The sequence below is a fragment of the Scyliorhinus canicula genome, unplaced genomic scaffold, assembly GCF_902713615.1.
Source record: "Scyliorhinus canicula unplaced genomic scaffold, sScyCan1.1, whole genome shotgun sequence".
In the NCBI taxonomy this organism is placed as follows: Eukaryota; Metazoa; Chordata; class Chondrichthyes; order Carcharhiniformes; family Scyliorhinidae; genus Scyliorhinus; species Scyliorhinus canicula.
The window spans coordinates 733,404-805,492 of NW_024055490.1; the positions used below are offsets into that span (position 1 = coordinate 733,404).

The 72,089-nt window shown below is 47.2% G+C and overlaps 1 long non-coding RNA gene, 1 other non-coding gene and 1 gene segment (V, D, J or C); 2 read left to right on the forward strand and 1 right to left on the reverse strand.

Moving 5' to 3' along the window:
* Positions 1-19,609: 19,609 nt before the first annotated feature.
* Positions 19,610-37,334, forward strand: LOC119960166. The segment is given in 7 exon segments: positions 19,610-19,655; positions 19,784-20,114; positions 21,317-21,360; positions 33,370-33,669; positions 33,867-34,178; positions 34,818-35,126; positions 36,884-37,334. Coding segments are annotated over 7 exon segments (1,734 nt in total).
* A 6,494-nt stretch (positions 37,335-43,828) lies between these two features.
* LOC119960156 lies at positions 43,829-49,359 on the forward strand. The gene is made up of 3 exons (XR_005459323.1): positions 43,829-43,884; positions 44,645-44,743; positions 48,805-49,359. It is a non-coding gene; the product is annotated as an uncharacterized LOC119960156 (long non-coding RNA).
* Positions 49,360-56,150: 6,791 nt separating this feature from the next.
* Positions 56,151-56,241, reverse strand: trnar-ucu. The gene is given in 2 exon segments: positions 56,151-56,186; positions 56,205-56,241. It is a non-coding gene; the product is annotated as a tRNA-Arg (tRNA).
* Positions 56,242-72,089: the final 15,848 nt, after the last annotated feature.

Here is a 72,089-nt window from a genome sequence, read left to right on the forward strand (position 1 = left end):
TTCTCTTTGTCTCCAACCCGTTGTGCACCTGTCCTGCGAGTGTTTGAAGGGACAGTAGGCCCTGCCTCTATTGCACCAGGCCGTCAGCCCGTCTCTGTTTATGTTCTACTACCTAGTACCTGTGTCCCTTTTATATTAAATAAGGACCTGTTTCTGTTTATATTACACTCGTCCCAATCCCTGTTCATATTAATGAAGGCCACCAGATGGAAGATATACCTTGATCAATAAGGGGATCAGGGGTTATTGGGAGAAGGCAGGAAATGAGGATGAGGAACATATCACCATAATTGAACGGCGAGCAGTCTCGATGGGCCGAATGGTCTAATTCTGCTCCTATACCTTATGGCCTTATGGATCCTGGTTGTCTCTGTTTACATTAACCTAGAACCTGACTCTTTTTGTACTAATTTAGACATGTCTCTGTTTGTATTAGAACATAGAACATAGAATGATACAGCGCAGTACAGGCCCTTCGGCCCTCGATGTTGCACCCGACATGGAAAAAAACTAAAGGCCATCTAACCTACACTATGCCCTTATCATCCATATGCTTATCCAATAAATTTTTAAATGCCCTCAATGTTGGCGAGTTCACTACTGTTGCAGGTAGGGCATTCCACGGCCTCACCACTCTTTGCGTAAAAAACCCACCTCTGACCTCTGTCCTATATCTATTACCCCTCAATTTAAGGCTATGTCCCCTCGTGCTAGTCACCTCCATCCCCGGGAGAAGGCTCTCGCTGTCCACCCTATCTAACCCTCTGATCATTTTGTATGCCTCTATTAAGTCACCTCTTAACCTTCTTCTCTCTAACGAAAACAACCTCAAGTCCATCAGCCTTTCCTCATAAGATTTTCCCTCCATACCAGGCAACATCCTGGTAAATCTCCTCTGCACCCGTTCCAAGGCTTCCACGTCCTTCCTATAATGAGGCGACCAGAACTGTACGCAATACTCCAAATGCGGCCGTACTAGAGTTTTGTACAACTGCAACATGACCTCATGGCTCCGGAACTCAATCCCTCTACCAATAAAGGCCAACACACCATAGGCCTTCTTCACAACCCTATCAACCTGGGTGGCAACTTTCAGGGATCTATGTACATGGACACCGAGATCCCTCTGCTCATCCACACTACCAAGAATTTTACCATTAGCCAAATATTCCGCATTCCTGTTATTCTTTCCAAAGTGAATCACCTCACACTTCTCCACATTAAACTCCATTTGCCACCTCTCAGCCCAGCTCTGCAGCTTATCTATGTCCCTCTGTAACCTGCAACATCCTTCCGCACTGTCTACAACTCCACCGACTTTAGTGTCGTCTGCAAATTTACTCACCCATCCTTCTGCGCCCTCCTCTAGGTCATTTATAAAAATGACAAACAGCAACGGCCCCAGAACAGATCCTTGTGGTACGCCACTTGTAACTGAACTCCATTCTGAACATTTCCCATCAACTACCACTCTCTGTCTTCTTTCAACTAGCCAATTTCTGATCCACATCTCTAAATCACCCTCAATCCCCAGCCTCCGTATTTTCTGCAATAGCCGACCGTGGGGAACCTTATCAAACGCTTTACTGAAATCCATATACACCACATCAACTGCTCTACCCTCGTCTACCTGTTCAGTCACCTTCTCAAAGAACTCGATAAGGTTTGTGAGGCATGACCTACCCTTCACAAAACCATGCTGACTATCCCTAATCATATTATTCCTATCTAGATGATTATAAATCGTATCTTTTATAATCCTCTCCAAGACCTTACCCACCACATACGTTAGGCTCACCGGCCTATAGTTACCGGGGTTATCTCTACTCCCCTTCTTGAACAAAGGGACCACATTTGCTATCCTCCAGTCCTCTGGCACTATTCCTGTAGCCAATGATGACCTAAAACTCAAAGCCAAAGGCTCAGCAATCTCTTCCCTGGCTTCCCAGAGAATCCTAGGATAAATCCCATCCGGCCCCGGGGACTTATCTATTTTCACCTTGTCCAGAATTGCCAACACTTCTTCCCTACGCACCTCAATGCCATCTATTCTAATAGCCTGGGTCTCAGCATTCTCCTCCACAATATTATATTTTTCTTGAGTGAATACTGACGAAAAGTATTCATTTAGTATCTCGCTTATCTCCTCAGCCTCCATACACAACCTCCCACCACTGTCCTTGACTGGCCCTACTCTTACCCTAGTCATTCTTTTATTCCTGACATACCTATAGAAAGCTTTTGGGTTTTCCTTGATCCTACCTGCCAAAGACTTCTCATGTCCCCTCCTTGCTCGTCTCAGCTCTCTCTTTAGATCCTTCCTCGCTTCCTTGTAACTATCAAACGCCCCAACTGAAACTTCATGCCTCATCTTCACATAGGCCTCCTTCTTCCTCTTAACAAGAGATTCCACTTCTTTGGTAAACCACCGGTCCCTCGCTCGACCCCTTCCTCCCTGCCTGACTGGTACATACTTATCAAGAACATCCAATAGCTGTTCCTTGAACAAGCTCCACATATCCAGTGTGCCCAACCCTTGCAGCCTACTTCTCCAACCAACACATCCTAAGTCATGTCTAATGGCATCATAATTGCCCTTCCCCCAGCTATAACTCTTGCCCTGCGGGGTATACTTATCCCTTTCCATCACTAACGTAAAGGTCACCGAATTGTGGTCACTGTTTCCAAAGTGCTCACCTACCTCCAGATCTAACACCTGGCCTGGTTCATTACCCAAAACCAAATCCAATGTGGCCTCACCTCTTGTTGGCCTGTCAACATATTGTGTCAGGAAACCCTCCTGCACACATTGTACAAAGAATGACCCATCTAATGTACTCGAACTATATCTTTTCCAGTCAATATTTGGAAAGTTAAAGTCTCCCATAACAACTACCCTGTTACTTTCGCTCTTTTCCAGAATCATCTTCGCCATCCTTTCCTCTACATCCCTAGAACTATTAGGTGGCCTATAGAAAACTCCCAACAGGGTGACCTCTCCTTTCCTGTTTCTAACCTCAGCCCATACTACCTCAGAAGAAGAGTCCCCATCTAGCATCCTTTCCGCCACCGTAATACTGTCCTTGACTAGCAGCGCCACACCTCCCCCTCTTTTGCCCCCTTCTCTGAGCTTACTAAAACACCTAAACCCCGGCACCTGCAACAACCATTCCTGTCCCTGCTCTATCCATGTCTCTGAAATGGCCACAACATCGAAGTCCCAGGTACCAACCCATGCTGCCAGTTCCCCTACCTTATTTCGTATACTCCTGGCATTGAAGTAGACACACTTCAAACCACCTACCTGAACACTGGCACCCTCTTGCGTAGTCAAATCTGTGCTCCTGACCTCTATTCTCTCAATCTCCCGTACCCCAAAACTACAATCCAGGTTCCCATGCCCCTGCTGAATTAGTTTAAACACCCCCAAAGAGCACTAACAAATCTCCCCCCCAGGATATTGGTGACCCTCAGGTTCAGATGTAGACCATCCTGTCTATAGAGGTCCCACCTTCCCCAGAAAGAGCCCCAGTTATCCAGAAATCTGAATCCCAATATTACATGAGATACAACCTCAGTTCTGCACTGGGCCATATTTCTGTTCATATTACATTGGACCCGGCCTCAGTAATTGCTGCGGTAGACCATGCGCAATAATATGGAAAGTGGCTGGGGTGGAAATTATGAAGATAAAAAAACCTGAAGGAACAGTGAAAATGTAAAATTCTTCAGCGAGCAATGCTGATCTGTGCCCAGATAAACGTCACAATCTGTCTTGTCAGCACCCTAGCTGTGTGTACATACAACCGCAGATCTCTCTGATCTTCTTGCAGCCACTTCAAATTGTACAACTTAACTTCTATTGCCTGGGCCTAGTGCAATAGACCAAGGGAATGGAATAGTTGGAATTGTGTAATATAAACAGAGGAGCATTAAATAAATAACTGAGACAGAACCTAATGGGACAGCAACATTCATGCCGTGCACAACTGGCACATAGTAGCTGCATTGTGTCACATCGACGGGATGCACTGCAGCAAGTCGCCAAGAATTCTTCAAGAGCATCTTCCAGACGGGAGATTTACGAGGGCACAATCTCAGACTAAAGGGACAGTCCTTTAAAACAGAGATGAGGAGGAATTTCTTCAGCCAGAGGATGGTGAATCTGTGGAACTCTTTGCTGCAGAAGGCTGTGGAGGCCAAATTACTGAGTGTCTTTAAGACAGAAATAGATAGGTTCTTAATTAATAAGGGGATCAAGGGTTATGGTGAGAAGGCAGGAGAATGGGGATCAGAAACCTATCAGCCACGTTTGAATGGCGGGGCAGACTCGATGGGCCGAATGGCCTAATTCGGCTCCTATGCCTTATGAGCTCAACACTCTGCATCCTACTACTCCTACAGTTCTATTGGGTAGACGTTGGTCTTTAGCAATGGCAAAGAAGGAGTGATAACTGAAATCTAATTCTGCTGACTGCACTGAAAATGGATATGAAGTGCTGCACAGCATACACTGTACACACCATACATCCTGTTTCAGGTTGTTGCCAGGTGTCATTTTCAGTCCAAAATATGTAATTATTATATTATCGTTCCATCTCAAAGACATTTGGAATAATGCGCACACAATTCAAACAGAGGCATCGTCTAGTGTATTAATAAAAGTGAGCAGGTCTTAGAAAATATGGGCAGATTCAGGACCAAAAATAGAATCCCGATAGGGCAGAAGGCCAGTCAGACCATCTGCACCGACCTCTGAAAGATCACCCTCCCCAATTCCCCGCCTTTGCACCATGACCTGTACATCTCTTGACAATAAGGGACAATTTAAAATGCCCAATCCACCTCACCTGAACATCTTTGAACTATGGGAGTAAACCGGAGCACCCGGAAGAATGCCACGCAGACACAGGGAGAAAGTAGAAACTCCAGACAGACCGTCAAGTATTGAACCCTGGAGCGGGGAGACAGCGGTGCTAACCACTGTGCCACCGATAGCATAAGCAGAGGCTGGGTCTAGTGCAATATAATCTGAGTTCTGGTTGAGGGGAGTGCCGACTGACACTAACTGAGACATGGACAATGCAGCAGTGACAGGGACATCGTACAACACAAGAATAACAGAGGCAGGGCTGAGTGTTATATAAACAGGGACACGGACAGGTGCAGCGTTAACTAAGGCAGGATTGACTTTATTATAATCTAATAGAGTAATAACTGAGACAGAACCACATGTGATGCAAACAGAATGTTGTTCCAGTTACGATTCACAGATAAACGTTCTGACGCAGTAACCATTGTGACGTGTTTCTTGCCAGACTAACCGAGACATGGTTCAGTGCGTCATAATTGAGGATTTCTAATAGAAACAGGGTGTGGGCCCCGTATATTAACAACTGATATTTAGCCGAGTGCAGGAAAACTGAGACAGGACCTGCTGTAATGTGATCGACATACGGCCGAGTGTAATATGGGCAGAGGCGGGGAATAGGTGAATATAAACAGAGATATGATATGTTTAAAATTATTTAGTGGGATCTTGGCGTCCCCAGGAACGTCAGCATTTGATGTCAATTCCTAATTACCCTTGAGAATGTGGTGTTGAGCCCTATTATTCAATCATTGCATCCCATCCTGAGCAAGTGCATCCACAGAGCTGATAGGAAGGGAGTTCCAGGATTTTTACCCCTGTCAGTGAAGGACCAGAAATGTAGTTCCCATCAGGATGGTGTGTGGCTTGGTGGGGAACTTGCAGGTCCTGCTGTTACAATGCACCTGCTGCCGTTCTCCTTTTAGTCGCAGTGTTCGTGGATGTGGAAGGTGCTGCAGTAGATCCTGTATATCGTTCACGCTGCTGGAATTGTACACCCCTGATGGAGGGAGTGAATGTTTCAGCTGGTGGATGGGGTGTTCCTCGAGCCGACTGCTTTGTGCTGGATGGCGTCGAGATTCTCAAGTGTTGCTTGAGGGGCACACGTGAGACAAATGTGGGATATTCAGTCACACTACTGACTACTGCCTTCTAGATGATGGACAGGGGTTGGGAAGTCAGGAGGTGAGTTACTCACCGCAGAATTTAGAGCCACTGACCTGCTCATGTCGTCACATTATTTAAATGGTTCTGCCAGTTCAGTCTATCATCAGTGATAATGATAATCCCTAGGATGTTGATAGTGGGGGATTCAATCACGGTAGTGTCATTTAAAATCAAGGGGAGATGGTTAGAATCTTACTTTTTGAGATGGCCATTGCCTGACACTTGTCAGCCCAAACCTGAATGATGTCGAAGTCTTGCTGCATATGAAGACAGACTGCTTCAGTATTAGAGGAGTCGAATATGGTGCAGGACGTTGGGTCTACATCAGCAAAATCCTCAGTTCTGACCTTACGTGAATGGTGAAGCTTAGGCCTGAGACACTGTACGTGACAGGGTGACACTTTTCATCAATTTACTGATGATCACGTGCAGACTGAAGAGTCAATAATTAGCCGGATTGGATTGATAATGCCTTTTTGTGAACGAGGCATGTTTGGCAACGCTACACATTATTGAGTACCTGCCAGTGCTGTACCTGCACTGGAGCAACTTGCCTGAGGCGCAGCCAGTTTTAGAGCACAAATCTTTAGTATGTTGCTAGAATGTTGCCAGGATAATAACATTTTCATCGCCTGCAGCCGTTTCTTGATGTCGTGTGGACTGAATCAAATTGCCTGAAGACTGACATCTCTGATGAAGAAGACCACCAGAGGACGCCGAGGTGGACCATTCTCTCGGCACGTCTGGCAGAAGATGGTACCAAAGTTTCAGTCTTTTTTTTTACACTGACGTGTTGGGTTCCCCCATCATTGAGGAGGGGGATTTTATTGAGATTCCTGATCCGGTTACTTCTCCGAGTACAACTGCACTATTCAGGACTGGATGTGGCAGAACTGTAAAGCTAGATCCTACCAATTGAAAATGGGATCACAGTGACGTTGTGATATAAACATTGACATGTACTGGTGCAGTTTTAATTAAAGCAGAGTATCGCGGAATATAGACAAAGACAGAGTCTAGTCTAACAAACATACAGATGGAGCCCCGAAACACGTGCTGTTAGGTGAATTGGACATTCTAAATTCTCCCTCTGTGTACCCGAACAGGCGCCCGAGTATGGCGAATAGGGGATTTTCACAGTAACTTCATTGCAGTGTTCATGTAAGGCTACTTGTAACAATAATAAAGGTTACTGACAATAATGAAGGTTATTATTTTAAAATTAACAGAGACAGGGAGCAGTGCAGTAATTATTTAGTTAATGTCTGCTTCATATAATGTAAGGCATCTCGATTTAAATTCCATCTGCTGGCCAAACTTTGCAATTGCAGTTACTGTGAAAATGTTTCTGTCAGGTATGATCCATGATGTTGATGTATCAATGATCCATTTCCATAAATGTAATATCACATCTCCTTCTGCGGGAGGTGCCGGAATTTAAGGTGTAACTAATTTCAGGTGTCGCTGGTTGATTCTCTCACATTGAGATCAGCACCAGAGCAAAGCGGCTCAATTCCTGCTCACGCGTTTTTGTTCACTTTTGTTAAATGGAGGAATGTTTACCTGGGCGCTGTATGGAGTCCATAGGAAATTTTATATTCACCTTAACAAACATGGAGATGGGGAGGGTTTACTGGTACATTATACCACCTGAAAGATGGTTTGGTTCGTTGTCTCCGAAGCCTCCAAGGAAGTTAAAATGGGATCTTAAGTTGCAAGATGGCGTGGAGCGAGGCGACTCTCTGCAAGCTCTCCCCAACAGATCCACCTCTAACTTAACTTATTCTCGTTCTAACCTTTTAAAAAATAATTCTCAAGCTCTCATGTATTTTCTTGAATTGTGTTTAATTCCCTTTTCTTCCATGTACTGAATGATCTGTTGAGCTGCTTGCAGAAAAATACTTTTCACTGTACCTCGGTACACGTGACAATAAACAAATCCAATCCAAAGGGAAAATGTGGGTGTGCGTGTCAGACAGAGAGAATGCGTGTGTGAAAGATTGGGTGTGTGCGTCTATCTAAATGTGTGTGTTTCGCTGTGTGTGTATGTGTGAAAGCGAATTTGTGCGTGTGTTTGTGTGAAACACATCATGTTGTGTGCAACAGAATTTCACAAAGGTTACAGGCATCCGTCTATTTCCAATAGATACACAGCAAATACATCCACTGGGTTTGAAAGAAGTGTTGCACATGAAACTCCCAATTGTCGTTCCGGGTTGTCATTTTCTCGGGTTGTGTCTATTTCAAAGCAGCTCAATCCACTGGTCCTGGTGGTTTACACCAGCCCACCGGAATGTCGCCATTTTTTGAGTTTTCAGATGGTGACCCCCAATTGCGATGATCAATGTTTCGGTGTAGGACCTTCATGTCACACTTAGAAGATTCCTTGAAGCGGAATATCGGGCTTCCCACTGGGATGTGGAAATTCCTTGGGCATGTGACCATCTTCCATTTAGGGACCAGACTAGAACTGTGGAAACTACCTATTTTTGATTGTTTTGAAGAGACCGAAGCTCTGTCATTGGTCAGGGGCTGGTTTAGCTCACTCGGCTAAATCGCTGGCTTTTAAAGCAGACCAAGCAGGCCAGCAGCACGGTTCGATTCCCGTACCAGCCTCCCCGGACAGGCGCCGGAATGTGGCGACTAGGGGCTTTTCACAGTAACTTCATTGAAGCCTACTCGTGACAATAAGCGATTTTCATTTTCATTTCATTGAGAAAACTGCCGCATGTCTGATTTTGTCCTGTTAGTAAATATCCATAATGCGACTTCCGGTAGCGGCAATGAGGAGCTAAGCCGCACATTCGGCAGCTCCCGCTGAAAACGGACTTTGGGGTTCTTTTCAGGGCCCCCAACGGAGCTGTGTTGGCAAATCCCGACGTGGGAAGAAGACAGGAGTCGACCCCAACGGTTCTATGGTCCAGACCAGGAGTGGGGTAAGGAGAAAACCGGAGAAAGCACCCCTGAAAAAGCGGGGGAAGGAAGACAAAATGGCGGCCGGCGGAGGCCTTGAGGAGCTGAGGCAGTGGGCCCAGGAGCAGCAGGCGACTCTGCTGCGCTCCTTCCAGGAGCTTAAGTTGGAGCTGCTGGAGTCGCTGAAGGTAACAAACAGGGAGCTGATGGAGACTCAGACAGCCCAGGTGGCTGCGATCCGGGAGCTGCAGAAGCAGGTCTCCGAAAGGGAGGATGAGGTCGTGTCCGTGACGGGGAAGGTGGAGATGCACGAGGCTCTCCACAAAAGATGGCAGGAGCGGTTCGAGGAGCTGGACAACCGGTCGAGGAGGAAGAATTTGCGGACCCTGGGCCTCACGGAGGGGCTGGAGGGGACGGACCTAGCGGCCTATGTGGCGGCTATGTTAAACTCACTGATGGGGGCTGGGTCCTTCCAGGGGCCCCTGGAGTTGGAGGGGGCCCACAGAATTATGGCTAGGAGGCCCAAGCCGAACGAGCCGCCGCGGGCGGTGTCGGTGCGGTTTCATCGGTTCGTGGATCGTGAGTGTGTGCTCCGGTGGGCCAAGATGGAGCGGAGCAGCAAGTGGGAGAACACGGAGGTGCGGATCTTCCAGGACTGGGGTGCGGAGGTGGCGAGGCGGAGGGCCGGGTTTAACCGGACGAAGGCGGTTCTCCACAGACGGAGTGTGAAGTTCGGCATGTTGCAGCTGGCGCGTCTGTGGGTCACCTATCAGGATCGGCACCATTATATTGAGTCCCCGGAGGAGGCGTGGGACTTTGTGCAGGCCGAGAAATTGGACTCAAACTGAGGGTCTAAGATGGGGGATGTTGTATGATACTGTATTTGTATTTGCTTGGTTTAATGTAAGATGTGGGTTGGCCTTCGGGTGGGTGGGGTGATGTCGATTTGTCTTTTCTATATGGGGTTTTCTGCAGGGGTCTGGTGGATGGGTTCGGGCAGAGGGGTAAACGGGGAGTTCGGGAGGCTGGTGGGGGGAACTGACAATGGGAGTTGTCCTGGAGGAGGCGGGGCCGGGCAGGGCGAAAGCGCGGGCTTTCTGCGGGTTTCACGCGCTGGGAGATGGTGGGGGCGGGGTCGGGGCTGAGAAGCGCGGGTCGTTGCTATCTGTTTTCTTTTCCCGCGCAAGAGCGGGGGGGGGGGACCCGTTGACGGGTACGATGGAGAAGGGGTAGTCCCACATGGGGAGGAGTCGGAGGTAGGGCGGGAATTGCCGGGGTCAGCAGAAGTTAGCTGGCTCACAGGAGTGCTATGGAGGGAGGGGCGCGGCTAGGAGGGGTCCTAGCCTGGGGGGGGGGGCGGTGGGTGGGGGGGGGGGGTACCGGGTTGCTGCTGAAACGGTCAGGAAGGAGCTGGAGGATGCAGGGGGTGCTGGAGGGGGGGGGGGGGAGTTGCCGCAGTGGGAAACTGGCAGAGCGGAGGACGCTGGCCGGGGTGGGCAAGGGATGGGGTATGGCTAATCGGCAGGGGAGGGAGGCAGGGAGCCCTCTGATCCGGCTGATAACCTGGAATGTGAGGGGGCTGAATGGGCCAGTCAAACGGGCCCTGGTATTTGCGCACCTGAAGGGGCTGAAGGCGGATGTGGCCATGCTCCAGGAGACACAACTGAGAGTGGTGGACCAGGTTCGGCTGAGGAAGGGATGGGTGGGCCAAGTATTTCACTCAGGGCTGGATGAGAAGATTAGGGGGGGTGGCAATTCTGGTGGGGACGAAGGTGTCGTTGAATGCGGTGGCAGACAGTGGCGGGAGATATGTGATGATGAGTGGCAAGCTGAAGGGGGAGCGGGTGGTGTTGGTGAATGTTTACGCCCCAAATTGGGATGATGTGGGGTTTATGCGGCGTATGTTGGGCCGCATTCCAGACCTGGAGGTGGGGGGCCTGATCTTGGGGGGGGGACTTCAACACGGTACAGGATCCCCCATTTGGATCAATCCAAGTCCCGGACGGATAGGAGGCCAGCGGCGGCTAAGGTGTTGAGGGGATTTATGGACCAGATTTGGGGGGGGGGGGGGGGTGGATCCCTGGAGGTTTGCGAGGCCAAGGGCCAGGGAATACTCGTTTTACTCCCACGTACATAAGGCCTACTCGAGGATTGATTTTTTTTGTCCTGAGCAGGGGGTTGGTTTCGAGGGGGGAGGATGTGGAATACTCCGCCATTGCCATTTCAGATCATGCCCCGCACTGGATGGACCTCGGGCTGGGGGAAGAGAGGGACCAACGTCCGCTCTGGTGCTTGGAGGTGGGGCTGCTGGCAGATGAGGAGGTGGCCGAGAGGGTTCGGGGGGGTATCGAGAGGTACCTTGAAGCCAATGACAATGGGGAGGTCCGAGTGGGGACGGTCTGGGAGGCATTGAAGGCGGTGATGAGGGGGGAATTGATCTCCATCTGAACCCATAGGGAGAGGGGGGAGCAGAGGGAGAGGGAGAGACTGATAGGGGAGATGGTGCGGGTGGATAGGAGGTATGCGGAGGCTCCAGAGGAGGGATTGCTGGGGGAGAGCTGTAGCCTTCAGGCCAGATTTGACCTATTGACTACCAGAAAGGCGGAAACTCAGTGGAGGAAAGCACAGGGGGCGGTGTATGAATATGTGGAGAAAGCAAGCAGGATGCTGGCACACCAGCTCCAAAAGCGGGACGCGGCCAGGGAGATTGGGGGAGCGACAGATAAGGCTGGGAAGGTGGTGCGGAGGGGGGTAGATGTTAATGGGGTCTTCAGAGACTTCTATGGGGAACTGTACCGGTCGGAGCCCCCGGTGGAGGGGGGTGGAATGGGGCGCTTCTTCGACAAGCTGCGATTCCCGAGGGTGGAGGTGGAGCAGGTGGAGGGACTGGCTGCGCCGATCGAGCTGGAGGAGGTGGTCAAAGGGATAGGGAGCATGCAGTCGGGGAAGGCGCCGGGGCCGGACGGGTTTCCGGCGGAATTTTATATAAGGTATTTAGACCTGTTGGGCCCCCTGTTGGTCCGGAACTTTAACGAAGCAAGGGAGGGGTGGGCTTTGCCCCCAACTATGTCACGGGTGCTGATTTCCTTAATCCTGAAGCGGGACCAGGACCCTCTGCAGTGCAGGTCATATAGGCCGATTTCGCTGCTAAACGCCGACGCTAAGCTGCTGGCAAAGATCCTGGCCAGTAGAATAGAGGATTGCGTGCCTGGGGTCATTCATGAGGACCAGACGGGGTCTGTGAAGGGAAGGCAGTTGAATACGAGCGTGTGAAGGCTCCTCAATGTCATTATGATGCCGGCCATGGAAGGGGAGGCGGAGATAGTGGTGGTATTGGATGCGGAGAAGGCCTTTGATAGGGTTGAGTGGGAGTATTTGTGGGAGGTGTTGGAGAGGTTTGGGTTTGGGGAGGGGTTTATCCGGTGGGTGAGGCTGCTCTACGACGCCCCGATGGCGAGTGTAGCCACAAATAGGAGGAGGTCGGTGTACTTTCGGCTGTACCGGGGGACGAGACAGGGGTGCCCCCTGTCCCCCTTGCTCTTCGCGTTGGCGATTGAGCCCCTGGCCATGGCATTGAGGGAGTCAGGGAACTGGAGGGACCTGGTGCGGGGTGGGGAGGAGCATTGAGTGTTGCTGTATGCGGACGACCTGTTGCTGTATGTGGCGGACCCGGTGGGGGGGATGCCGGAGGCGATGAGGATTCTTAGTGAATTCGGGGGTTTCTCTGGGTATAAGTTGAACCTGGGCAAGAGTGAGTTGTTTGTGGTGCATCCGGGGGATCAGGAGGATGGGATTGGTAGGCTCCCACTGAAGCAGGCAGGGAAGAGCTTCAGGTACCTAGGGGTCCAAGTGGCTGGGAGTTGGGGGGCGCTGCACAAGCTCAACCTCACAAGGTTGGTGGAGCAGATGGAGGAGGAGTTTAAGAGGTGGGATATGTTACCGCTGTCACTGGCGGGGAGGGTGCAGTCCGTTAAGATGACAGTGCTCCCGAGATTTTTGTTCCTGTTCCAGTGCCTCCCCATCCTTATCCCGAAGGCCTTTTTTAGGAGGGTCAACAGCAGTATCACGGGATTTGTGTGGGCGCATGCGACTCCGAGGGTGAGAAGAGTGTTCCTGGAACGGGGCAGGGATAGGGGGGTGCTGGCATTGCCCAACCTATGTGGGTACTATTGGGCTGCCAACACAGCAATGGTGCATTAATGGGTAATGGACGAGAAAGGGGCAGCATGGAAGAGGATGGAGGTGGCTTCATGTGTGGGCACGAGCCTGGAGGCGCTGGTAACGGCGCCATTGCCGCTCCCTCCAACAAGGTATACCACGAGCTCGGTGGTGGCGGCTACCCTCAAAATTTAGGGGCAATGGAGACGGCACAGGGGAGAAGTGGGGGGCTCGATGGAGGCCCCGATACGGGGGAACCATCGGTTTGTCCCAGGGAGCATTGATGGCGGATTTCTGGGCTGGCACAGGGCAGGGGTTAGGAGGTTGAGGGACCTGTTTGTGGAGGGGAGGTTCGCGAGCTTGGGGGAGTTTGAGGGGACGTTTGGGCTCCCCCGGGGAACATGTTTAGGTACATGCAGGTGAGGGCGTTTGCCAGGCAGCAGGTGGAGGGGTTCCACTTGCTGCCCCCACGAGGGGTGCGGGATCGGTTGCTCTCAGGTATGTGGGTTGGAGGAGGGAGGATTTCGGACATATACCGGGTGATGCAGGAGGTAAACGAGGCCTCGGTGGAGGAACTGAAGGGTAAATGGGAAGAGGAGCTGGGTGAGGAGATTGAGGAGGGGACGTGGGCGGATGCCCTGGAGAGAGTGAATTCCTCCTCTTCCTGTGCGAGGCTTATCCTCATACAGTTCAAGGTGCTGCATAGGGCCCACATGACTGGGACGAGGATGAGTAGGTTTTTCGGGGGCGAGGACAGGTGTGCTAGGTGCTCGGGGAGCCCAGCGAACCACGCCCATGTGTTTTGGGCGTGCCCAGCGCTGGGGGAGTTTTGGAAGGGGGTAGCAACGACGGTGCCGAGGGTGGTGGGATCCAGGGTCAAGCCAGGCTGGGGACTCGCAATTTTTGGGGTTGCAGTGGAGCCGGGAGTGCAGGAGGCGATAGAGGCCGGTGTTCTGGCCTTTGCGTCCCTAGTAGCCCGGCGGAGGATCTTGCTCCAATGCAAGGATGCGCGGCCCCCAAGCGTGGAGGCCTGGATCAATGATATGGCGGGGTTCGTTAAATTGGAGAAGGTGAAATTTGCCCTGAGGGGATCAGTACAAGGGTTCTTTAGGCGGTGGCAGCTTTTCCTGGACTTCCTGGCGGAATGGTAGGGAAATAGGCCGACAGCAGCAGCAACCCCGGGGGGGGTGGGGGGGGGGAGGGAGGGGGGGTTTTGGATCGGTGGGAGGGAGAATTGTGTACATGGGTTTGTAGGATGTGGCGGGTGTTATCTCTTTCCCGTTTGTTGTTGGGTGTTCTTTTGTTTTTTTCTTTTGTTTGTAGTTGCTTTTGAAGTTGGGTGGGTATTGTTCTTGGGTTGTTACCGCGGTTGTTTTGTTAATAGAGTTGAGATGTTTATATTTTGTAAAAAGTTCAATAAAATTTTTTTTTTTTTTTTAAATCCATAATGCATTGCGGAAAAAAGAGATGACATTGGCTGAGCTATTTTTCTTCACAGCTGTAAGTGTTACTTGTTTCTCAGACATACAACAAGGTTCTGAGAATTCAGGCCTTATAAAGCATCTGCCTGTTCCAAAGCGTCAGCTCTATGTTATTCCATGGACATATAATGAGTCAAACAAAGGCCGTGTCTGTTTTCCCCACGTCAGCATCACATTCTACATCAAGGCAGTCTCTCACCGTGGAAACTCGGGAGCTGAATTTGCTGACCGGCTCTTATTTAGTGTGACCATGGCGAAAGTGCAACACCTTGTCCCATGGCCACGGATTTACTCATGCTTATGGTAAAGAAGAACAAGTTACAGGCACAGGGAACACAGTCCATGAGTCTCTGTGGATGATGTTTTGTTTGGATGATCGAGTTTTCAGCGTAGAGGAATTCTCTGATGAGGATGTATTGTGATTATGTCTCCGTTTTGATGACTGAGAGGTTATAGAGTTTGCAGCCTGACCGAGTGTGCAAGTGGATTCATCCATAAAGAGTTGGGATAAATGGGTGTTCCTCTGGTTGGCAATCAGTAGCTAGTGGTGTCCCTCAGGGATCCGTGTTGGGCCCACAATTGTTCACAATTTACATTGATGATTTGGAGTTGGGGACCAAGGGCAATGTGTCCAAGTTTGCAGATGACACTAAGATGAGTGGTAAAGCGAAAAGTGCAGAGGATACTGGAAGTCTGCAGAGGGATTTGGATAGGTTAAGTGAATGGGCTCGGGTCTGGCAGATGGAATACAATGTTGACAAATGTGAGGTTATCCATTTTGGTAGAAATAACAGCAAACGGGATTATTATTTAAACGATAAAATATTAAAGCATGCCGCTGTTCAGAGAGACTTAGGTGTGCTAGTGCATGAGTCACAGAAGGTTGGTTTACAAGTGCAACAGGTGATTAAGAAGGCAAATGGAATTTTGTCCTTCATTGCTAGAGGGATGGAGTTTAAGACTAGGGAGGTTATGTTGCAATTGTATAAGGTGTTAGTGCGGCCACACCTGGAGTATTGTGTTCAGTTTTGGTCTCCTTACTTGAGAAAGGACGTACTGGCACTGGAGGGTGTGCAGAGGAGATTCACTAGGTTAATCCCAGGGCTGAAGGGGTTGGATTATGAGGAGAGGTTGAGTAGACTGGGACTGTACTCGTTGGAATTCAGAAGGATGAGGGGGGATCTTATAGAAACATTTAAAATTATGAAGGGAATAGATAGGATAGATGCGGGCAGGTTGTTTCCACTGGCGGGTGACAGCAGAACTAGGGGGCATAGCCTCAAAATAAGGGGAAGTAGATTTAGGACTGAGTTTAGGAGGAACTTCTTCACCCAAAGGGTTGTGAATCTATGGAATTCCTTGCCCAGTGAAGCAGTTGAGGCTCCTTCATTACATGTTTTTAAGGTAAAGATAGATAGTTTTTTGAAGAATAAAGGGATTAAGGGTTATGGTGTTCGGGCCGGAAAGTGGAGCTGAGTCCACAAAAGATCAGCCATGATCTAATTGAATGGAGGAGCAGGCTCGAGGGGCCAGATGGCCTACTCCTGCTCCTAGTTCTTATGTTCTTATGTTCTTATGTTCTTATATCCTCAGAGAAGGCGAAGAACTGCAGCATGAAGAAGAAGCTGCCGAAGAGAGTTGGGGCCAGGACACGGTCCTCTTCTACTCAATTATCCACTTAGAATCTGTCGGAAATGAAATCATCAATCTGTACAGTGCAGTGCCTTTGCCATGGAAGAAGTGAATGAGACAGGGAAGCTTAAGCAGACAAACAATTTTCCCCAAGTCTTATAGTCCCTGCTCTGCTGACGGTGTAAAATGTTTATTGAGATTGATGTAAGTAAGGTGAAGAGGTAGACATGTGGCAGAGGGAGCAGATCATGTCCAGAGTAAATCGTGCGTCACAAACACCGCACATTGCTTCCAGCTACATTCAGCCTGCAAGCAGGTGGAGTGTTTAAAATATGAAGCCAGCAAAGGCCTTCCCAGTGCTGCTATGAGTGAGGTATGTCAATAGTTGCTGCAGTCTCATCTGTCCACTTTGTTTTCCGATATTGGTTATGATTTTGCACCATGAATCTCCCGTGGGATGGCTTATATCTTCCAGCAGGGATGGCGAAGGCCATAAATGTTCAGAACATAGCAATTATATTCACCAATTTTCATTCATTTATGAATATAAATAATTATACTCACCAATTGCCGTCGTTCCACAAAGATTAGTACAGTTTTAAATTGAGTTATACGGTGTGGGTGTCGCTGGCTGGGCCATGATGTATTGTCCATCGCTAATTGCCCTTCACAAAGAGGCGGTAAACTGTTTGTTTGAACCTCTGCAGTCACTCTGGTGTAGATATACCGACGGTGCTGTTGGGGAGGGAGTTCTCGGCTTTCCAAACAGCGACAACGAAGATTCGGCGTTTTATTTCCAAGTCAGGATAGTGAGTGATTTGGAGGGGAATTTCCAGTTGGTGATCTTCCCATGTTTAATCTGCCTTTTCTTTTTAGAAGGTTATGGTGCTGGGTATAGAAGGTGTTTCAAAGGAGACTTGATGCGTTCCTGCAGTGCATCTTGTGGATGGTACATTATTGTCATTGTTTGTCGGTGGCGGATGGGCTGAATGTTTGCACACGGGGTGACAATCAGGCGGGCTGCTTTGGCCTGCATGGTGTCGAGCTTCTGAATATTGTTGGAGCTGCATCCATTTGGACAACTGGAGAGTATTCAATTAAACACCTGACTTGTGCCTTGCAGATGTTGAACAGGCTTTGGGCGTCAGGAAGTGAGTTACTCACCGCAGGTTTCCCAGACCCTACCCGATCTTGTAGACTCAGTATTTATACGGCCAGTCCAGTACAGTTCCTGGTGAATGGTAACCCCAGGATATTCATAATGGGGGATTCAACGATGGCAACATCAGTGAATGTCAAGGAGAAATAGTTAGGTTCGATTTTGGTGGAGATGGACATTGTTTAGCAATGAAGGAAATCTGACATCCCTCCCTGGTCTCACCTACATGTGCCTCCAGTCGGACATAACATGTCTGCCTCTTCAGTTCCTTCTGAGCTGGCCCAGCAAACCACTCAGTTCAAGAGCAATTGGGAACAGGGATCACATGGTGGTCTTGTCAGTGAGTCCCACATTCCATGGAAGAATATGGGAAAAACTACAAGAATATACATGTTGAATTGTTACTAATGGGTCCCTGGCTGATTGTCTGATTGTATTTCTATCCGTCATCACAATGTTATAAGTTGTGGGAAAGATCGCCCAGTGGTATATTGCTGCTGAGAGAGGCTAGAAAAGCAGGATAACTCTCCTTTCTTGACAGATGGGAATAGTTCACATAGGTCCACAATTTAAAACATAAAATTATCTCCAGTACTGTTGCTGGGTAGATTTGTTTATAAATAGTCCCCATTGACAAGTTGGCTTGCAGCCAAGCGTTCAGTACTGAGAAAACAGATCTATGAAAAAAATCCAGATGTTTCCTGTAAACAACATTGAACATTCGAGCCTCCCTGACTGCAGGCGGCTGGATTGCTGCCAAATACTGTGTGGGGCAGATTAACCTGAATATGAATGGACAAAATGGGATTTATCCATTCAAACAATAAATGTTTCAGTCTCAAATGAAGTAAAGGTTTTAAACGCTGTTCCATGCAAATAAATATATTCACTGAATGTTTTGTTCACTATGGGATTAAACACAATCAGAAAATAGTAACCTGACCAGATGCTATTTAATTTATATTAGTTCTGAGTAAAGGTCACTATTTATTAAAGTCCTTTTGTGAAGAACCTAATGAAGTGAGAGTGAGTGGTGTTGATGGACACAATCCACAAGGTCAATAAGATGAGCAGAATTGCAAAAATATAAATTAAAATGAATTAAAAGTAATAGAACTGCCTTGAACTCGCGGGGATTCCATCAATATTCTCCGAGTTGTTGACCTCATTTAAACTTCTACCTGATTTTCAGCGTGTTGTGGACAGTTTAATTGGTGCTGATTTACATTATTTAACAGTCTCTCTCATTGCTGTCAATGAGTGGAGAAATGACCAGTTCATGACCTGCTTTAGTGGAGAATAAATATGTATTCCTGTGATATTGTGTAATATGCCGCACAGTCCTGATATCCTGTGTTCCCAACACCAGTGAATGTTAGACAGCCGGTGGTCAGTAAAATTAACGGCAATGATTTGGACGCTGAAGGATAACTTTGCTGATCGCCCTGTCCGTTCTGATTCATTAACTTCTCTGTCAAAAGCTGGTGTGAATTTTATGTTTCTCTGTCAACTCACTGCGGAATTATCAGGCAAGCGGCTTCTTCTCCCGCCGCTAATGTTCACAGGATTGTCTGAGACTCTGGGGTAGTTTGCGAAATATAAGGAGAGACATTGTGCAATGTGAGGAGTCTCTCTTGTTTAGAGACCCATATTGTACAGTGATAGCCACCCACAATGGAGATGGAATCACTTTGTTCATTCCCGCATTTAGTTACATAAATCGTTAACAATTCATCTGATAAATGATACTTTTTTGCGGTAATGGGATACAATCCCAGAGTGTTGCAAATCTGACAGCCGATTTATTACCTAACAATATAATTTAATCTGTTTATGTTCATTCCCTTCTGTTGTAATGTAGAAATAAAGGGACTAATTTTACAATGGAATAAGTTTTTATGGCCAGATGCGTAATTGTAATGTCGTCATTAGAACCAATGAAAACATTGCAATAAACCCATTCAGCTAAACAAATATCCCGATACAGATAAATGTATATTTTAATAATAGTCTATAGTAAATCTGTGAGTCCATTCTGTTGGGGGTGTGGAAGGTGGGACGTGGATCCAGGCGCCGCCTCCACCATGGAATCAACAGGCGGCGCCTGGAAAGCCGCCCCCTTCTGCCGGGTATTTAAATGCCGCTCACTGGGACCCGAATCCAACAGTCCGGGAGCTGGTTTGGTCACTGAGTTCCTGACACAACCATTTCCCCCAAATGACCAGAAGGATGAGATGGGCCATTTCTCTCAGTTTGTTGCTGACTTTCTTATCCCGTGAGTAGTTTTTATTGTCCAAGTCTCTCACTGTTACTGTCTCAGTGTTAGTCTCTCTCTGGAATGTTCCAGAGTCACCAATCATTTCACCAGCATTAATCCTCGGGCTTTTTGATATATTTTTACAGGTGTCCAGTCGGAGGTTGTGTTGACTCAGCCGGAGGCAGAGACCGGGCGTCCCGGAGGCACCCTGACACTGACCTGTGAATCCAGCGGCTTCGATCTCAACAGCTACTACATGGCCTGGATCCGCCAGGTTCCCGGACAGGGGCTGGAGTGGCTGTTGAGCTACTACATTCCATCCAGCACCAACTACTACGCGCCAGGGATTCAGGGCCGATTTACTCCGTCCAAAGATACTTCAAACAACATCTTCTCTTTGGCCATGACGAACCTGAAGACCGAAGACACCGCCATCTATTACTGTGCAAGACACCACAGCGAGAGGAACCAGGGCTGGACCCGCACAAGAACAGCTCGAGAGGGAATTCAGCAACTTGCAGCTTAACCTGAAGGTCAGCACTTGATTCAAATGTAATATTAATGTCAGTGATCAGAACCCGACCACGAGCCGCGTCTGACGCAACTGAGACAGACAAATGTTAGCAGTAAAACCTAACAAACCTACCGATATCAATGTGACTGTGTTTATTTGTAATGTCTCAGTTTCAGCAATTACTGACCTGAATATGATACTTGTTTTGTTATGTCTATAATTTGTAGCAGAGCTTTGTACATTGTGTTTTGTAAACGATTAATTAAATTGTAAATTAGATCAGAAGTAAACGTCTATTTGATGTGAATATTGAACGGCAGGACTGAACAGAGAGTGAGTGCAGTTTTTGTGCTGGTGTCTGTCACTGTGACTACAGCAGTGGGTCACAGTGCTGTGCACAGCGACATCCTCATACAAAAACCTCAGTGAAAGAGTTTGTTCAAATTGGTGATCCGCGCCACAGCAGGATTGTCAATGTCAATGAGTTTATAATAAAACAAAGTTTGGAAGTAATATTAGTTTGCAAAAAGGTATAAAAATCTTCCACTTTATCACTGTCGACCGACACGCTAAATCTGCACAAAGGGTTTAAAAGTGTTCCGATCCTCTTTATAAATGTAATGACCAGGACAATCTGAAATAACTCATCCATTCGCTCTTGGAAGAGACAGAGTTAGTTTTTTGGGAGAGCAGTGAAATTAAACCTCTGTGTTTTACAGTTAACAGTCTGCCGCAGTATTTGACACGCTGTGTCTCACTGTGATAACTGGGGCACAGCAGTTACTGTCAATACAAAAAGCCCCTCAGCACTAATTAACTGAGGCTGGCTCAGTGCTCGCTTTTACAATCCAACTTTATTCACAGTGAAGCGTTATTTATTTCCAGCACTGACAAAATAATAATAATTAATGTGGAAAATTGGTGGTCGTTATTTAGTCACAGTTGGTGTTTTCAATAACATTTCCATGTCTGTGAAATGTAAAACATTCGGTCATTTATGAAGAGAGAACGGTATCCACAGATATTAATATAATTTCCTGAAAATTAATCGTGAATTTTCATTGCCATTGGTTTGTGAATATTTAAAATAATGGTGGATTTCTGTCTATTTTGTGCAGGTGCGGTTATTGTATGGAGCTGCTCAGGGAATGTGACACTGTGACTACTTCGACTACTGGGGACAAGGCACCATGGTGACGGTGACTGCAGGTAAAAACCATTCCGTCATTTACCAACTGTTTTACTTGAGTATTTGTTTTATATTTTTCTGCATTTTCAAAATCCATTCGTTCACTGAAATGTGTTTTGGTGGATCATGTATTGAGATGTTGTTGCAATGTTTCATTTGATTCTGCTGAAAGGGGGATGTAGAATCCCGCGGTTTCTTGACAGAAATATGCTGCTGAGGGATTCAGTCCCTCTTTGCTGTGATTTGATGTTTATTTGCTGAGGATACTGTGTGGCTGGGTTACTTTAAATACAAGACGACTGTTTTTATGATGTTTAATCTCAGTTCTATCTAATGTCTGCAGTTTGTACCGTCTTCTGCACAAGTGTATGAGATCGATCCCAACATTGACAACATGTGCTAAAGTTTCTGTATTATCTTATTGAACATGTTCTGCTTACTGAAAGTGCTGATGGTATTATTCAAGTTTTCTGTTTAGTTTACCTGTTCATCTATTTGATGACATGAGGGTTTGGTGCATTCTAAATTGAGATGTTCTTGCAATGTTACATGTGATTTTTTTGGAAGTGTTTGTAGAATTGAGCTGCTTCTCCATGATGTTTCACTCCTTCAGTGATGTGATTTGGTGTTTTCCTGCTGAGGAATGTTTTTGGGTGACTTTGTGTAGAAAAGTTTGTGAAACGGTTTGGCGTGTCAGTATCGTTTCAACTCGGTGACACTGAGCGGTTACACGTTTTGTGATTGAATGCAAAGAGTCTACGTGTTTGAAACTGCTTGTCGCACGATTGTAGGAAGAGAACAGGGAGTCTGTTGGTGCATCGTGAAAAAAGTGAAAATTGCAGATTAAACTAAACCACGTTTTACGACAAATCCTTTCCGAGCAGAAGTGTTGCTGCAATCAGTTTGCCGTTTGTGCAAAGTTTAATCTCGGTGGCATCTGATGGTTGCTGCTTGTACCATCAACTGCAATCATTAAAAGCATTTAAATATGTTTGAAAAATGACTCAATATGAAAAAATGTGGTAAAGTTTCAATATTTATTTGTTGTTAATATTCCAGTTCCTCGCAATGCTATTGCTGTTATTCCAGATTGCTGTTTAGTTAAATAATTCATAGATTTGGCGATGAGCTGGTTTGCTGGATATTGATATTTTCTTGCAATGTTAAGTTTGATCCTGTTCAATGTAGAGTTGAGTTGCTTCTCCATAAACGGGTTTCATTGATGTGATTTAGTGTTTTGTTCTGCTGAGGAGATTGTGTATCTGGGTGACTTTAAATGATTCCGATCTGTCAAACGGTTTAGCGTTTCTGCATTGTTTCTGCATTGTTTAAACTCGGTGATACTGAGCGGTTAAACGTTTTCTGGTTGAATGCAAACAGTCTCCACGTTTGAAAATGCTTGAAGGGCGATTGTCGGGAGAAAACAGCCAGGATTAAGAAAATAATCGAATAAAGATATATTGATGCATTTTGTAATTTTAACTGATGCTTCCAGATTAAACGAAATAATGACTGAAACGCCCATGCAGAACATAGTAACATTTATATAATTCAAACAATTGCAATGCGGTGATACAACTCTATATTAACCAAGGGTTATTTTAGATTAATATAATTCATCATTAATCACCTTTCACAATCATGCTGTGTTCTGCACGAGGTTCACATGGCTGGACAGGTTTCTAGGCTGGAAATACTTTGTAGTTCCAGTTATTCTATTATTTCAGTGCCGCTGCAACCATATTATACCTTCACTGTAATGCGTAGTTGGATAGCGAGGGAATTATCACTAATCTAACCTGAAACAGTTTTCTGAGATGTGGAAGTCGCTGCCAATCAAGGAATTGCTCCCATGGTTTTATTTGTCTTATAGGAAAGTTCAGATTGCATATGGCAAGAGATTGAAAAGTAAAAGCTTGAATGTCAAACCGATTTATTTATTTACAAAAGGTTAATAGTACCTTTGCATTTTATAATGACATCCTGTCTCCCATAGCTGTGCACTACACACGATAGAATTATTGGAAGAACAGATGATAGGAAAGAAAGAATGATTATATCTTAGCTTTCGGCTTAAATTTTATTAAATGCTAAATTCAACAACAAATTCTCCACTCCACTTGCTCATGATGGGTCAGTTTTGCAAATGATTAGAATAAATATTACTGAGCTGTTCTCGTTATATTCATTACTTTCTGAAAATAGATGGAGTTTGTGATTTCTCAATGTGTTCAGAAAGGCGCATATTTTTCACATTTGTAGGTCGAATAGAGCAATTGGAGTAAAAAAAAATGTGAATATAGTCAATTAAATGTTAAGATGATTCCATCGAGTAAGTTGGAGTTTACTGTTCAACGTTGTTTGATTGTCAGGTTGTTTTAATTAAACCCCAATTAATTCATAAAGCTCTGGTTAAAACAAATTGGGGATTATTGAATGCTATTTTTATTATATTTATTATTATAGTACAGATAATCGAATAAAGAATTAGCTGACAATTAACAATAACTTACAATACAATATCAGTGAGAATTAATTCAACATAAATGATCTCCTACAATTGAGTTGTATCCTGGCAATATCTCAAATGTTTTAGAGCATTTTAATAATATCTGAAATTAATTGAGGAAACCATACATTTCATTATCCTGCTGTGTGCAGCGAAATTATTTTTCTGATTACATTCTTTTGCCCTGATTCTTTTTCTGATTACATTTAATTGTGTTTTTAGATCATATCAGTGGGTGATGTGAATATTTCCTGGTTTGTTTAATTATTGCCCTGTCACTGAGTCTCTGTTCCGTCATTAATCTGCCCTGAATCTGTAATATTTAATCTGTTCATTTTCAGCAAAACTACTTTTTGCCCAATTATCGAGTTTTGAGACAGACAGACAGAAATAGTTAAGAACCGAATGCAGTTTTGAAATTAATGTCAGTTTAATTTCAAATAAGTCACTAAATTATTGTTGTCGGAAGTTGGCCATTAGAATCAAACAGTTTCATGAAATTGACAGATTGAACAGATCTATCTGCTGGAACTCGATTGTTGCCATTTATGTCTGTTCAGTTTCTGTGCGCGCGGTCACTGTGCTGGGACCAGGAATCTTCCTGACTGGTTGTAAATCTTCTACTTCATTTTCCAGTATTTCAGGGAGTACAATTTGATCAAGTCCTTCAATAAAACTTGTATCTGTGTGGAATGTGGAAATTGTACTTGATGTTTGACTAGGCGACTCAGAAAGGGGATTCCAAACCCAGATTGTGACAGTCAGAAAGAATTCAGCAACGTCAGACAGGCTGTAGAAGGAAATTTGGTTGATTTTGAAGCAGTGATATATTGGTCTTGGGAATTTTCGATGCAGATGCAGATGCAGAGAGCGATTTATTGGGTTACATTCCGTGCTATGGCAGTCCTTGATCTATTTAACAGGTCAGTGCAGCGGAGAAATCCCTTTGCATTTTATTTTTAATCCTATCCTAGGATTCTGGAGGCGCTGGCAAGGCTAGATTTAATTATATATGCCTAAGGGTTCTTGGGAAAGTTTGGATACGAAGCATCCTTGAATAGCTGCAGTCCATGTGGCGGAGGTATATCTGCAATATTGCTAGGGAGGGATGTCCAGAATTTTGACTCGGCGACAGTGAAGGATTGGCAGTATATTTCCAAATCAGGATGGTGAGTGTCTTGGAAGGGAACTTGCAGGTTTTGGTGCACCCATGCATCGATACAAACACATACATACTCTCGCTCTCTCACGCGCACTTTCTCTTACATCCTCACACAAACTAATTCTCTCACGCACATAATCACAATACTTCTTTCAAACATACACACTGTGCCTCACACGCAATAACACACTCACAATCTCACTCTCAGACACACTGTGATGATCTGTCACTCACGTGCTCTCACTCACACACGCTCTATCTCACACGCACTCTCTTTCACCAAATCTCTGATACACCTCGCCTCACTCTCACACCCAATCTCAGACACACAGACCGTCTCTCTCCCTCACATACATGCATAATCACTCTTCAAACGTAGTATTTTTTTCTTTCAGGCTCTCTCTCACACACATTCCCTCTGATATATACATACACAATATCTCAGACGCACAGAAACACGCCAACACATTATTACTCTCTCACTGTCTCGCTCTCACGCACTCTCACACGTGCACCCCGGCACATGCCCTCTCTCTCATGGACACTGTCTCATTCTCTCTGACAAAAAATCTATTTCTCTCTTTCAGGCATGCGGTATCTCACACTCAAACACATTCTCTCTCTCTCTCTCTCTGACACACACACACTCTCTCATCCGCACATTCTTTCTCTCACACACTCCCTCTCTATGGCAGACACACTATCTCAGACACACAGATCTCTCTCTCCCACACACAGCCTCACATCCATAATCGCTCTTCAAACATAATCATTCTTTCTTTCACACACATAATCTCAAACATACTACTGTATCTCTCTCCCTTTCTCTCACACACACTTCCACAGACACACACACGCAACCTGTCACACACATACATTCTCTCACCTGCTCTATCTCAGGCACACTGTGTCACGTGTCTCTCTCACCCACAATCTCTCTCTTTCGCACATGCACACTCACACACAAACACACACATACTCACACAAACACTTATTTCTCTCGTGAGCTCCGGGTGCTCTGGCTTCCTCCCACAGTCCAAAGATGTGCAGGTTAGGTGGATTGGCCATGCTAAATTACCCTTAGTGTCCAAAATTGCCCTTAGTGTTGGGTGGGGTTACTGGGTTCTGGGGATAGGGTGGAGTTGTTGTCCTTGGGTAGGATCCTCTTTCCAAGAGCCGGTGCAGACTCGATGGGCTGACTGGCCTCCTTCTGCACTGTAAATTCTATGTAAATACTCTATCACACGTTCTCAGAAACACACAAACGCGCCCCCACATTCTGTCTCTCTCTGACACACGTGGTCTCTCTCTCACTGTCTGAGGTACACACCCACATGCTCTCTAATCTCTGTCACACACACTCAATCATACACACACTATCTCGAACTCACGCACACAATCTTCCATTTACACACACTTTCACACACATTGCCTCTCTCACACACACAAAATCTCACACACACACATCCCCTCACACACACTCACACAGAAAGTCTCCCTTGCAAATTATTTTATTCTCCCTCTAAGACCTATCTCACATACATTCACTGCTATCTGACTGTACACAGCCGGTGTTACTGAAAGCTGATTAATGTGGAGAATCAGGACAGGATTGATGGAGAGGAAGAGGAGGAGGAGGGGGTGGTGGAGCCGAATGGAGGAGCCCCCAGCTCGGCTGTGGACAAGACAAAAGGAAGCTGAGTCTGAGCGGAAAATCAACCAGAGACACATCGTCCTAATGGCTGGGAGTACCTGTGAATCATCACTCAGCCACGGTCACTCTCACTCACTCACTCCCACACCTTCACTCACACATACTCAATCACCCTCACTCACTCACCCTCACTCACACCCACCCTCATTCACGCACCCTCACTCACATCCTCACACACTAATGCACACTCCCTCACTCACACTCCCTCACTCACGCACCATCACTCACTCATCCTCACACACTAATGCACACTCCCTCACTCACACACCCTCACTCACTCACCCTCACTCACTCACACACACCTCCTCACTCACCCTCACTCACTCATCCTCACACACTAATGCACACTCCCTCACTCACACACCCTCACTCACTCATCCTCACTCACTCACACCCACCCTCACTCACGCACCCTCACTCACTCATCCTCACACACTAATGCACACTCCCTCACTCACACAACCTCACTCACCCACCCTGACACACTCACCCACCCCCACTCACCCACCCTCATTCACCAACCCTCACTTATCCACCCTCACTCACACATCTTCACTCATCCACCCTCACACACACCCTCACTCACACACACACCCTCACTCACACATCTTCACTCACACATACTCACATGCACTCGCCACCCTCCTTGAATCTCCCTCACTCTTCCTACACTCCCTCGCCCACCCTCACTCACTCACACACCCTCACTCACTCACACACCCTCACTCACTCACACCCTCACTCACTCACACACCTTCACTCACACACCCTCACTCACTCACTCACACACCCTCACTCACACACCCTCACTCACTCACACCCCTCACTCACACACCCTCACTCACACACCCTCCCTCACTCACACCCCTCACTGACCCACCCACCCTCACTCACACACCCTCACTCACTCACACCCCTCACTCATACACCCTCACTCACACACCCTCACTCACACATCCTCACTCACTCACACCCCTCACTCAGACCCCCACCCTCACTCACACGCCCTCACTCACTCACACCCCTCACTCACACACCCTCACTCACACAATCTCACTGACCCACCCACCCTCACTCACTCACACCCCTCACTCACACACCCTCACTCACACACCCTCACTCACACACCCTCACTCACACATCCTCACTCACTCACACCCCTCACTCACACCCCCACCCTCACTCACACACCCTCACTCACTCACACCCCTCACTCACACACCCTCACTCACACACCCTCACTCACTCACACCCCTCACTGACCCACCCACCGTCACTCATCCACCCTCACTCACACACCCTCACTCACTCACACCCCTCACTCACACATCCTCACTCACACACCCTCACTCACTCACACCCCTCACTGACCCATCCACCCTCACTCATCCACCCTCACTCACACACCCTTACTCACTCACACCCCTCATCACACACCCTCACTCACACACCCTCACTCACTCACACCCCTCACTCACACACCCTCACTCACACACCCTCACTCACTCACACCCCTCACTCGCACACCCTCACTCACACACCCTCACTCACTCACACCCCTCACTGACCCACCCACCCTCAGTCATCCACCCTCACTCACACATCCTCACTCACACGCACTCACTCGGACGCACTCACAACACTTCCTGAATCTCTCTCACTCACCTAATCTCCCTCGCCCACTCTCACTCACTCACACAGTCTCACTCACACACACTCGCTCATATACCATCACTCACTATAACACCCTCACTCACTATAACACCCTCACTCACCATCTCTCTCTCTCACTTATTGACTCACACTTGCTAGCCCAACCTAAATTGCTCACTCTCATTCACCCGCACTCATTCACACACCCTCACTCCACCTTAGTCACCCACACTGATTCACTCACTCACTCACCCTCATTCACGTACCCTCACTAACCCACCCACCCGCACCTACCTACGCTCAGTCACACACCCTCACACACTCACCCTCATTCACTTACCCTCACTCATCCACCCTCATGTACTCACGCTCAGTCACACACCCTCACCCACTCACCCTCATTCACTTACCCTCACACACCCATGCTCACTCACCCTCACTCACACTGTCCTCACTTACTCAGCCCCATTCATTCACCCACCCACCCTCACTCTCCTTCATTTTGTAACTTACCTTCACTCAGTCACCCACACTCACTAACACTCTCACTCACCCACTCTCATTCACAAGACCTCACTGACGCCCACAATCACTCACCTCACTCACTCACTCTCTCACTCAGTGAACTACCCTAACTCAGCCCCACTCACTCAACATAACACCCACCATCACTCCCCCATCCTCTCGCATTCGCCCACCCTGACTCACTACCCTCACTCACACAGCCTCACTCACACACCCTCACTCACACAGCCTCACCCACACACTCTCCCTCACACACCCTCACTCACGCACCCTCACTCACACAGCCTCACTCACACAGCCTCACTCACACACCCTCACTCACACACCCTCACTCACACAGCCTCACTCACACAGCCTCACTCACACAGCCTCACTCACACAGCCTCGCTCACACACTCTCCCTCACACACCGTCACTCACACAGCCTCACTCACACAGCCTCACTCACACACCCTCACTCACACACCCTCACTCACAGCCTCACTCACACAGCCTCACTCACACACCCTCACTCACACAGCCTCACCCACACACCCTCACTCACGCAGCCTCACTCACACACCCTCAATCACACACCCTTACACACACACCCTCACTCACACAGCCTCACTCACAGAGCTTCACTCACACACCCTCACTCACACAGCCTCACTCACTCACACAGCCTCACTCACACACTGTCACTCACACACCCTCACTCACACACCCTCACTCACACACCCTCACTCACACAGCCTCACTCACACAGCCTCACCCACACACTCTCCCTCACACACCCTCACTCACACAGCCTCACTCACACACCCTCACTCACACAGCCTCACTCACACACCCTCACTCACACAGCCTCACTCACACACCCTCACTCACACACCCTCAATCACACAGCCTCACTCACACAGCCTCACTCACACAGCCTCACTCACACAGCCTCACTCACACAGCCTCACTCACACACCCTCACTCACACACCCTCACTCACACAGCCTCACTCACACAGCCTCACTCACACAGCCTCAACCACGCAGCCTCACCCACACACCCTCCCTCACACACCCTCACTCACACACCCTGACTCACACACCCTCACTCACACACCCTCACTCACACACCCTCACTCACCCTCACACACCCTCACTCACACACCCTCACTCACACACCCTCACTCACACAGCCTCACTCACACAGCCTCACTCACACAGCCTCACTCACACAGCCTCACTCACACACCCTCACTCACACAGCCTCACTCACACAGCCTCACTCACACAGCCTCACTCACACAGCCTCACTCACACACCCTCACTCACACACCCTCACTCACACAGCCTCACTCACACACCCTCAATCACACACCCTCACTCACACAGCCTCACTCACACACCCTCACTCACACAGCCTCACTCACACACCCTCACTCACACAGCCTCACTCACACACCCTCAATCACACACCCTTACACACACACCCTCACTCACACAGCCTGACTCACACAGCCTCACTCACACAGCCTCACTCACACAGCCTCACTCACACACCTGTCACTCACACACCCTCACTCACACAGCCTCACTCACACACTGTCACTCACACACCCTCACTCACACAGCCTCACTCACACAGCCTCACTCACACAGCCTCACTCACACACCCTCACTCACACACCCTCACTCACACACCCTCACTCACACACCCTCACTCACACAGCCTCACTCACACACCCTCACTCACACACCCTCACCCACACAGCCTCACTCACACACCGTCACTCACACACCCTCACTCACACACCCTCACGCACACAGCCTCACTCACACACCCTCACTCACACAGCCTCACTCACACAGCCTCACTCACACAGCCTCACTCACACAGCCTCACTCACACACCGTCACTCACACACCCTCACTCACACAGCCTCACTCACACAGCCTCACTCACACACCCTCACGCACACAGCCTCACTCACACACCCTTACTCACACAGCCTCACTCACACACCCTCACTCACACACCCTCACTCACACACCTCACTCACACACCCTCACTCACACAGCCTCACTCACACACCCTCACTCACACAGCCTCACTCACACACCCTCACTCATACAGTCTCCCTCACAAGGCGTCTCTCACGCACCATTTCCCATGCACTTCCTCTCTCACCCTCACTCACTCATGCACCCACTCTCATTCACTCCCTCATTCTCACCCATCCACACTTATTCTCTCATTCACCCTCACTCACTGAAACACTATCACATACTCTCCCTCACTCACCCACCCACACTCATGCTCCGCCGGTCATACACCCTCACTCACCCAAGTTCACCCGCTAATTCTGTTACAAACCTCGTTCACAGCCACACTCATACAGCCTTAACCACCCTTACATTCACTCTCACTCATTCACCCTCATGCATTGACCTTCACTCATTCACACTCCCCATTTACTCAGCCGCAGTCTCCAATCCTGCCTCACCCACCCTCACCCACTCACCTACACCACACAACTTCACTCTCAAACTCGCCCTCCAGGCTTCACTCACCCATCCTCACTTATTTTCCACCTCTCACTCACTGTCCCTCACCCATCATGACTCACTGACCCTCAGTGACACACCCTCACCCAATTACCCTCACTCAGTCAACCCTCCATTCTCTCCCACTCATCCACACTCTCATATCCTCAATCACCCAACTCACTCACCCACACTCACTCTCCTACCCTCACTCAGTTACTCACTCACCCGCACTCACTCTCCTACCCTCACTCAGTTACTCACTCACCCGCACTCACTCTCCTACCCTCACTCAGTTACTCACTCACCCACACTCACTCTCCTACCCTCACTCAGTTACTCACTCACCCGCACTCACTCTCCTACCCTCACTCAGTTACTCACTCACTCTCCTCATTCTCTCTTATTCACGGTCCCTAAATCAGCGAGGGAATGACTGGAACGGGAGTGAAAGAGAGAACTGGGGCGAGACATGATCACGAGAGGTGCCCACATGTGTCTGTTGGCCCGGGATTTGGGAGAGCCGGAGGATAGTTCAGACAGTCGGGAGAAAGCGCCGGAGCCGGGAGAAAGCGCCGGAGCCAGGAGAAAGAGCAAGGAGGCAGGGAAAGAGCAGGAAAGGGGGTGGTGGGGAGGAGGGGGCAAGCACAGAGATGTGGGAGCCAGGGGAGAGATTCTGCGGAAAGCTCAGGGAGCCGTCGCAAAGGACAGAGAGCTGGAAGAAAGCGGAGAGAGCAGGGGAAAGGTGCCGAGAGTCGGTGGAAGGTGCAGAGAACTGAGAGAATTGCAGTGATCGGGGAGAAACTCAGCAAAGAGTGGGCGATAAGCGGTAAGATTACGCGCATAATAATGGCAAAAAACTGAAAGAACCGCGGAAAGTACCAGGAACCGGGGCAAAATCCAAAGAACGGGAAAAGTGAAGAGCGCATGGACAAAGCAGAACGAGATGGAGGAAAGTGCGGAGAGACAAAGAAAAAGGCAGAGATGTCGGGGAAAGCCGGAGAGCCGTCTAAAAGAGCAGACAGCTGAAAGAAAGTGAAGGGAGCAGGTGAAAGGTGCAGAGATCCAGCGGAATGGCAGAGAGATGGGGGAACGAACAGAGAGCGCGGGGCGGGGCGCGGGGGGATTGCAGACAGCCCGGTCTCAGTGACAGGCGGAATGCTGTTGATTGTGACGTACACAGCTCAGTTAGCTGGATTGTGACGTGCACAGCTCAGTTTGCTGGATTGTGACGAACACAGCTCAGTTAGCTAGATTGTGACGGACACAGCTCAGTTAGCTGGATTGTGACGAACACAGCTCAGTTAGCTAGATTGTGACGTACACAGCTCAGTTAGCTGGATTGTGACGTACACAGCTCAGTTAGCTGGATTGTGACGTACACAGCTCAGTTAGCTGGATTGTGCCGTACACAGCTCAGTTAGCTGGATTGTGACGTACACAGCTCAATTAGCTGGATTATGACGTACACAGCTCAGTTAGCTGGATTATGACGTACACAGCTCAGTTAGCTGGACGGCTGGCTCGTGATGAAGAGCGATCCCAGCAGCGTGGGTTCAATTGCTGCACCGGCTGAGGGTGTTCATAAAGAACCCCAGGACTATGGCGGGGTTTTACATTTTGGAGAACATGATGGCTGAAATAATGGGAAAAATCATCCGCTCTTCGCTTTCAATCCAATGAAATTTACATCATTCTGATTACATCAAAATGTTGTTTTATGCCAGGTGATATGGACAGAGAAAAATATGTAAGTTTCCAATGAGGGGCCAAACAGGTGGTGATTCTCAAATGATAGAACTAATAGAAGCTGAAATGTGGATGGAGCATTTATTGGGAAAATGTTGGAATAAACGCATCATTCTCGTGAATTTTAGAAATGTTTGGTTGCTTAATAAATACAATCCCAGAGTCTAACCTGTTGAATGGGCCATTCTCTCCCAGCGACACCGACTCCGCCCACTCTCTACAGCCTGGTCTCCTCCTGTCAGCAACACAACACCGACGGCTCCGTAACCGTTGGCTGTTTAGCGATGGACTACTCCCCAGAAATCACCAGCCTTACCTGGAAGAAAGATGGGCAGCTGATCACCACTGGAGTTAAGAAATACCCGTCAGTGAGAAACAAAAAGGGAACCTACACCCTGAGCAGCCAGTTAACCATCACCGAGTCAGAGGTGGAATGCAGCAAAATCAGCTGTGTGGTTCGACACAGCGGCTCAGACAAGAGCATTGGAATGAAATGTAAGTGTTGTAGAAACTGTGAGAAACAGACGCTTTGATTACTTTATTTAAATCTTTGGATATAATACATTGATGGTTCTCTGCACAGTTCTGATTCCTGCGAGAAATAGTGATCACAGAGAAACTGTTAAAATATAATTAAACATTTTATTCGTCACTATCTTCTTCAAGAAATGTCTAACTTGTGTTTCTTGAAGGTCCTCCACCTGGCATCCATCCAAATGTTCTCCTCACCGTGAGTTCCAGTGAAGAAATCTCAAGCAAGAAATTTGTAACCATCGTCTGTTCAATCAACGATTTCCGTCCAAATTCAATCACGGTGAAATGGCTGAAGAATGGACAACCCATGGATTCAGGAATTATCACCTCTCCCGCCTGTGAAGTGAACGGGAATTTCTCAGCGAGCAGTCGGCTGACAGTCTCCGCTGGGGAATGGTTCAGCAAAGCGGTCTATACCTGCCAGGTCACTCATCAAGAGGTCACCCAAAGTCACAACATCACCGCGTCTGGTAAGAGACACAAACAGAGGAAACAATAAATCATCCTGCATTCTGATGTTAATCCAAATCAGGAATTTACTGGAGTTAGTACAAAGCACAGAACAACTTCTAATTTACTGCCATGTAGTTTGTGTTTCATTCTGATGTAAGAGCTGCATTAGGATTGCTCACCATTCAGGATTTGATCAGTATAGAAATAAATGTTTCCCTCTAACCTGAAGTAATTTAGGGAGTCAGGTGGATTTGATATCAGCTTTATCCTGAGACAGCTGATTAAATTGCAGAGGCAATGGCTGTCTGGAACCCTTTACTGAAACCAGCTCGGGACGAAGATTTTGGAAAGTTCATCCAACCTATTTATAAATCAGCCTTCAGCATTAGGTTTCTGAGATCAGGACTGGAATATTTGTATTGGGAATGCTGCAATACTGATTCATTAGAATGGTTTCGAGGCTGACTGTATTTCAAAATGAGAATAGTTTTCACAAACCAAACTGGTTTTCCATTGTGTATAGAAGATTGAAAGGCGATCATTAGAGGTTCTTATTTCGAAGTTGATTTATTCCCGTTGAGTGAGTGAAGGCTGAATCCTGCTGTCCTGATTCTGAAGATGAAACTTGGGTTGATTTCCATGTTTTTCATTCACAGATCCTTCCGGTTGCTCTTACGCCTCAGTAACAATACTGCCACCACCAATAGAACAGGTCTTACTGGAGGCGACTGTAACCTTAACCTGCGTCATTTCGAATGCTCCTTATGGAGTCAACGTGTCCTGGAGTGAAGCGAAGAAGCCGCTGAAATCAGAGATTGCCGACCAGCCTGGGGCAGATACTGAGAGCGTGGTCAGCAAATTAAACATCTCGACACAAGCCTGGCTGAGCGGGGCAGTGTTTGACTGTGTGGCGAGCCATCAGGACCTGCCAACTCCTTTAAGAATTTCAATTCACAAAAAAATAGGTGAGCGGTGAGACTGAAGCAATAATTGAGCCATTGTGTCTATTTCTAGTGTCAGTGCAGCGGTCAGTATTTAGCATTCAGTGTATTTATGGTCCATTCTGATTGGTAATTCCACTAATTAAATACTATGGGCGTTTAGAGTTTAAGGGGGGAATTGATATGCAGATGAATGAACAATGAATTGAAAACAGTGATATTGGGTTTAGATGGAGCAAGACCATAGACCACAAGACTTAGGAGCAGATGTAGGCCATTGGGCCCATCAACACTGATCCAGCCTTCAGTGAGGTCATGACTGACCTGATGTGATAATCTTCCACTCCTCTTTCCCGCCTTATCCCCATATCCCTTGACGCCGTTACTGATTTAAAATGTGTCTCTCTCAACATTGAACGTACTGAACAACCCAGAATCTACAGCCCCCGGGTTAAATAATTCCACAGCTTCACTACCCTCTGAGAGAGGAAATTCCTTCTCATCTCTGTCGGAAATGGGCGGACCCTTACTTTGTGATCATTCACTCTGCTCCGAGATGCTCCCACAAGGGAAAACAACCTCTCAGCATCTATCCTAAGAAGCTCCCTGAGAATGTTTCATGTCTCAATTAGGCCGCCTTCGTTCTTCTAAACACCAATATGTACAACCCAACCTAGTTAACCTCGCCCCATAAGAAAATCCCTCCATACTCGGGATCAGCCTCATGATCCTTCTCTGGACTGCCTTCAAAACCAATCTGTCTTCCTTAGGTAAAGGCACCAAAACGATTCAAAGTATATCAGGTGTAGACTAACTAATGCCTTGTATAATTTGAGCTCGACGTCCCCATGTTTATATTCTATTCCATTTGAAATAAATGTCCACATTCAATTTGTCTCCATATTACCAGCAGAACTTGCTTTTTGTGGTTTCTGCACGAGGAATCCCAATTCCCCCGTTACTTAAGCTTTCTACAGTCTTTCTACATCTAAAACATATTCCGTTATGTTCTTCCCCCTACCGAAGTTTCAAACCTCACATTTTCCTACATCATATTCCATCTGCTAAGTTTTTACTCGGTAACTTACGCTGTCTCTGTCCCTCTGTGGATTTTCTGTAATCCTCACCACTTGCCTTTCTACCTATTTTTGTCATCTGCAAACGTGCGAAACGTACATACATTTATTAAACACAGTTTTGAAATTCATGTATATTACATCTACTGGTCCTCCTCTCTCTCGCCTTCTCGTTATCACCTCAAATAAGGGCACTAAATTTGTCAAGAAATGATTTCCCCTTCACGAAGCCGTGCTGACTCTGTTTGATTATATTGTGTATTTCTAAATGCTCAGCTATTGGATCCGTTGTAATGGACTCGAACCGTTTTCCACTGACAGATGTTAAAGTCCCTGGCCTATAGTTACCTGCTTTTGTCTCCCTCCCTTTAGAATAAAGGTGTTACATTGGCAGTTTTCTAATCCTCTTGGGGTAAGGTGGGAGGAGCCTGATGTGGAGTTTATACACCAGCACAGAACCGTTGGGCCGAATGGCCTTTTCCCTGCTGTACACATTCTGAAACTTTCGAATCCAATATCCGTAAATTCTCAGGGAAAAGGATTGTGTCCACCTCTGCTCCGAGCTGGGAAACCGGACAGATCCCAACGTGGAAAATGGAAACCTTTAAAATCCAACACAAAACACATTTCTCCCACATCTAACCCGCGGTTCCATTGTCTCCGGAATTCCCCATTTTATTGACATTTATTGTACATTTTCTGCAGATCCCAATCCGCGGGAACCGTCCGTCTCTGTCCTCCTGCCCTCGGCTGAAGATGTCTCCGCTCAGAGATTCGTCTCCCTCAGCTGCTTAGTGAGAGGTTTCTCCCCCCGAGAGATCTTCGTCAAGTGGACCGTCAATGACAAGCCGGTGAATCCCGGGAACTACAAGAACACCGAGGTGATGGCGGAGAACGGCAATAGCTCCTTCTTCATGTACAGCCTGTTATCCATTGCAGCGGAGGAGTGGGCCAGCGGCGCTTCTTACTCCTGTGTGGTGGGACATGAAGCCATCCCCTTGAAGATCATCAACAGAACGGTTGATAAATCCAGCGGTAAACCCAGTTTTGTGAACATTTCCCTCGCTCTGATGGACACCGTTAATTCATGTCAATGAGAATCTATTGCATTTCGAACTCAAATAAAAATAATAAAGGTTTTTTCCTCCAATTGTGATTTAAATGTACAGCCGCTTAATTAATGGAGCTTCCACTTTGCTGATATTAGATCTGTTCAATGAGACCCGGATTTCTACAGGTCTCAGCCCCAAGTCTGATACAACCAGAGCTCCCAGCTCAGATACCCCTGGGTTAGAGACGGAGTAAAACTCATTCATTCCAGGATTCAGCAAAATATCTTCATTGACTTTCCTCCCGCTGAGGAGAAATCGGACAATTCCCCATTTCAGACAAACAAACCCATCACCTTTAGATCTCGGTGTTCCTGCTTCTCTCATTGTCCATCCCTTTAAAATTAATGTCAGCTTTAAGTTGCTGCATCACACCCACTGGGAACTGAATTGAGGGTCACACAGAAACATCGACCAACAATCACCCGTGAGGGGAAAGTGAAATTGTTAATCCACTGTACCCACACTTCCCCAACAGAGAGAGGGGGAGGGGCATTAGTTAATCCACTGTACCCCCACTTCCCCAACAGTGAGAAGGGGAGGGGCATTAGTTAATCCACTGTACCCGCACTTCCTCAACAGAGAGGGGGAGGGGCTTTAGTTAATCCACTGTACCCCCTGCTGTCCCAACAGGGGGAGGGGCATTAGTTAATCCACTGTACCCGCACTTCCTCAACAGAGAGGGGGAGGGGCATTAGTTAATCCACTGTACCCCCACTTCCCCAATAGAGAGGGGGGGGGGGAATTAGTTAATCCACTGTATCCGCACATTCCCAATAGGGGGAGGGGCATTAGTTAATCCACTGTACCCGCACTTCCTCAACAGAGAGAGGGGGAGGGGCTTTAGTTAATCCACTGTACTCCCACCTCCCCAATAGAGAGAGGCGGAGGGGCATTAGTTAATCCACTGTACCCCCACCTCCCCAATAGAGAGAGGCGGAGGGGCATTAGTTAATCCACTGTACCCCCACTTCCCCAACAGAGAGAGGGGGAGGGGCATTAGTTAATCCACGGTACCCCCACTTCCTCAACAGAGAGGGGGAGGGGCTTTAGTGAATCCACTGTACCCCCACTTCCCAACAGAGGGGGAGTGGCATTAGTTAATCCACTGTACCCCCACTTCCCCAATAGAGAGAGGGGTGGGTTAGTTAATCCACTGTACCCCCACTTCCCAACAGAGAGAGGGGGAGGGGCATTAGTTAACCCACTGTACCCCCAGCTCCTCAAAAGAGAGAGGGGGAAGGTCTTTAGTAAATCCATTATACCCCCACTTCCTCAACAGAGAGAGGGGGAGGATCTTTAGTTAATCCACTGTACCCCCACTTCCCAACAGAGAGAGGGGGAGTGGCATTAGTTAATCCACTGTCCCCCCCACCTCCCCAACAGAGAGAGGGGAGCGGCATTAGTTAATCCACTGTACCCCCACTTCCCCAACAGAGAGAGGGGGAGGGGCATTAGTTAATCCACTGTACCCCCACTTCCCCAACAGAGAGAGGGGGAGGGGCATTAGTTAATCCACTGTACCCCCACTTCCCCAACAGAGAGAGGGGGACGGGCTTTAGTTAATCCACCGTAACCCAATTCCCCAACAAAGAGAGCAAAGGGGCAATACTAACCCATTTTACCTCCACTTTCCCGACCAAAAGAGGAGGAAGGTGATGAGTGAACTCTCTGTATCTCCACCTCCAGCAGGGAGAACCCAAAGGCAATTTGCTGAGCTGACCAGAGAGAGGGAGATTATTAACCCAATATCTTCCCAGTCCCCAAACAGGGAGTTTGGAAGTAAACGGTTCCACAGACTAAGAATTCAGTTACTGACATTACAAGGCGGCATGTAGCTTACTGGCTGAAGGCTTTAAAAGACCATCATGATAAAGATGTTCTTAAAGTATCTATTTATGCAACAGAATTTTTTAGCACCCTTGTTCCTCTTATCCGTATGCTGAAACCGATTCCCCAGAATCCAAATCCAGGCTGGTGATTGAATTCTCCCTGGGTTTTCACTGTTCTCTCCTGAGGCACCTCCTTGTATTTTTGCATTAGGTCACCTGATGTCAGCTTGTAACTCACGGAAAACACATTTATAAGCACAAAGTTCAACATATTCTACATCGGTATCAATAATACCCACAACTGGCAAAGCTACAGGCAGCTGATGCAAATACACAGACAGATAAACAGACACAGACACTACACATACATGCACACAGACCCACAAACACACACACGCTCACACGTAGACACAAACACACACATGGACACACACATAGAAACACATGCACAAACATACACCCAGGCACATCGAACCACACATATTTTGACATAAAAACACACGCAAACGTGCGTAAAAATTCACAAACATGCACATAAACACAAACAGGCACACGTGCACATCCACACATAGACACACAAATCCACACACACAAGTGGCTACACAAATGTACACAAACAGACACATACAGCCACATGTCCACACAGATACACAAACATATAAAACCAGACAAACAGACTGACAGAAGAATATTAAACACAAATGTAACCAATAACATGTACATTAGCAGAATTTCACGATGACAGAAATATTTCCATTTAGAGACAATAATCCACAGTAACACACTTATGGACACACGTAGACACATATTAGCAGACTCGTACACACGCTAACACGAACACATATGAATACACATAGAATCATCAATACACATCAATAGATAGTTATAAACAACCATCAACGAATAAATAGTGCTGCTGCCTCACAGCACCATAAACCCGGGTTCAATTCCAGCCTTGGGTGATTGTGTGGAGTTCCCACGTTCTCCAGTGTCTGTTCCTGTTTCCTCCGAGTGCTCCGGTTTCCTCCCACAGTCCAAAGATGTGCAGGTTAGGTGGATTGGCCATGCTATATTACCCCTTAATGACCACAACGTTAGGTGGGTTACGATGTTCTGGGGATAGGGCAGGGGCATGCGTCCAGGTAGAGTGTCCTTTCGGAGGGTCGGTGCAGTCTCAATGGGCCGAATAGCCTCATTCGGCACAGTCGGGATTATCCGATGATGATTCTATGATGAAATACACACATCAACAAAAACACACACACACAAACGCACTTACCCAGACACAAACATTAAGACACTGACATGCATGTTGAATGTATAAAGACACATTAACACTTTTATTACTGGGCAGGGAAGTATAAACTTATATTAACACAGACATTAATATATAAACATAGATTTCAACACACAAACACACACAATAAAACACTCATATATAAACATTGACTTAAGATAAATTTACCCAAAGGCGCTGACACACAGGTACACAGATCAATACTCATTGACACATGAACACACACAATGACACTTATAAAGACATCGGGACACACAAATGAAGAGTAAAGAAACACGAATTTCGCATCTACACAGACACAAAAGCTAAAGAACAAACACAAACATCAGACAAGGGCAGCACAGTGACGCAATGGTTAGCACTGCTGCCTCACGCCACCATGGACCAGGGGTTGATCCCGCTCCTGGGTCTCTGTCCCTGTGGAGTTCCCCGTGACCCGTGGGTCTTACCCCGACAACCCAATGATGCGCAGGCTAGGTGGATTGGCCAGGCTAACTTGCCCCATAATTGGAAGAAAAAAGTTACAGAGATCGATTTCCGAGTGTCATGAACTCAACAGTAGATATGCAATGAAAATATATTAAAGAATGAATTAGCAGCAGGAGAAAATTATACGGGAATATTAAAAACAAAACGTGTATTAAATTAAATTTAAAATGCTTATTGTCACGAGTAGGCTTCAATGAAGTTACTGTGAAAAGCCCCTAGTCGCCACATTCCGGCACCTGTCCGGGGAGGCTGGTACAAGAATCGAACCGTGCTGCTGGCCTGCTTGGTCTGCTTGGTCTGCTTTAAAAGCCAGTGATTTAGCTGAGTGAGCTAAACCAGCCCCTATTAACAAACAATCTGATTATATTTATTCGGCTCTATTCCCGTAGATATCACAGACCACACCTGGACTGAAGACGATGAGGATGATAATGGGAACATCTGGACAACCGCTTCCACATTCATCACCCTGTTCTTCCTGAGCATTTCCTACAGCGCTGCAGTCACTCTGGTGAAGGTGAGAAGATTCAATCCACTCACACATCAAACTGACAGAAGCCGTTTAAAACATCTCTAAATGTTTGATTGATTAAAAACTCTAACATCAATGTCCCAGATCATAAACATCGGCTTCATCATTTTCTCTCTCTTTTACAGATCAAGTGATGGGTTGACGTTCGGACACTGTAGATTTCCCTCAGCTGTTTATTATGATGTGTGTGTGACACAAATACAATATCTCCTCTTGGTGTCTCTAACAGTAAAATTCTCTCAGTTTATTATTCTGCATCTGTAACTGAGACAATCATGGACAGTATTTCTGCTTTTCAGTTTAAAATGTACGAGATAATTTTGGCTGTAATGTAATTGTAGCTAGTAATTTCTTTCAATGTCATGTCTAAATAAGTAACTTATCTCGGATCTTATTCACAACTCTTGCCTTCCCTTTATGTTGAGCTCCTGTTCTCTCTTGTGTCTGTTACAGTTGTACATACATTTGGCAGCTCAGAGGGCATGTGTTCTGTTCTCACTGTGACCCTCAATCGTTATGTTCCCTTTTGTAAACATCAAAATAAACTTTTGTGTAATATTTTCTCTGAAATTTTAATAAAAATTGAATGAAAAATGAAGAAAATAAGACTAATCTGAACTCCTTTCTCTAAAGTCCATCGGCACCGCTCCATTTCCCCGATTATACAGTTGTCTCCCCTTTCCCAGACAGATATTTCTCACCAGTCCTGTCTGGGATGTGTCTGAACTCAAGGCCCCTCAGTGAAAGAGCCACTGCGCCACCATGCGGCCCATCCGGGTTAAGACACCTTTACCTTTGTCTTTTTATGGTAAACTCTGGAGACAGAATGATTTCACAGCTGAAGAATTCCAGAGATTCACTACCCTCTGATGGAAGAAATGTCTTCTCACCTCTGTCCTAAATTTGAACCGCTTCCTCTGAGATTATGCCCTCTGGTCCTAGACTCTCCCACAAGAGGAAACAAGATGATTTTTCAGGCTGTGTAACTGGTTAAAGCTCTTTCCACAGTCAGTTCACTGGGACACTCCCACTCAGGTGTGTGTGTGTCTCGGGGCTTTTCCAGTCACACTGATGTTTGAAATCTCTTCCCACAGTCAGAACAGACAAACACATTGACAGTTTGATATTTAGATGCTAATGAATTGAGTGACTGTCAGATCTTGATGTTATATTTGGTTCGATTTGCCCAGCTGCCAATCCTCCCGTTCTAATGCCTGAAAAAGAAGTTTACAAAAATGATCACCAGAAGAACAGGGTAGAAATTCACAACAGATCATTTTAGTTTCTATCAAACCTTCTTTCCTCTCTTGCTTTCCCCAAGCATGTGGTCCAGTCAAAATAAAAGACCAAAATCAGCTAGAAGCCCCAACAAAAGTGTGACTGCCTGTGCGGAGTCTGCCTGTTCCCACCGTGTCTGCGTGGGGTTCCTCCGGGTGCTCCGGCTTCCTCCCACAGTCCAAAGATGTGCAGGTCAGGTGTGGCCATGCTAAATTGCCCTCATGTTAGATGGGATTGCTAGGTTACAGGGATGGGGTGGAGGTGTGGTCTTAAGTAGGATGCTCTTTCCAAGAGCCGGTGCAGACTCGATCGGCCGAATGGCCTCCTTCTGCACTATAAATTCTATAATTGTATCTCAATGTATTGAACAATCCATGGAGGTAGGAGAGAGGCAGGGAAATGAGAGCCGGAAGGAAGGCGCGGGTTACATTATCGAACATGGTATCTCCAGGAGTAGGGAACGAGGAGAATAAAGACGAAAGACAGGAGCAACGACAGAAGCGGAGGTGAGCGCAAGACGGCAGTGAGATCTGTCCGGGAGAAGCAAGCGACAACACCAACACCAAACCCATTCGAGTATTGCTCACTGCAATTGTTTCTCCGGCACCCGAATGTATATTTACCTCCCCAATCTCTCCCCCCCGCCCCCCGCCCGCAAACAGTCGCTTACTTATGTGTTGTAAATAATTTTGCCAGGTGTACCGAGTTGCTGCTGTTGAGCTGCTGCACAATACCCTACCAGTTATTCTATTTTATTTTTTATTGTATTTTTAAAAATTATTCACTATTTTCTTTTCTTTGGTATGTTGGGGTGTGTCCTTCTCTTCTATACATGTGTGTGTGGTGTGTGTGTATATATTTATATATGTTTCTTATCCTGTGTACATAACGGTAAATATACTTTGTTCAAAAACCCAACAAAAAACATTTACCAAAACAAATGTATTGAACAATCAGCCAGTCAGCCTGAAATCTGCCTCACAATGCCCGGGTGATTGACGGCAGCTCCAGACCAATAGGAAGAGGAGGGGCGGTACTGGAGGGCAGAACGGGAGCGGCTGGTCCTCCAACCAATCGGAGTGAATGAGGGGCGGGGCCCGCTGTGATTGAAGCATGCGCAGTGTGGGTAATGGCGATGTAGAGGGATGTCTTTTTCAGATCGGAAATCGGTATGAGGCGTTTAACAATACGGAGGGAGCGAGAGATCGCGGGGGTGGGCGGAAACGTTGGTTAAAGTTGTTGCAATCGCAAACCTCTGAAATGTTTACGGGACCCAGTTTGTACGGAGCGGAGCTGTAGCTCCTCATCTTCGGCTCGGGTTAACGGCCGCCATCTTTATTGGATGTGCATCAGGGCGCATGCGCGTTTCTCATCTTTGTCGGGGCGATGTTTCAATGAGTGGGAGGAGCTTGTTCCCCATTGTTCAGAATGGAGACAACTTGTCCATCAAACTGGATTAGTCTTTCAGTCCCAATGTCTTATTGATGATGCAAAGCGGTGGCAGAGATGGAAAGAAAAGGAAGCCAATCCTGCTCTCCAGATTTCACTGTCTCATTGTCCATCCTGCCCGATGTGTCCAAAGCTCTGTGGCCCTGTTCAGCCACATGAAGACCCAGGGCAGAAACTCACAACCCTATGTCAGCATGACCCTCAAATCAGGGGACTGCTGATGACGAGGGTCAGTGTGCAGCGGGGCGGGGGCGGGGGCGGGGGCGAGGCGTCATGAGCGGTAATCCTGGACCAGGGAGCAGGAAGAGAGGTCATTGTGAATTTCTATACTGAACTGACTAATTGATTTTGCAAACTCCTTTTATAGGGGATTAGTCGGGGAGGATTTACACACAGCAAACTCAAACCAGGAGAAATGTTTATCTTTCCTGAATTTTATTTCTGGACTGACAGTGATGCCTTTGTAAACTTCTTTCACAGGGACTTAGAAAGGGACAGGAAACTCACAACCAATCCTCACATCAAATTCTGACAGCACTTTTCTGGTGATCAGGACCTGGAGTTTATCGACCTTTGTGTGTAAGCATTGAGTTCAAATCATTACCACACTGTGTAAATTTTCTTCCTCATATCTCCCCTGTAGATCTTGCTCACAATCTTAAATCTGTGTCCCGTAATCCTTTTACAATCTGCTATTGAACAGCTTTTCTTTATCTTTTGCTGGGTTTGCTGTTGTCATTTCCGGTGCCTGGGTCGCTGCCGGGAGGTCTGTCCGGTTTCATTCCCTTTTCCTGTTTTTGTAGCGGTTGAATGGGCTTGGACCAGTTCATTTAAGATCCAGAAAACAGTTGAAATCTCCTCCAAGAATTAGTTGATGTGTATCCATGTATGGGGGAACAATTCTTTTTACAAATGCCACATTGTCCTAGTTAGGGGCATAGCCATTCACCAGCATCACCAATGTACCCGCCAACCACCCACTGACCACCGTGGTTACACTGCTGCCTCACGGCGCCGGGATCCCAGGTTCAGGTCACTGTCTGTGTGGAGTTTGCACATTCTCCCCGTGTTTGCCTTGGTTTCGGCTCCACAACCCAAAGATGTCCAGGGTAGGTGGATTGGCCATGCTAAATTGCCCCTCAATCGGAAAAAATGAATTGGGCACTCTAAATTCATATTTAAAAAAAACATTAACACTGCAATGAAGTTCCTGTGAAAAGCCCCTGGTCGCCACATTCCGGTGCCTGTTTGGGTACACAGAGGGAGAATTCAGAATGTCCAAATGACTTAACAGCATGTCTTTCGTGACTAGTGAGATTAAACCAGAGCACCCGGAGGAAACCCACATAGACACAGGGAGAACATGCAGACTCCGCACAGACAGTGACCCAAGCCAGGAATCGCACCTGGGATCCTGGAGCTGTGAAGCAACAGTGTTACCCACTGTGCTACAGTTACTACCTCTTAAAACATGTTGCTTGGCCAACAGAAAACATTATCAAAGGGCTTGTCCGGGATTTAAACCCGGGGCCTCCCGCAAATTTCGAAACCAAAACACCCGAAGCGAGAATCATACTCCCAGACCAATGAGCCCCTCAATGAAGGCAGTCGCCTCCTCTGGAGTCTCAAAATGAAAGTCCTTGGACTCATCTGCAACTCGTAGCTTTGCTGGGTAAACCATCCCGAATGGAACTCCTTTCTTCGATAGAGCAGCCTGAACTTTATTAAAGGCCGCTCGCTTCCTCACCAGCTCAGCTCCCACATCCTGGTAAATCCTCACTAGGATAACTGAGTGAATCCCTTCCCACACTTAGAACAGGTGAATGGTCTGTCTCAGGTGTGACGGTGATAATGAATTTCCAACTCACATGGAGATCTGAATCCCTTCCCACAGTCCCCACATTTCCATGGTTACAGCATGCTGCTGGTGTCCTTGTCCCTCTCCACATTTGACGATCAGTTGAACTCAAGTGTGTGTGTATCGGGTATTTTTTCAGTAACGCTGATCTTTTAAAAAAAATAAATTTAGAGTATCCATTTTTTTTTCCAATTAAGGGGCAATTTAGCATGTCCAATCCACCTACCCTGCACATCTTTGGGTTGTGGGGCTGAAACCCACGCAAACACGGGGAGAATGTTCAAACTCCACACGGACAGTGACCCAGGGCCGAGATCGAACCTGGGACCTCGGCACCATGGGGCAGCAGTCCCAGTCACACTGATGTTGAAAATCTTTTCCTACAGACAGAGCAGACAAACATTTCTTCGTCTACATTCACAGGCCAATGATATTCAGGTCCTGATGAATGGAGTGACTCTGTTAAATCTTGCTGTGAAGTTTGATTTGAGTTTCCATCTGTAAATCCTCCCCTTGTAATATCCTGTAAGAGGAGTTTATAAAAGTCATTAGGGGCAGGCACGGTGGCTTAGTGGTTAGCCGAGAACCCGGGTTTGATTACGGGTCTCTGCCCATATGGACTTTGCACATTCTCCCCTTGTCAGCATGGGTTTCAATCCAAAAAGATGTGACGGATAAAACTACCCCTTAATTGGGACAAAATACAATTTTGTACTCTATATTTAATAAAAAAAACAATAGTCAGCACTCAGTCCAGGATAGAAATTCTGAACAGACAATTCTAGTTTCTCTGGAACATTTTTCCCTCTCTTGTTCCCCCAAAGATGTAAATCCCCGTCCCACACACTCTCCCTCCTCCCTGGGCTGAAATCCAAACCCATCTCACCATCTGCACCATCTCTTTCCTCCACTCCCAGTTTTCTCCCTCCCTCTCCTCTGCCTGGGTTCAGTTCTCCAGCTTCTGTCTGCAGACTGACAATAAAATCAATGGGTGTTATTGGGGCCTCCAGCGGGTGTTTGTGAATACTCCCTGTCCACCTCCCTGGGTTTCCTTCCTCCCCACAGACCAGGGCCACGATTCTCTGGTCCGGCGTCAGAGTGCAGGTGCCAAAACAGGAGTACTTTACTCCGGCGCAGGTTTCGAGACCCGATTCCCGGGTCCTGGGGGGGCCAGAACGGCTCTGAAGTAGCCCATGCCGCTCCAGCTGCCGGTCCCGGATGTACCCCACGTCCATCCCCCACAGGCCGCCCCCGGACCATTCAACCCCGAGGTCCCGCCGGGCCCAGAGCATGTTAGAACAGCGCCGGCGGGACTAGGATTTTTTCAGTCGGCCGGTCGGTCCATTCGGGCCGGAGAATCGCGGCGCCGCCGGAGGATCGCCGCTATGGCTGTTTGCGCCAATTCTCCGTGCGGCCCAGCGCCATGTGCGCCTGCCTGGTTTTTTACATGTGGGAGAATGGCGCTGAGGTGGCGTGGCGCAATTCGCGCGGTCCCCTGCCGATTCTCCGGCCCGGCAGGGGGTCGGAGAATCGCGACCAGAGTCCTCTGATGATTTGAGCCCAACCTTGAATCACGTTAAATTTCCATTTAATTGGGAAACAAAATTATATGAAATTTCGTGGCTCCACAAAGTGTTTCCAACTCCTGCCTCCCACCCCGTTAACAGGTGGATGTAATTATTTTTCTTACTGAGAGGGTGGTCTCTGGGGGCCATGGTAGTGCTGTGGTTAGCACTGCTGCCTAATGGCGCTGAGAATCCGGATTCGATCCTAGCCCCGGGTCACTATCCATGTGGAGTTTACACATTCTTCCCGTCTCTGCGTGTGTCTCACCTTCACAACCCAAAGATGTGCAGGGTAGGTGATTTGAACAAGCTAATTTTGCACGTTAATTGGGAAAAAAAGTTGGTTACTCCAAATTTATTTTTAAAAACTCTTTCCTAATGTTTACAATTAAAGGTGTGGGTACCCCAGGAGAGGGCTACATTTCAGGGACAGTAAATGGACAGGTATCCGTCTCATGTTCTTATATGGTACAGATTAGGTATATTAATTACAGTTCCGTAATAAAATTCATAATTATTTCTCGCCATGTACTATAAGACTGTAGCTACATTATAGATTTCCAGTCATCTCTTCCCTCAGAGGGTTGTTAGTCTTTGGATTTCTCTTCCACAGGGACCAGTTGTATCTGGGGGTCATTGAATATATTGAAGCACAAGTTAGACAGATATTTTATTGACAATGGAGTTAAGGGTTATGGGGAACATGTAGGAAAATAGAGTGAAAGTTGAGATGAGGGATCTCTTCACTCGAGGATGTGGTGAAGCTTTGGTATTCCCCAGAGGAATATGGAGCCTCAGCCATTAGGTATGTTCAAGACAAATATTGACAGGTTTCTAGATATTGAAGATATCGAGGGATATGGGAATCGTGTGGGAAAATGGTGCTGAGGTAGATCGGCCAAGGATCTCATTGAATGGTTGAGCAGACTCGGTGGGCCGAATGGCCTACTCTTGCTCCTATTCAAATCTCTGCATCCTGGTCAGGAAGCAGTGAGCTGAGCTTGGATCTGTCAATCAACATGAATCAGCCCTTCAGGAGAATTGGGAGGGTGAATATTAGATACAGCAGAGTGAGAATGGAGGGAGATTGTGTCGGATGGAGATTTACAGATTTTGGAAAAGGAGAGAGGAAATTATATTCCATAGGAAGTAGAATTGTCTATTCTGAATTCCTATCCTGTAATAACAGTGATGACTTTCGTAAATTGTTTTTAAAGGATATTAGAAGAGGAGGAATTATAGACAGAAATCTCAAACATCACGTCTCGATGTGACAAACTCACTCGATTCCTTCTGATCTGAAAACAACGGGCTCTGAACATCATCGACGAGAAGGAGAAATGTTTGTCCGATCTTTCGGCGTCAAAAGATTTGAAATATCAGTGTGACTGGAAAAGCACCGAGACCACACAACACATCCGAGTGAGAGAGTTCCAGTGAACTCATTGTGAAAAGAGCTTCAACCAGACACACGGCCTCAAAAAAACATCACACCATTCACAGTGAGGAGAGACAGTGCACATGTTCTGTGTGTAGACAAGGCTTCAACTGATTGTCCAATCTGGAGTGACACGAGGAGACCCAAAACATGGAGAAACCGTGGAAATGTACTGACTGTGGGAAGGGATTTAGAGCCTCATCTGTGCTGGAGATTCATCGCCGCAGTCACACTGGGCAGAGGCCATTCACCTGCTCTCAGTGTGGGAAAGGATTCACTCACTTCTTTAACCTGCAGTCACACCAGCGAGTTCACACTGGGGAGAGGCCATTCACCTGCTCTCAGTGTGGGAAGGAATTCACTCAGTTATCCAGTCTGCATACACACCAGCGAGTTCACACTGGGGAGAAGCCATTCACCTGCTCCCAGTGTGGGACGGGATTCAGTTCTTCATCCAACCTACGGAGACATCAGCGAGTTCACACTGGGGAGAGGCCATTCACCTGCTCCCTCTGTGAGAAGGGATTCAGTGATTTATCCACCCTGCAGACACACCAGCGAATTCACACTGGGGAGAGACCATTCATCTGCTCTCAGTGTGGGAATGGATTTACACATTTATCCAGTCTGCAGACACACCAGCGAATTCACACTGGGGAGAGGCCATTCACTTGCTCTCAGTGTGGGAAGGGATTCAATAACTCGTCCAACCTTCGGAACCATCAGCGAGTTCACACTGGGGAGAGGCCGTTCACCTGCTCTCAGTGTGGGAAGGGATTTGTTAGTTCATCCACCATGAAGAGACATAAGCGAATTCACACTGGGGAGAGGCCATTCACCTGCTCTCAGTGTGGGAAAGGATTCAGTGATTTATCCACCCTGCGGAAACATCAGCGAATTCACACTGGGGAGAGGCCGTTCACCTGCTCTCAGTGTGGGAAGGGATTCAGTAATTCGTCCAACCTTCAGAAACACCGGCGAGTTCACACTGGAGAGAGGCAATTCATCTGCTCTTAGTGTGGGAAGGGATTATATAGAAACATGAAAAGGGGGAGCAGGAAGAGGCCATTTGGCCCTTTGCGCCTGATCTGCCATTCATTATGATCATGGCTTATCATCCAACTCAATAGCTTAATCCCGCTTTCCCCTCCATATCCTTTGACCCCCTTCGCCTTCAGTGCGATATCTAACTGCTTCTTGCAAACAAATAATGTATTGGCCTTAAAGTTTTCCTGTGGTAACAAATTCCACGGGCTCACCGCTCTCTGGTTGAAGAAATTTCTCCTCATCTCTGTCTAAATGGTCTCGCCCGTATCCTCAGATTGCGACCTCTGGTTCTGTACACTCCCACCATCGGGAAAATCTTTCCTGCATCTACCTTGTTAAGTCCTGTTCGAATATTATAGGTTTCTATGAGATCCCCCTCATTCTTCTGAACTCCAGCGAATACAAACCTAACTGATTCAATCTCTCATACGTCAGTCCCACCATCCCAGGAATCAGTCTGGTAAACGCTCGCTGCACTCCCTCTAGAGCAAGAACATCCTTCCTCAGATAAGGAGACCAAAACTGCTCACAATATTCCAGGTATGGCCTCGCCACGGCCCTGTGTAATAATAGCAAGATATTCCTGCTCCTGTACTCAAATCCACTCGCAATGAAGGCTAGCATACCATTTGCCTTCTTTACCGCCTGCTGTAGCTGCATGCTTATCTTCAGTGACTGGTGTACGAGGATACCCAGGTCTTGTTGCACATTCCCCTCCCCTAATCTATGGCCGTTCAGATAATAGTCTGCCTTCTCATTTTTGGTACCAATGTGGATAACCTTGCATTTCTCCAAATTATACTGCATCTGCCATTCATTTGCCCACTCACTCAACTTGTCCAAATCACACTGAAGGATCTCTGCATCCTCCTCACAGCTCACCCTCCCAAGCAACTTGTGTGATCTGTAAATTTGGAGATATTGCATTTTGTTCCCTCATCTAAGTTGTTAATATATAAGTGGTGCAGCTGCCTCATGGTGCTGAGGATCAGGGTTCAATCATGCCTGGGTCACTGTCTGTGTGCAGTCAAGTTCTCGATTTTGTATGGGTCTCACCCCCATAACCCCAAAGATGTGCAGTGGAGGGGAACTGGCCACGCTAAATTACTACTTCATTGCAAAAATAGAATTGGGTACTTTAAATTTGAAAAGAAAAATCATTTATATATCTTGTGAATATCTGGGCCCAGGCACCGATCCCTGCGGTACCCCACTAGCCACTGCCTGCCAATTTGAAAAAGATCCATTAATTCCTCCTCTTTGTTTCCTGTCTGCCAGTCAGTTTTTTATCCATCTCAAGAGACGACCCCTAATCCCATGTGCTTTCATTTTACACACTAATATCTTATGCAGGAATAAGTCGAAAGCCATCTGAAAGTCCAAATATACCACATCCACTGGCTCTCCCTCGTCAACTCTACCAGTTACACACTTGAAGAATTCTAGTAGATTTGTCAAGTATGATTTCCCCTTCATAAATCCATGCTGGCTCTGTCCGATCCTGCCACTGGTTTCGAAGTCCTTTGCTATAAAATCTTTGATAATGGATTCTAAAATTTGCCCCACTGCCGATGTCAGGCTTACTGGTCTATAATTTCCTGTTTTGTCTCGAGCTCCCTATTTAAATAGTGAGTTACATAAGCCACCCTCCAATGTGCAGGAATTGTTCCAGAGTCTATAGAATCCTGGAAGATGACCACCAATGCATCCATTATTTCTAGAGCCACTTCCTTAAGTACTTTGGGATACAGATTATCAGGCCCTGGGGATTTATCAGCCTCCAATCCCATCAATTTCCCCAACACAATTTCTCGAATATTGATCTCCTTCAGTTCCTTCCTCTCACTAAATCCTGCGTTCCCCAACATTTCTAGCATCTAATTTGTGAAGCCAGAAGCAATGTATGTATTTATTTGCTCAGCCATTTCTTTGTTCCCTATTATACATTCCCCTGTTTCTGACTGAAAGGAACCTACATTTGTCTTCACCAATCTTTCTCTTCACATACCGACAGAAACTGATACAATCAGCCTAATTTCCTGTTTTCTGCCATTCCCAACATCACCACTGCAGTTTGGGGGTCTTTATACGATGCCCACTAATGTTTTTTGCCCCTTGGTGTTTCTCAGCTCTACCCATACAGACTCCACATTATCGGAGCTAATATCCTTCCTCACTATTGCATTAATTTCCTCTTTAACCAGCACTGCCACTCCACTGCCTTTTCGTTTTTGTCTGTCCTTCCTAAATACTGAAGATATTCAGTTCCCATCCCTGGTCATCCTGCAGCTATGTCTCCACAATCCCGATGATCTCACACCCGTTTACGTCTATTTACACAATTCACTCGGTTATGCCGTCTGCAGTCACACCAGGGAGTTCACACTGGGGAGAGGCCGTTCGCCTGCTCTCAATGTGTGAGGGGATTTTGTCATTCATCGCACTTCCTGAGACACCAACAAGTTCACAACTGATTACAGGGATTGGATTCTGCTGTTATTGTTTCTGTTCTCAATTACATCCAGGACTGCATTTTGTTCATTCTGTTGGTCAATGGGGATGGTCAGAGGGTTTCTTTCTGCTGGACTGGCTGGTCTCACGGCTTCTCCCCCAGTGGGCTGATTCTCTCTGAGCCTTCTTGCAAATATCTGGTTGCACATTTCACATGGATCAAAGAGTGAAAGGGAGTTTGGAGGTTCATAGATCATGGAATTTACAGTGCTGAAGAAGTCCATTCAGCCCATCGAGTCTGCACCGGCCCTTGGAAAGAGCATCCCAACCAAGCCCGCACCTCCACCCTATCCCAGTAACCCCACTTAATCTTTTTTGGACACTAAGGGCAATTTAGCATGGCCAATCCACCTAACCCGCACATCATTGGACTGTGGGAGGAAACTGGAGCACCCGGAGGAAACCCACGCACACTCGGGGAGATCGTGCAGACCCCACACAGTGACCCAAGCCGGAAATCGAACCTGGTACCCTGGAGCTGAGAAGCAGCTGTGCTAACCACTATGCTACCATGCTGTTCAGGTTAGAAGATATTTCATTACCATTTCTGTTTTGAAATCCCCCAAATCATGCCACATTGCCATGAAGATGGGCTATGGTGGTTACATGGTTCTTTTGTTTAATTTGTCTTGGTGCTTCTCACAGAAGAAAACTATCAGGGTATGAGGGGCATGTTGTCTGAGGTGCACTGGGAAACTACATTACATAGTATGGTGGGAGTCAGGCAATCACTAATATTTATGGAATTATTACAGATTTACATGGGGATCGGTTAGCTCAGTTGACTGGATGGCTGGTTTGTGCTGAGTGACACGAACAGCACAGGTTAAATTCCCATAGCGGCTGAGGTTAGCCATGGTCTGTCAGTATTTGTGCTCCACATGACCCTCCACCCACCCCTCTATATCCCCCCCCCCTCTATACCCTCCTTTCCCCCCCCCCTCCCCCACCATCAGCATCTCCCTCTATTCCTTTCTCTCTCATGTATGTATCTAGCTTTACGTTCAATGGATTAATGCTGTTCACCTCAACCACTTGCTGTGGGAGTGAGTTGCACATTCTCACCACTCGCTGGTAAAGAGGTTTCTGCTGAAATTCCTATTGGATTATTGAATTCCTTCATAATCTGAAAGACTTCCTCCAGGTCACCCATCAGTCTTCTCCTTTCCAGAAAAAAGCAGCCCCAGACTTTCCTGGGTGTTAAATGCTCTCAGTTCTGTATATTATGAATCTTTGTTGCACCTTATCCAGTGCCTCTATTTCCTTTATCAAAATGGAGATCACCAATGTTGACACTGCTCCCAGTGTAGTCTAACCCCGGTTCTAAACAAGCTGAACATTTCCTCCGTGCTTTTCAATTCTATCTCTCTAGAATGGAACCCTATATATAATTGCCCCACACTTTGGGAAAGATGTGAAGTTCTCAGAGACGGTGTCGAGAACATTTACGAGAATGGCACCAGGGATGAGGGACTCCAGTTAGTTGGAGTGACTGGAGCAACTAAATTTCACTCCTGAGATCACAGCATCTGGAGGGTGAGGAATGGGGCCATTCAGCCCTTTGGGACCGTGTCGGCTTCCTGTGGAGGAAGCCAGTCTGTCTATTGCCCCGTTCTATCCCCAAATCCCTGTGAGTTTATTTCTCTCAATGCCTGTCCAATTTCCTATTGAAATCATTCCATCATCTCTGCATCTCCCACCCTCATAGGCGATAGGTTCCAGGTTGTTACCACTCCCTTTACATGTACACAAGGCTGTTCGAGCACAGAGGAGTCTATTTGGCCCATTTTTCCTATGCCAGCACTTTGTACAGCGACCCATTTAATCCCAGAGTTCGGCTATTTTGTTTTCATTTTCAGAATGCATCAAATTCCCTTTTGGAAATTGGATTCCAATGAGATTCCAGCACCATTTATCGACTGCATTCCAAATCACAAAAACTCGCTGTGTTTTACAACAAATAATTGTGCATATGGTGTGTGTGGATTTTCACAGAGTATTCAAAATGGTGTCAATGACGTGGGTATTACACAAAATTAAGACTCAATCTTTATCAATGATTCTGGTGAGGACACCGAGTGTAATATATCCGAGTTTGTGGACAATTAGAATACATGTACATTTCTATAAAACCTCTCGACCACTGAACCTCCTAAAGTGTTTTAAAGCCAATGGAGTACTTTTGAATTGAAACATACTCACTGTTGTAATGTAGGAAGCTGTAAGTACACATGTGTAATCACATTTAGTTTTGAAATTGTTATTTTCATAGTGTATTCCCTGTCATTAGTAACACGGTCAAGGAAGCCCTTTTATACCTCAAACATGCAGCTTCCTGCAGCCATTTCACCTTCTGTACCTTTTCTGTATTAACCACATTGATTTCACAGCAAAAAGCAATAATTAAATTCTTGATTATTCAGTAGTGAACATAGATTATCATACATGAATTGGTGTGTGAGGTAGTTATCTTGTAAAGACTAGTTCTTTATTTTAAAAAGTAACACTTCCAACCAAAATGTTTCCAGAAACTGCAGAGCTATCAGAATTTGTTTGAAAAAATAAATTACTTTATAATTTTGAGAAGTTACAAGACATCATATTCTGCCAAGACTATGTGGGCTGGGCAGAGGTGTAATGGTATTGTTACTGGGCTAGTAATCCAGAGACCCAGGTTAATGCTCTAGGGATCTGGGATCGAATCTGCCTATGACAGTTTTTGAAATTGAATAAAAGTCTCAAATTCAAAGTCTAATGTTGACATTGTTGATCGTTGTAAAAACCCGTCTGGTTCACTAATGTCCTTTATGAAATCTGCTCTCCTTTTGTGGCCTGTCCTGCACGTGACTCCAGATCCACAGCAATGTTGTGGTTGATTTGTAAGTCTCCTTAAATAGCCTCACAAGACACGCAGTTCAAGGGCATTGGAATGAGCAGTAAATGCTGGCCCAGCCAGTGACGCCCACCTCCCATTAATGAATAATTTTTAAGAAGGTTCATTGTTCAATCTGAAGACTAATAAGAAACTGTCTCTTTTATTGGATTTGATTAATTGTCACGTGTATCGAGGTACAGTGAAAAATATTGTTCTACATTTCCAGACAGATTGCTCCATACATGAAAATACATAGGACATACAATAAATATACAATGTAAATACATAGACACAGACAGCGGGTGAAGCGTATGGATTATAGTACTACTCAGAAAAGAACCAGTGTATCTTGTATTAACCAAATGTATTAATTAAAAATGAGTGTATTAATTAGTTTGTAACATGATTAAATAAGTAGTGATCCTTAATTGAGTGACAATTAATGAAACTTTTTTTTTATTCATTGGACATCGGCGTTGCAGGCTGTGCCAGCATTTATCACCCATTCTTATCGATTCCAGGCTTGGGTCACTGTCTGTGCGGATTCTGCACTTTCTCCCCATGTCTGCATCCCCACGTAGACATGGGGAGAAGGTGTAATCTCCACACCGACAGCCACCCAAGGTCAAAATTGAACCTGAGTCCCTGGCACTGTGAGACAACAGTGGTAACCACTGTGACACGCTAACAGTTGACTCTGGTGGGATTTGAACCCACAACCTTTGAATCCCTTACTTGCCATTAAGTAGAAGTCCAACACACTATCCATTGTGTTACAGAGTCATACATATCCTTTAATCCCTTTAGCCCCAAGAGCTGTATCGAACTCCTTCAAATTGTACAATGTTTTGTCCTCAATGACTTTCTGTGGTAATGAATTCCACAGGCTCTTCACTCTCTGGGTGAAAACATTTCTTCTCACCTCAGTCTTAAAAGTTTTACCCCTTATCCCCAAGCTATGACCCCCTAGTTCTGGACTTCCCACCATTGGGAACATTCTTTATGAATCTACTCTGTCCATTCCTGTTAGAATTTTATACGTTTCTTTGAGATCTTCTCATTAAAAAAGAGATAGAGAAGCAGAATTCGGCCATTCAGCCCATCGAGTTTGCTCTGCCATTCGATCATGGCTGATATGTTTCTCATCCCCATTATCCTGCCTTCTCCCCATAACACCTGAGCCTCTTATTAATCAAGAACCAATATATCTCTGTCTTAAAAAGATTGACGGGCATGGCCTGGTGCCACATGGCCATCAATTAATTTCCTTTCCCCCAAGAGAAATCAAGGACTTGACACAGTGTGTTTGAGACAAAGCTGATTTATTTCACAAACAACAAGATATTAAACACTAGCCCAGCTCAGTTACAGGGAATCGAAATAAACCCCAATTGTCAGATTGAAGATGGTTCCGTTCTGGGTGTGATTATCAGTGGCAGTAACAGCAGAATCAACACTTTTCAGATGAACAGAGGGTAAATATAAATTGGTTTGACAGTTCAGGAATCATCAGTGGCATCTTATGATATGGAGAAATTAGCTCAACCATTCTATGAACTAAAATTTAGTCTGGCCTGGTGTCACCAAGCTGAAATCCAGTCTTTCTCTGACACATTATTCTTAATGACATAGCTGACAGGTTAAGAGTGAAAAGTCAACTGTTTAGCAGTACGGGGAAGAGGCAGGTTTGTAGATGTTCTACAGTGTTACAAACGGGCTCATTGGATCTTATTCTGTCCCATCTTACATTCAGCTGACAGTAAAATGACTAAAATACTGCAACATACAGGCATTTGGGGACAACGGTGAGATTGCTGCTCAGATTAGTTAAAGTCTCCATATTGTAAAATGGATCTAGAAGGACTGGAGAAGATGCAGGAAAAGATATTTGAATTATGCTTGGACTGGCAGGTGACACCCAGTAAGAAAGATTGGATACGGCGTAATATTTTCTCTGGAAAAGGGAATGAAGGATGACCTGATCCTGTAAGATTATGAACAGGTTTGATATGAAAGATAAGTGGAAGATGTTTCCAATGGATAAGAATAAATATGAGTTAGTGATTGATTAATCTAATGTGCAGTTCAGAGGGAGATCACTCACACGCTTCACGTGTGCAAAGGGATTTCCTCAGTTTTCCCACTGGTTAACACTCCAACTTTAAAAGCCCAGACAATTTGATCCAATTTCAGCACATTGTTATGGGCGAGGGGCAGTTTAACTGTTCTGTCCAGGAAGACAAAAATCACTGTTCACCTGAACCTGCTCAGACCCCAACCCGTTAACAACTCACTGTCCGTGTTTGGTCTGTTGTCAATCACACCCAGGACAGACTGTGGTGGAAGGGCCTGTGCTCTTTAGTTGCTGTATTAATTTATTTAATACATTTGTTCCCTTGGCCCAACGGTACCAATTGTAATCGGTTGGCAAAGCATAATTTCTATCAACGATATCTATTCCAATGGCGGAATTAGTACCCAACATGAATTGTGGCCGAGAATGTGCTCTATCCACATTACAGAAGCTCCTCGCACATGCGCAGAGTCCGGCGGTGTCCGGCGCATGTGCAGTTCAGGTTGTCGCTGACGGTGCGAGGAGCGGGATAGAAACAATTGATCGACTTTCAGGATTGGAGCCGGTGGGTGGCCGGGGAGCAATAGAAGCTGCGGAGTGAGCCGGGAGGCTTCATAAATACCCCATGGAGGCTTCAACTCCCGAGTAAAATGTTAACGGTCCCGTCTTAAACAGCACCGAATAGAGTGAGAGCTGAGTGGTGACAGGCCCGGGTTACCGGCCGCCATCTTTACAGAGTACAAGGTGCCACAGGGCGCATGCACTGCCAGTCTGGCCCGGATACCAACTCTCCCGGATTGACTGACTGGAGTCTCCAGGATTTTATTTCATTTGGAGTCACTGGCTGGACCAACATTTATTGCCCATCCCTAATTTCCCTGGAACTGAATGGCTTTCAAGACCATCTTGAAGGGCATCTAAAGAGTCAACCACATTGCTGTGGTTTGGAACCGTGTCGGTCAGACCAGGTAAGGATGGCAGATTTTAATTTCTGTTCATTCACGGGATGAGGGTGTCGCTGGCTGGGCCAGCATTCACTGCCCAGCCCTAACTGCCCTTGAACTGAGTGCGTCTCAGAGGGCATTTTAAGAGTCAACAAGCTGACTGTCACATGTACATAGAACATATAGTGCAGAAGGAGACCATTCAGCCCATCGAGTCTGCACCAACCCATTTAAGCCCTCACTTCCACCCTATCCCCGTAACACAAAACTCCCTCCTAACCGCTTTTGGTCACGAAGGGCAATTTGTCATGGCCAATTTTTTCATTCATTTTCATTTCATTTGAATCCACCTAACCTGCACGTGTTTGGGCTTTGGATGTCGGCCAGACCAGGAAAGGATGGAAGATTTCCTTCACTGAAGGACATGAGTGAACTAGATGGGTCTTTGCAACAACCAACAATGGTTTAAGGGTCTTCAGTAGACTTTAAATGAATTCAAATTTAACCTTCTGTCTTGGTGAGATTCGTGTCTGGGAAATCATTAGGACAGTAAAGAAGATTTTTATGTAATTTTCTTTGAACATTTCTCTTCAGTGGATATAAAAATATTGAAAATGGGATAAAGGTTGATTGGCTGAGAGTCAATCACTGTCCTGTAAGGTAATGAGTCATTTTGCTTCCCAATTGGCCGAGGAAGGCAGTGTGTCACAAGGATGGATGTGTTGACTGATTAATGGCTGGAGGATGGGGGCCGGTCATGTGATCAAACCTCCAGTAATACATTTTTTTTTTTTTAATTTAGATTAGCCAATTATTTTTTCTAATTAAGAGACAATTTAGCGTGGCCAATCTACCTACTCTGCACATTTTTGGGCTGTGGGGGCGAAACCCACGCAGACACGGGGAGAATGTGCAAACTCCACACGGACAGTGACCCAGAGCCGAGATCGAACCTGGGACCTCAGCGCCGTGAGGCGGTTGTGCTAACCACTAGGCCACCGTGCTGCCCTCCAGGAATACATTTAATCAAAGTTGGCGAGGAGCGAATGTTGTGAATTTCTATCCTAAACTGACAGTGAGATTTCTGTAAATTTACAGGATACTGGAAGTGGAGGTTTAACAGACGGGAAACGCAAACCAAACGTCACATCGCGATCTGACAGAGTCACTCGATTCATCAGAACCTGAATATCAGCAGCATCTGGGTGTGGAAGGTAAAAGGTTTGTCTGTTCTGTCTGTGAGGGAAGACTTCAGGTCTCAGTGTGACTGGAAAAGCCCCGAGATTCACAAACCCTGGTTAGACCAAACCTGGAGAACTGTGTTCAGTTCTGGGCAACAAACCTGAGGAAGGATAGAATGGCCTCGGAGGGAATGTAGCACAGATTTACCTGAATGATATCTGAACCCTCCGGGGTTAAATTACAAAACTAGATTACACAAAAGAGTCAGAGACATGACACAGAGAACGGCATTCGGCCCATTGAATCCATGCTAGCTCTCTGGAGCAATCCAGTCTGTGCCATTCTCCTGCTCTATCCCTGTATCCTCGCAGGTTTATTTCCCTCAGATGTCTGTCCAATTTCATTTTGAAATCAAATGATTCATTGTGTCCATTTTCAAACTCCCACAAAGGCAGCAAGTTTCAGGTCATTGCCGCTCGCTGTGTAAAAACATATATCTCATATCACCTCATATCTCCTGTACCTTTTACATACAAACTAGGAACAGGCCACTCGGCCCCTCGAGCCTGCTCAGCATTCAATAAGATTGCGGCTGATCTCATTCTAACCTCAACTCCACATTCCTGCCTACCCATGATGACCTTTCACCCCCTTGCCCATCAAGAATCTATCCAGCTCTGCCTTAAAAATATTCAAGGACTCTTCTTCCACTGCCTTTTAAGGACGCGAGTTCCAAAGTCTGATAACCCTCAAGAGAATAAAAAATCCTCATCTCCATCTGAAATGGGTGACTCCTTATTTTGCAACAGTGATGCCCTCGTTCTTGATTCTCCAACAAGAACAAACATCCTCTCCACATCCACCCTGTCAAGACGCCTCAGGATCTGATTTCGTTCAATCCAGGTTTTACCCAAAACTTTAAATCCGTATCCCTAGTGCTTGTACGATCAGTGAATGGAAACAGAGTTTCTTTGTCCACCCGATGGAAATCTGGCATAATCTTGTGACCCTGAATCAAATCTCCCCTCAACCTCCTTTGCTGGAACCATTCTGGTAAATCCCCTCTGCACCTTCTCCAAGAACCTTCACATCCTTCCTGAAGAGTGGTGACCAGAGCTTTATAAAGATTCATAGAATAGAATTAGAACCATAGAATTCCTTCAGTGCAGAAGGAGGCCATTCGACCCATCAAGTCTGCACTGATTCTCTGAAAGGGCAGCCTGCCTCGGCCCACACCCCTACCCTGTCCCTGTAACCCCATAGCCCCACCTAACCTGCACATCCCTGGACACTAAGGGGCAATTTATCAAGGACAATCCACCTAACTTTCCCGTCTTTAGACTGTGGGAGGAAAACTGAGCACCGGGTGGAAACCCACACAAACACGGGGAGAAAGTGAAAACTCCACAGAGACAGTCACCAAGGCCGGTATTGAACCCGGGTCTCTGACGTTGTGAGGCAGCAGTGCTAATCACTGTGCCACCAGAAGCATAGTTTCAGTATCAGTATTTCAATTGATGAAGCTCAATGTCGAGATTGGATGCTTTGCCATCTAGTCTCTTAATATGTCTTATAGATATACAAAATCCCTCTTCACCTCTTTCTCTCTCCTCCCAAAGAGGCGAGTTGGATTTTTATAACAATCCAGCCGTTTCCATGGTCACTTTTTCCCAGAGCCGGACCCACAAATGACCAGATTCATTCAGCTAAATTAAAATCTGCCTTTGTGTTTTTGTAGGTTCTCTCTCACTCCCTATTTTCTGTTTTTAAATCAGTTTCACAGGGGGTTCGAAGGGGAGGCTTCAAAGTCCGGAAACTCAAACCAAGCATCACATCAGGATCTGACCGACCACAATTTATCATTGCTGAATATCATAGGATTTTGAACATGGAAGGAAAAAGCATCATTCACAGTGGGGAGAAACCGTACTTGACTTGTGTGTGTGGATGAGGATTCAGTCAATCATCAGGCCTCATAAGCCACAAATGCAGTCACACTGAGGAGAAACCGTGGAAATGTCTGGACTGTGGGAAAGGATTCACTTCCCCATCCCAGCTGGAAACTCATCGCCGCAGTCACACTGGAGAGAGACCATTCACCTGCTCAGAGTATGGGGAGGGATTCACTCAGTCATCCTCTCTGTCCACACACCAGCGAGTTCACATGGATGAGAGACCGTTTCAATGTCCAGACTGCGGGAAGTGCTATAAACGTTCTGGGGAACTGATTCGCCATCAACGTGTTCACACTGACGAGAGACCGTTCAGGTGTTCTCACTGTGGGACTGGGTTCAGGCAATCATCTCAGCTCACTGTACATCAGCGAATTCACACTGGAGAGAGACCATTCAGCTGCTCCCAGTGTGGGAAGGGATTCACTCGATCATCTGACCTGCAGAGGCACCAGCAAATTCACACTGCGGAGAGGCCATTCGCCTTCTCAGAGCGTGGGAAGGGATTCATTCAGTCATCTGACCTGCTGAGTCACCAGCGAGTTCACACTGATGAGAGACCGTTTCAATGTCCAGACTGCGGGAAGTGCTATAAAAGTTCTGGGGAATTGATGCGCCATCAACGTGTTCACACTGACGAGAGACTGTTCAGGTGCTCTCACTGCGGGACTGGGTTCAGACACGCATCTCACCTCACTGTACATGAGGCCATTCACCTGCTCGAAATGTGGGAAGGGATTCACCACTTCATCCCTTCTCCTGACACCAAAAAGGCCACAAGTAACTGCAGTAATTGATTTTGCTGTTCCTCACATTCAGGACTGAACCATGTTCATTTGGGTCTCTTTCTGCTGATAACAAACTCCAGCCCATTTACAGCGGCTAATATTCTGGCTAAAAGTCAAATAAATTAGATTTGTGTTAAACGCGCAGTGTTGCAACTTTTTAATATCTCTGACAAAAGTTAGTTCCTTTTGAAGTTCTCTCGCTCTCCCCTGCCTCTTCCGTCGTCACCTCCAACAAGAAGTATGAGGAGCTTGTGGAGCTTCTTTGTGTCTGAGATTGAGTCAATCCGATCAGCTGCCTCTGCTGCTTCCCTCCCTTCCACGAGCCCACCGGACCAAACTGTCTCTAAATTTCATCCTTTCCCGAGCACTGAACCAAAATCTTTCTCTAGTTTCTCTCCCATCTCCCCTCATGCCCTCTCAGAGCTCATCGTGTCCATGAGACCCAGCTCCTGCTCCATGGACCCTATTCCCACTGAGCTACTGACCATCCAACTACCCTGTGTCCATGGATATTGTCAACATTTCTCTCTCTTCAGGTACTGTCAGAGGGACTGTCCTTCAAATCTGCCATCATCACCCCCTCCTCAATAAAACAAACCCTTGACCCTGCCATCCTTACAAATTACTGCCCAATCTTTTTTTTTGTCAATAATTTTTATTGAAAAATTTTGAATTTACACAACAATAACGCACCATAGTAAAATACCAAAAATAACAATAATATTAACAATCATAAACATTCGCCCCCACCCCCATGTACAACACAGCATTTTAACAACGCAAATTAACACAGTATAAAGTTACAGAATAGAAACTACAATAAGGAACACCCCCTCTCCCCCCCCCCCCCCCCCCCCCCCCGGGTTGCTGCTGCTATTGACCAAGGTACCTATCTTTGCGCCAGGAAGTCCAGAAAAGGCTGCCATTGTTTATAAAACCCTTGCATTGATCCTCTCAGGGCAAATTTGACCTGTTCCTGTTTTATAAATCCCGCCATGTCACTGATCCAGGTCTCCACGCTTGGGGGCCTTGCATCCTTCCATTGTAACAGAATCCTTCGACGGGCTACTAGGGACGCAAAGGCCAGGACACCGGCCTCTTTTGCCTCCTGCACTCCCGGCTCTACCACAACTCCAAAAATCGCGAGTCCCCACCCTGGTTTGACCCTGGATCCGACCACCCTCGACACCGTCCCCGCCACCCCCTTCCAGAATTCTTCCAGTGCTGGGCATGCCCAGAACATATGGGCGTGGTTCGCTGGACTCCCCGAACATCTGGTGCACCTATCCTCACCCCCAAAGAACCTACTCATCCTAGTCCCGGACATGTGGGCCCGGTGCAGCACCTTAAATTGGATGAGACTAAGCCTCGCACATGAGGAGGAAGAGTTGACTCTCTCCAAGGCATCCGCCCAAGTCCCGTCCTCTATCTGCTCCCCGAGTTCCTCCTCCCATTTAGCCTTCAGCTCCTCCACCTTCTGCATTACCTTATAGATGTCAGACACCTTCCCCTCTCCGACCCACACCCCCGAAAGCACTCTGTCCATTGTCCCCTGCGAGGGCAGCAAAAGGAATCCCTCTACCTGTCGCCTAGCAAACGCCTTTACCTGCAAGAATCTGAACATGTTCCGTTGGGGAAGGCCAAATTTATCTTCCAGTTCCCCCAGGCCCGCAAACCTCCCGCCAAGAAACAGGTCCCTCAATTTGCTGATGCCCACCCTTTGCCACCCCCTAAATCCCCCATCCTTGGGATGAACCGATGGTTGCCACCCAGTGGAGCCTCCATCGAGCCCCCTGTTTCGCCCCTATGCCACCTCCACTGTCCCCAGATTCTTAGAGTCGCCGCCACCACCGGGCTCGTGGTAAACCTCTTAGGGGAGAGCGGCAACGGCGCCGTTACCATGGCACCCAGGCTCGTACCTCTACATGACGCCATTTCCATTCTTTTCCACACCGCCCCTCCCCCCTCCATCACCCATTTACGCACCATTGACACATTGGTCGACAATAGTACCCCAGAAGGTTGGGCAGTGCCAGCCCGCTTACTGCCCCATCTTCAACCTCCCTCTCTCCAAACTCTTTGAACATGTTGTCACCTCCCAAATCCTTACCGATCTTTGCCGGAACTCCCCTGTTTGAATCCCTTCAATCAGGTCTCTGCCCTGTCACAGTGAAATACAAGAGACAAACAGAACCTCAGTCGGAGAGAAAGACAGACAATCCGGGAGCTTGGATCCAACACTGATATGTTCATAAGACCAGAAGCCAAGGGTAGCAGCACAGTCATTATCGAGAGACAACAATACCTGCTGGAGACAGGCAGACAACTAAACAGCACCAAGATACCTAGACCCATGTACCCGAGACAGGAAGGAGAATTGGAGACAGACTGGAAGAACTCAAGACTCCAGACACATTAACCAAAAACAGATGGAATATCTGAGGGGACAACAGGCAGAACCAAGGAAGTTCTACCTGCTCCTTAAAATACCCAAACACAGAATAATAATAATCTTTATTATTGTCACAAGTAGGCTTACATTGACACTGCGTGAAGTTACTGTGAAAAGCCCCTAGTCAACATACTCTGGCGCCTGTTTGGGTACACAGAGGGAGAATTCAGAATGTCCAATTCACCCAACAAGCGCATCATTCGGGACTTGTGGGAGGAAACTGGAGCACCCGGAGGAAACCCACGCAGACACTGGGAGAAAGTGCAGACTCCGCACATACAGTGACCCAAGCGAGAATTGAACTCGGAACCCTGGCGCTGTGAAGCAACGGTGCTAACCACTGTGGCATCGTCCGGGAAATACCACCAGACAGACCCTTCGGATCGGACTGTGAGAGAGAAAATCCTATAGAATCAGTGCAGAAGGAGGCCACTCAGCCCATCCAGCCTGCACCGTCCCTTGGAAACAGCACCCTACTTAAGCGCATGACTCCACCGTATTAAAGGGCATCTTGGCAAATACATGAATAGGTTGGAAACAGAGGGCTACGGACCCCAGAAGCACAGAATATTTTAGTTTAGCTGGGCAGCATGGTTGACGCAGGCTTGAAGGGCCGAAGGGCCTTTTCCTGTACTGTACTTTTGTCCTTTGTTCTTTGTTTATCCCTGTAACCCAGTAACGTCACCTAATATGGACACTAAGGGGCAATTTAGCGGGGCCAATCCACCTAACTTGCACATCTTTGGATGGTGGGAGAAAACTGGAGCACCCGGAGGGAACCCACACAGACACGGGGAGAACGTGCAAACTCCACACAGTCACCCAAGGCCGGAATGGCTGAAACATCATTACACTGCTCCTGGGAGTTGATGGTCTCGTGGTTCAATAAATATAATCAGTGGATTAAAGAGGTGTGTAATGTAGATAAAAACAGAAAATGCAAGATTAACTCAACAGGTCTGGCAGCATCATAGAATGCCTGCAGTGCAGAAGGAAGCTGTTCGGCCCATTGAGTTTGCACCAACCCTACAAAAGAGCACGCAACACAGGCGCACTTCCCCTGTCCTCTCCCCGTAACCCCATTTCACCTTTGGACACTAAGGGGCAATTTAGCAAGGCCAACCCACTAAACCTGCACATCTTTGGACAGTGAGAGAAAACAGGAGCACCGGGAGGGAACCCACACAGACACGGGGAGAATGTGCAAACTCTACATAGTCACCCAAGGCTGGAATTGAATCTAGGTCGCTGGCGCTATGAGGCAGCAGTGCTAATCATCTGTTGGGAGAGAAACAGAGTTAACGTTTGTTGTTCCTTGTTGTAACAGTTCTGCAGAAGGGTGAATGGACTCTAATTTATGAAGTCCATTGAAGTGAAATGTGGAAAGTGTTTTACTCAGAGGTTTGACACAGGAAAAAGTTTCAGTCTGTGTAAAGCTCAATCTTCAATTACACAAAGCCCGCAGTCTGATTTGCTGGAGGACCAGAGTCCATCCGGTCCTCCAAATCTTCCCATTGGTCAACATCGCTTAGGCAGGAAATGAGGTTTTGGAAGTGGCGCCCATGTGGCCAATGGGAAGAACTCAAAATGATAGAGTCTCAACTAATGAGGGAGATCCGGGATCAGCACGGCCCCTGATTTACTCCGATTGGTTGGAAAACCAGCTGCTCCTGCATGATTGGTCCGGAGTTGCTGTCAATCACTTCCCGGGCATTGTGATGTGGAGCATGCGCAGTGCGGCTCATGTCCAGGGACAGACGCTTGTTTGTCTCATCTTCAGGCGGGAAGGAGGCGGATAAGCGGAGGCAGCATTAGGGGCAGTGGGTGGGAGGGGAGGCTTCACACACCCAGTGGGGGCCTCAACACCCCCAATAACAAACTAGCCGCACCGCCTCAACACCCAACACAACGGCAGCTGCCGCTTTCACCCGGTGCCAGGCCCCAGTGGACAAATGTGGCTTCAGGAAGGAAATGCAGCAATGGATTTGTTCAGGAGAAATTATCTTTAACTCACTTTACTGATCCTGGAGCAGGAGGAGAGAATGGGGGCAATTTCTATCCTGCACTGCAGTTCATTTGTCCTCTGCTTCTGACAATCAAATCTGCAGCATTTTTATTACCTATTGTTCATTTAACACACAAGAAACTACCCCTCCCGAGTTTGCACCGAGCGGGAAGGTTTTCCTGCAGAACCTTTCCCCAGTTAACCACCATCATCCTCACAGGGGGCAGTGTGCAGCAGGACTGACAGTGATGGATTCTGAAAACTCCTTTTACAGGGGTTACAAGGGGAGGATTTACACACAGCAAAGTGAAATCAAAAAAGACATTAAAACCTGAGAGAGTCATTTGATTAATCTGAACCTGGATATTATTGGTCTTTGAGTGTAAGCATTGAGTTCCAGGTCTGTACCACTCTCCATGGGGGTTCACTATACCAGCAAACCACAGACACAGGCTCGTGTTCTGGGGACAAGGGTTCAAATCCCATCTTGGCAATTGGTGGAATGTAAATTCAATTCAGAATCAGGAATTCAATGTTCCTCTCAGTATGGGTGACGGTGAAATCATTGTGGTGAGTCTGTGGGACTGCGATTTGCAGCTTTGGGAAACGAGAGCAATAATTATGCCCCGGGAACGAGAATTATATGTTTTACGTTTCTGTCCTGGGCGAACCTGTGCAAATTGGTTTTATAGGGTTACAAGTAGTGGATTGACAGACAGGAAACTCAAATCAAACATCACATCAAAATCTGCTAGTCACTCAATTCATCAGGACCTGAATATCATTGGTTATTGAATGTGGATGGAGAAATGTTTGTCTGTTCTGTCTGTGGGAAGGATTTCAAACATCGGTGTGCCTGGGAAAGCACCGAGACACACACACACAACACCCGAGTGAGAGTGTATCAGTGAACTGACTGTGAAAACTTGAACCAGTTACATAGCCTGAAAATAAATCACACCATTCACAGCGAGGAGAATCCATCCACTTGTTCTGTGTGTGGACGAGTTTTCAACCGATTGTCCAACCTGGCGAGACACGAGGACACCGGCAACATGGAGAAACTGTGGAAGTGTGGAGACTGTGGGAAAGGATTCCTATCCCAGTCTGTGCTGGACATTCATCGGCGCAGTCACACCGGGGAAAGACCATTCACCTGCTCCGAGTGTGGGAAAACGTTCACTCGACTAACCCACCTCACTATACACCAACTGGTTCACTCTGACACCAGACCTTTTAAGTGTTCCGACTGTGAGAAGAGCTTGAAAAGAAAAGCAAATCTGCTGACACATCAGCGGGTTCACACCGGGGAGAGGCCGTATCCCTGCTCTGAGTGTGGGAAGGGATTCACTCAGTTATCCAGCTGTCTGTTACACCAGGGAGTTTACACTGGGGAGAAACCATTTTCCTGCCCCAAGTGTGGGATGACATTCACTCAGTTACACAAACTGTTGGATCACCAGCAAGTTCACACTGGGGGGGGGGGGGGGGGGGGTAGACCATTCGCTTGTTCTGTGTGTGGGAAGGGATTCACTCAGTTATCAATCCCGATGAGACACCAGAGCATTCACACTGGGGAGAAACCATTCACTTGTTCTGTGTGTGAGAAGGGATTCACTCAGTTATCAATCCCAATGAGACACCAGCACAATCACACTGGGGAGAGACCATTCACCTGCCTGGAGTGTGGGAAGGGATTCACTCAGTCTGCCCACCCCACTTCACACCAACGTGTTCACTCTGATACGAGACCTTTTAAATGTTCCGCCTGTGAGAAGAGCTTCAAAGGCAAAATGGATCTGCTGATTCACCAGCGCAGTCACACTGGAGCGAGGCCGTTCACCTGCTCCGTGTGTGGGAAGGGATTCACTCAGTAGTTCTCCGGCTGAAACACCAGCGCATTCACACCGGGGAGGGAGAATTCATCTGTTCCCTGTGTGGGAAGGGATTCATTCGGTCATCCACCCTGCAGAAACACCAGCGAGTTCACAAGTCCCTCCAGGATTCTGCTGTTATTGATGTTAATCACATCCAGGACTGAGCCGATATCACACCCAGGACAGAACCATGTTCATTCTGACAGATGGAGTTTGTTTGAGTTGATGTTAATCCCTGAAACTGAGATTAGAATAGATTGATGCTTGATAGCCGGCACAGACACAAAGGGACAAAGGGCCTTGTTTTGTGCTGTAAAACTCGATAACTCGAACCCATCTCACTTCACACCAACATGTTCACTCTGACACAAGACATTTCATGTGTTCTGACTGTGAAAAGTGCTTTAGAAGCAAAATGGATTTGCTGACTCACCAACACACTCACACTGGGCAGAGACCGTTCACTGCTCCGAGAGTGGGAAGGGATTTTTTTCCGGTTGCCCCCCCCGCTGCCCCAACCACCCCCTCCTCTCCAACCCGAGACTGGAAATTCCCACCCAAGGTAAAGGACCTTTAAAGGGGTGGCACAGTCGCACAGTGGTTAGCACAGTTGCTTCACAGCGCTGGGGTCCCAGGTTCGATTATTGTTTGGGTCACTGTCTAAGCAGAGGCTGCACGTTCTCTCCATGTCTGTGTGGGTTTCCTCCAGGTGCTCCGGCTTCCCCCCACAAATCCCGAAAGATGTGCTGTCATGTAATTTGGACATTCTGTCATGCGAGTACCGTTAAGACCTGGGTGTTTATCAAATAGCTGCAGTGATATCAGAGTGTGGGTGGAGCTGGGCTGTCTGTCTTCACTGCAGCTATTTGATAAACACCCATTTCTTAAAGGTACATCCACTACAGCTATTTGATAAACACCCATTTCGTAAAGGGACACTCACATGACAATTCTGAATTCTCCCTCTGTGTACCTGAACAGGCTCCAGAATGTGCTGACTCGGGGCTTTTCACTGTAACTTCATTGCAGTGTTAATGTAAAATCACCTGTGACAATAAAGATTAGGATTATAAAAACATTTGGCAAATTTCCATCCCGCCCACAATGATTTGCACGGGAATATGACCCCGACAAATGGGATGAAGCCAAATCTTTAAAAGTCAAAGTCTTTAATCATAGCCTTCAAAGCGCAAAGAGATAGGGAGGAAAGGTTGGCTAGGCAGAAGCTGGTCGACTCCATACTGGAGGTAGACCGTAAATACTCTGAGGCCCCGACCATAGAGCTCCTGGCGGAGAGGAAAGAACGACAAAGGAACTTTGACCTACTCTCCACCAGGAAAGCAGTGCACCAACTCCACCAGGCACGCGGGACCCTGTACGAACACGGAGACAAAGCCAGCCGTCTGTTGGCACACCAGCTGAGAAAGCAGGCAGCCAGCAGAGAAATTGCGCAAATCAGGGGTACCGGACGCACGTTGGAAACAGAACCAGGGAGGATTAACAAAACCTTCAAGGCCTTCTACCAAGAGCTGTACACCTCAGAGGCCCCAACGGGGAAGGCTGGGATGAACCAGTTCCTTGATGGACTGGACATACCAGTCGTGGGAGAGGGCAGAAAACGGGACCTGGAAGCACCACTAGCACTGGGAGAAATCATGGACAGCATTAGCTCCATGCAGACGGGGAAGGCGCCGGGACCGGACGGATTCCCAGCGGACTTCCACAAAAGATTTGCGACAGTGCTGGCCCCGCACCTGCGGGAGATGTTCACAGACTCGCTAGCTAGGGGCACACTGCCACCCACGTTAGCACAGGCCTCAATCTCGCCGATACCTAAGAAAGAAAAGACCCAACTGAATGTGGGTCATACAGACCCATATCTCTGCTGAACGCAGATGCCAAAATACTTGCCAAAATCCGAGTCAAAAGGCTAGAAGACTGTGTACCTGAGGTGGTCACAGAGGACCAGACGGGCTTCGTCAAAGGTAGACAGCTTACCTCGAACATCAGGCGCCTGCTGAACGTGATAATGACTGCCTCCGGGGAGAGAACACAAGAGGTGATCGTCTCCCTGGACGCAGAAAAGGCCTTCGACAGAGTCGAATGGAAATACCCCATAGAGGTACTGGAGCAGTTTGGTCTTGGAACAGGGTTCACCGCTTGGGTAAAGCTCCTACACAATGCTCCCATGGCGAGCGTACGGACCAACAATACCAACTCCCAATACTTCCAGCTGCACAGCGGCACCAGACAAGGATGCCCACTGTCCCCGCTACTGTTCGCACTAGCAATCGCGCTCAGGGCAGCAAAAAATTGGAGGGGGATCCGAAGGGGAGGCAGAGAGCACAGAGTCTCACTCTATGCAGATGATCTGCCTCTCTACATCTCGGACCCACAAAGCAGCATGGACGGAATCATCGCGCTCCTGAAAAAGTTTGGCGCCTTCTCGGGCTACAAACTCAACATGAGCAAAAGCAAGATCTTCCCAGTACACCCGCAAAGGGGGGGGGGGGGGCAGCACTAATGGGGCTGCCATTCAAACAAGCCCGACACAAATTCCGCTACCTGGGGATCCAAATAGCCCATGACTGGAAAGGGATCCACAAAGGGAACCTCACCAGCCTGACGGAGGAAGTAAAAAAGGACCTGCAAAGATGGAACACACTCCCACTCTCCCTCGCGGGGAGAGTCCAGACGATCAAAATGAACGTACTGCCCAGGTATCTCTTCCTGTTTAGATCCATTCCGATCTACATCCCCAAGGCCTTTTTCAAAGCGCTGGACAAACTTATCATGGCGTTCGTATGGGGGGGGGGGGGGTAAAAATGCTAGGATCCCAAAGAAGGTCCTACAAAAAACAAAATCCAGTGGGGTGCTAGCCCTCCCGAACCTACAATTCTACCACTGGGCGGCAACAGCTGAGCGAGTAAGGGAATGGATCCAGGAGCCAGAAGCCGAGTGGGTGCGTGTGGAGGAGGCCTCCTGCATGGGGACCTCCCTCCAGGCCCTCGCCACGGAAGCACTCCCATCCCCACCCAAAAAACACTCTAGCAGCCCAGTGGTGACAGCCACCCTCCAATCCTGGAACCAACTGCGGCAGCAATTTGGCCTGACCAAAATGTCGGACAAGGCTCCCATCTGCAACAACCTAGGTTCACACCAGCACTGACTGACGCCACCTTCAAAAGGTGGAGGCAGGTCGGAGGGACACTGACAGTCAGGGACCTATACACGGACAGCAGGATCGCAACACCGAACGAACTGACAGAGAAATTTCGGCTAGCCAGGGGGAACGAGCTACGGTACCTGCAGCTCAAAAACGTCTTACGAAAGGAGACAAGGACGTACCCACAACTG